Source organism: Jatropha curcas, chromosome 6, assembly GCF_041381405.1.
Source record: "Jatropha curcas cultivar XTBG-Jc1 chromosome 6, XTBG_Jcur_1.0, whole genome shotgun sequence".
In the NCBI taxonomy this organism is placed as follows: Eukaryota; Viridiplantae; Streptophyta; class Magnoliopsida; order Malpighiales; family Euphorbiaceae; genus Jatropha; species Jatropha curcas.
The window spans coordinates 22570409-22642497 of record NC_143156.1 but is presented as its reverse complement, the minus strand read 5'-3'; the positions used below and the strand labels follow the sequence as shown (position 1 = coordinate 22642497).

The 72089-nt window shown below is 30.7% G+C and overlaps 3 protein-coding genes across 6 annotated transcripts; 2 read left to right on the top strand and 1 right to left on the bottom strand.

The window, feature by feature from the left end:
* The first annotated feature begins 837 nt into the window (after positions 1-837).
* LOC149495729 (BURP domain protein RD22-like) lies at positions 838-2235 on the top strand. 2 transcript variants are annotated; one of them, XM_089722397.1, is made up of 3 exons: positions 838-988; positions 1076-1184; positions 1352-2235. In XM_089722397.1, the coding sequence occupies exons 1-3, from the start codon at positions 947-949 to the stop codon at positions 2122-2124; spliced, it is 924 nt and encodes a 307-aa protein (XP_089578523.1). In that variant the 5' UTR covers positions 838-946; the 3' UTR covers positions 2125-2235. The 2 variants fall into 2 exon arrangements, with proteins under 2 accessions (XP_089578523.1, XP_089578524.1); XM_089722398.1 differs by having other exon boundaries at positions 883-988; positions 1087-1184.
* An 11076-nt stretch (positions 2236-13311) lies between these two features.
* On the bottom strand, positions 13312-17457 carry MTP11 (Cation efflux family protein). The gene is made up of 6 exons (XM_012217555.4): positions 17080-17457; positions 16065-16174; positions 15725-15970; positions 14781-14861; positions 14386-14619; positions 13312-13945 (listed from the first exon to the last, which is right to left on the bottom strand). Exons 1-6 carry the CDS (start codon positions 17243-17245, stop codon positions 13598-13600), a joined length of 1185 nt encoding a protein of 394 aa, XP_012072945.1. The 5' UTR covers positions 17246-17457; the 3' UTR covers positions 13312-13597.
* Positions 17458-49153: 31696 nt separating this feature from the next.
* On the top strand, positions 49154-66000 carry HEXO1 (beta-hexosaminidase 1). 3 transcript variants are annotated; one of them, XM_020679498.3, is made up of 16 exons: positions 49154-49625; positions 49744-49827; positions 50210-50245; positions 51460-51571; positions 51673-51743; positions 51877-52007; positions 52324-52340; positions 52694-52742; positions 53171-53271; positions 53569-53628; positions 57627-57660; positions 60454-60552; positions 61977-62036; positions 62130-62380; positions 62996-63192; positions 65696-66000. In XM_020679498.3, exons 1-15 carry the CDS (start codon positions 49290-49292, stop codon positions 63169-63171), a joined length of 1617 nt encoding a protein of 538 aa, XP_020535157.1. In that variant the 5' UTR covers positions 49154-49289; the 3' UTR covers positions 63172-63192; positions 65696-66000. The 3 variants fall into 3 exon arrangements, with proteins under 3 accessions (XP_020535157.1, XP_020535158.1, XP_012072944.1); XM_020679499.3 differs by lacking the exon at positions 65696-66000 and adding an exon at positions 63437-63577; XM_012217554.4 differs by lacking the exon at positions 65696-66000 and having other exon boundaries at positions 49155-49625; positions 62996-63422.
* Positions 66001-72089: the final 6089 nt, after the last annotated feature.

Below are 72089 nucleotides of genomic sequence, written 5' to 3'. Positions count from 1 at the left end.
AATCTGACAAAATTTATAATCCCAACAACTGGTATCAGAGCCTGTGGTTGGTAAATTCTGTCAGTTTTCTACAAAATTTTACTATTCACGTGAATAGTAACTTTGTAGAAAACTGACAGAATTTACCAACCACAGGCTCTAATACCAGTTGTTGGGATTATAACTTGTCCCGAGTGGGGCCCGCAGAAAAATACCGGTGGTAAAAGTAAAATAAAATTACTACTACCACATATACCTCCAATAATTTCGTATTGGATATTGAAGATCGAATCTACCAGAAATAATAACCACGGTAAAAATTAAATAATTACCATAAATGCCAGATGAAAAATAAGGACACCGAGATTTACGTGGTTCACCCTTCAACTGTTATGGGCTACGTCTACGGGACAAAAATTCTGAATAATTCGTCCACTAAAAAATAGTAGGTAAAAAAAATATTACAAAAATAGTGGTACTCTAAGTGTTTCCCAAAAATAACCTAAAAATTACAATCCTCACTATTTTCTCTCTTTCCCAATTTTAAGAACCCTTTTCTAAAATTCTCTATACTCAATTGTGTATTCTTATTCTATTTGTTTTTATACGATCTGTTAAGGGAAAACCTTCATCTATTTATAGGAGAAGGGATACGTTATTAACGCGTCCAACGAATGGACGCGTTAAAAAAAAAAAGTGCCTTCCTTTTTTCTTTGTTTAAACTTTGCGTGGGTCCCACAACCACTTATTTTCTTCTTTTTTTATTTTCAAATGTGTGTGAGTCCCACATGTTGGAGGGATCACAACAATATCATCAGGTTTTTTTTTTTTTTTTTTTTATCATCAAATTTTTTGCGGTTGAAATGGTTTATTTTTCTGCGTATATGTTCATACTTCCATTGTATTTTATGTAGTCTAGATGTTTCAAATTTCAATATATTAATTACTTTGTGCTCCAGTTTACTATATGAAGCACTTTCATCTCCTTCCCGTCTTTGCTTTACTCTGTGTGAGTATTAACTACTAATTAATTCTTTACTTAATTTAGTTTCTTGAGAATATTTTATGTTTCTACATATATAACAAATTATTGCAGGTTTTTATCAGAGGGAGTAATGCCATTCTACCAGCAGAGCTGTATTGGGAATCTATGCTACCAAATACTCCATTGCCAAATGCTTTGCAAGAACTTTTAGAGCCTGCAGGTTAGTTAGTTAATACATCTTCTTTTTTCTATATTAATATGGCAAACAATCCATTTGAAAAAGTAGCTTTTGCTTATAAACTTGATTTTTACACTACCTTTTATGTGATATTCATAGACCTAAAATTATAAAATTCTTGTTTATTTGTAATTGTAATCTAATAACAGAAGCAGCAGGAAACAGAAGTTCCTTTTCAGAATCAGAATTGCAAGCTGGTACTCAAAGTTGTCAGAGAGTAACCTATCAACTTGGGTATTGGCCCGAATCGAAAAATTTCAAGAAAAATGAGACATTCAATACAACTGTATTCTTCTTGAATAAGGATCTTGTTTCTGGCAAAAAGATGAACATTGTTTTTACAAAATCTACAAATGGGTCTAATTTTTTACCACATGAAATTGCAAAAATTATACCCTTTTCCAGCAAAAGATTACCTGAAATTCTGAAGCATTTTTCAATAAAACCGATGTCAAAAGAAGCTGAAATAATGAAGCAAACGATCAAAGAATGTGAGGCACCAGGGATTACAGGAGAAGACAAGTATTGTGCTATATCTTTAGAGTCATTGGTGGATTATGTCATTGCAAAATTTGGAAAAAATGTTGAAGTATTTACTAATGAAGCAAAAGAAGAGAATGTAAATCAAGAGTATACTATTTTAAAAGGAATCAAAATGATGGGTGACAAGCAAATTGTATGCCATAAGGAGAGATACGCATATGCTGTTTTTTACTGCCACAGAATTATGAACACGAATGTTTATATGATTCCTTTGGTGGGTGCTGATGGCTCGAAAGCTAAAGCACTTGTTGTTTGCCACTTAGATACATCAGCTTGGAACCCAAAGCATTTTGCCTTTCAGGTCCTCAATGTTAAACCAGGAGGTCCACCGGTTTGTCATTTCCTTAATAGTGATGCTATTGTTTGGGTTCCAAACTAAAACAAAAGATTCTTCATTTCTGTTAGCCATAAAAAATTGTAGCTATTTAGTGAAACATTTTGTACAATAATGCCATCAACTTGAGTGGATGTTGTTGAGCTTTTCTTTCAACTTTCAGGTTTGGCATTTGCATGATTATAATAAGTGGATTTTCTTTTTCTAAGAGTTGAGAGTATTTTTGAACTAGCTTAACTTGAGACTAAGGTAGTGTTTGATGAAATTAAAAATCTAAGTGTTAGAAAAGTTAAGAGCTAAATTGGAAGCATTTAACAATATAAATATTAAAATCCTAAAATTGCAAAGTTGTTTTGAAACTCCATAAATGTTACAACTTGTGCCTAGATTTACAATAAATCATAAGATAAATTAATTAATGCTGAGATAAAAAGCTTATTGTTCAGAAGAAAATGTTGAGATGGAAAGAAAACTAAAAATAAATAAATGTGTCAATATCAATCTTGTCCTATTTGCATATGTTGTGCTTATATGTATTTAATTTTAACTCTAATTGCATCATATCCCATCCTTAATAGCAGCTTAGATATTCCATTTATGATAGGTTTTTCTTTTAATTATTATCTTTATTTATATCATATTAGCTATTAGGCTATGTTTGATGAATCATAATAAAATGTAGTAAAAGAATTTTTAATGTCATGTCTTTGATTACACTAATTTAACATAGATTTATTAATTTGCTTCCTTTTTCTTTCTTTTCTCTTTTTTTTTTTTTTTTTTTCTCTTAACAAGTGAGCATTAATTAGATATCACCTTTATAAGCTTAATGGCAGAATGTTATAAAAGGAAATATTGCATCTTTTACCTAAGAAAAATGTATTTGAAGTCTATATTACCAAACACTCCCATGCCATGGACTAAAAGATGTTTTACTACAATCCGGTTACTTACTGTTTTTCTTTTTCTTTTTCTTCTATGTTCATTTGAGAAACAATCCGCTAAACAAATATGATCTAATTGATTTTCTCACATCTTATAGAAGATTTAAAAAGTGGGAGGTATCAAGTTTGAGTCACTTCCACCATAAAAATTACACTATATAACGATCTAAAGCGAGAAGAAAATTTTTTCACCGTAATACCCTCTTCCTCTCCTCTCTTTGATTGTTTGTTTACTGAGAAAATAGCTTTCATCTAACAAAATCAACAAGGACAAACATAAGAACTAAAATCTCTCCAATTTCCAAAATCAAGAACCAATCACCACCCCAAAGGTTTCGCTTACAAAATGAAATAAGTTAGAGTTTGGAAAAGACTAGAATTTTAATGAGAAAATTAAATTATAGTTTTTGGAGAAGATAGTATTAGGATTATTAGATAGTAAAATTATTTATACATATAATTAGTTGTATCTAAATACTTATATTCTCAATGAACAAAATGAGAGGGAGTTTATTTTTTAAACAAATACCAAATCTCATCATGGTATGAGAGCTTATTTGTTTCATATTTTCCTCTACTTTCTTGTGTTTTCTATTGTTTTCTTCCTCTATTGAATCAATAGTTTAAGGTTTCTTTATCGGTTTTTCCAGATTCGTTCAAGTTTCTTTCTTGGTTTTCTTATTCCAATTACTTTCATTTTTCTTCATTTCATTCTTTTCAATCGATTTGTTCTTTCGTATATCATGTGGGAGAATAAATCAAATCATCGTTATCCATCCAAATCAGAGGTTAGTTTCTTCATCGTTTCATTCATTTAACTTGTTGATTTCGTTGATGCCATTTCAATTCGATTGAATATTGTCTTAGTTTCTAGTTGAGTTTGCCAGAAATTTTTACTTTGATTCTACATTTTCTTTTGGAATTTACCTTGATTGATTTGCCTTTGAGATTGTTCTCTTATGTTTATAATATTTGCCTCTACTTTGAGGTTTATTGGTCAATTAATTTCGATTTTAGGGTTTTAATCCCTCTTATCACCATTGATTCTAGTGTTTTTATTCGGTATACGTTTGATTTGTGCTTAGATTCAATAGAATCAAGCATTACCTTGATTGATTTGTGGAGTGTTTCCACTTTATCTTATCATTGATTACTTGATATGTGGAGTATTTCCAGTTTGATGACCTGATATTTGGATTGGTCTTTTGAATTTGTTGACCTGACCGTTGATCATTGTTAATCTCTTCATACTTGTAAATCTTGTTCTTATGTTTTTTTTATTTTCTGTCCTCTTCTTTCACGCTCAAACTCAAAATCATCTCGTTCAGCCACCGGTTTCTCAAAATCATCTCATTCAGCCACCGGTTTCTTCTTTTTTTTATATCTCCTGTTGTTTATTTTCTGTTTGGCAACCTGAAATTAGGTCAGTAAAACATAAAAAAAATCCATGGCTTTTATGATATGGCTTTTATATACTTTACCCACTACTCAAACTCCTCAACCACCTATTTTTCAACCTAGAAAGTCCACTAGGACCATCAAACGACCTCAATATGTGCAGGATTATCAATGTCAGCTGGTACCTTCTTTACGCCAGTCAACGCATGCATGCATCCGCAATTAATATTGTACCTGTTATTCACACTAGCCACATACTTTATCCAAAGTTCTCACCTATAATCATTTATCCTCTTCTTATCAAGCTTACACTTTTTCTGTTAATTCTTGCATTGAACCTAAGACATATCATTAAGCAGTTAAATCTAAAGAATGGCAGGATGCCATGTCTACAGAGCTTCAAGCTCTTGAAGCTAATACTTGGGAAATTGTGTCTTTACCTTTTGATAAGCATACTATTAGCTGTAAACGGGTGTATACGATAAAACACCACAGTGATGGGACTATAGAGAGGTATAAAGCGAGATTAGTGGGTAAAGGCTAAAGGCTATACTCAACGGGAAGGGGTAGATTATTTTGAAACTTTTTCTTATGAGGCCTTTGTTGGCCATTTTTACTGTTAATTAATAATTGGGTATTTGGAGCAGTTGAATATAAATAATGCTTTTCTTCGTGGCGATTTACATGAAGAAGTCTATATGGATTTACCACTTGGCTTTCCACTTTCATCTGCTCGTTCTTCTTTGTCTAGACCTGTTTGCAGATTCACTATGTCTCTTTATAGTCTCAAGCAAGCCAGTAGACAATGGCATGCCAAGTTGTCTTCTGCTCTTCTATCCAAAGGATTTTCTAAAGCTTATTATGATTCTTCTTTATTTTTGAAAAAGTCAGGAGTTACACTTCTCATTTTTCTAGTTTATGTTGATGATGTTATTCTTCCAAGCAATGATTATTCTGAAATTGCAGCCATGAAACCTTTCTTACATGATTACTTTAAAATAAAATCTCTTGGTAAATTGAAATACTTTCTTGGATTTGAGGCGGCAAGAACTTCTTCAGGTATTAATCTTTGTCAAAGAAAGTATACGCTTGATTTGCTTGCAGACTACAACTTCCTTGACAGCAAACTAGTTGCTACTCCAATGACTTTGAAGTTACATGTTGATACTTCTAAATTTCCTCTCTTAGATGATATTTCATCATATAGGAAGCTCATTGGTAAACTGTTGTACTTGACTAATACCAGACCACATATTACTTTTGTGGTACAACAATTATCTCAATTTCTTGATAAACCTACTCAGTTGCATTTGACAGCTGCTCATAGAGTTCTTAGATACTTGAAGTCCTCTCCTGGTCAATGTTTATATTTTCTAGCAAATAATCATCTGCATTTGCAAGGTTTTTCAGATTCAGATTGGGCCACTTGTATAGAAAAAGGGAGATCAATCACTGATTATTGTATTTTTATTGGCTCCTCCTTAGTTTCTTGGAAATCAAAGAAGCAACAAACAGTTTCCAGGTTTAGCTCAGAGGCAGAATATCGTGCAATGGCTGCAGCCACTTGTGAATTACAATGGTTGCGTTATTTGCATTATTTACTTTTTTGTAGCAACCAATCAACAATGCATATTGCTAAGAACCCTGTTTTTCATGAACGAACAAAGTACTTAGAGATTGATTGTCATTTGGTAAGAGAAAAAGTTACTCAGGGTCTGCTGCATTTACTTCTAGTTTCACAAAAGTGCAACCAGCTAACTCCTTTCATTGTCTCATGTCCAAGCTAGGTGTACATTCTCTGTACACTCTAGCTTGAAGAGGGGGGGGGGGGGGTGTTGTTACAGTGTACTTTTACTGTTATTTTTAATTTATTACAGGCTGTACATATATTTTTCTTTCTTCTTAGTTTGTTGCTGCAACTTGTTTTAGTTGCTTTGTTATTCTTTGTCAATAGTTTGCTGACTCAGCATTAGTTTGTTATACGTGTTTGTATATAAAGCTGAGATTAATTCAACTCCATAGCAATAATAACTTTGATTCTTATTTCCTCGATAGATTCTAATCTCTTACTCAATTATTCACCCCTACGGACCCTTTCCATTTGTAATATAGTACCAGAGTAAGTTCAGTCTGACCGCTGTATTTTGAGGTTCATTCAACGACAAAAACTCAATTCAATTTTAAGGGAGAGGATTTCAAGTTTCTAGTGTCAACTAGATGTCCGGTCCCAATTGCATTTGAGGGAGTGTGTTAAAAATCTCATATTCAATTTTCTCTTAGCAATAATATCATTTTTATTATTTTTAGAAAATAAAAAAGGTCACATAATTTCCCCTAAACTTAAACTAAATTTTCTTTTTAGTCCTTAAATTTTGTATATTTTAATTTCTCAAAAGATATGATAATTTTTATTCTTTTTCTGCCAAATGGAAAAGTTGGGTCTCTGAGCTATTATATTATAGGGAACGAAAAATTATTGTGTGTTCTGTTGTTTTCTAGGATAATACTAAAGGACCAATCAAATAGTTATATATCGCCATCAAAAACAATAATAGAATCAAAATAATATGGTCAAATTTCACATGTTAGATTTATTTATTTTTAGGCACACTGATAGCAAAATTCTTTAACATATGTTGTCTACATTAGTAATTCCTTTTACATAGTACAAAAATTGCTAGATTTGTCAATACAGAAAGCTTAGCATAACAAAAATAAAAACTTTAGTACCATTTGCTTGACAATTCAAAATAAATTAATTAATGCTGACATTGAAAGCTTAGTAAAAACAATATTGAGATAGAAAAAGAAAAGTAGCAGCTTAATTAGATATTCCAATTCTTATATATTTCAAATAGAGTTGTTTGCTGTATTTTATGTAAGTAATAGTCAATTCCATTGAATAATAACGGCTTAATCTATAAATTTATCCATGAAGTTCATGCGATTTGGCTTGTGGCATCTTCAAGTTTGTAAAGACCTATTATGACTCTACACTTTTACATTTCATTAATAATTATATCTTTCGTAAAAAAAAAATATAAAAATATAGAGTCACAATTGAACTTTTAGTAAAGTTATTTCATTTCGACGAATGCATAGTTATTATTAAAATGTGAAAAAATATATAATTAAGATAAGTTCCTTGTAAACTTTAAGATGTCACAAAGTAAATAGTATAAACTTCACTGGCAAATCTATGCATTTGATTTAAAATAAGCATATATAACTTTACAACCAACCAAACCATGTCTCCTTTTTCATATTCGACTTTTTTTTATCTTTTTTTTTTTTATTTGTGCGTTTTACTATGTTGTTTAGTCCAAATGAGCTATACTCTTACGTGATTCTTTCCGTCAAATAGAACTTGAGACTTTTGAGGTGTGTTCGGCCTTCTTGTTTGAATTGTTGTTGGGAAAAATTATTTTATTAAAATAATACTTTTTTCGTTTCATTTTAATAGCAACGTATTATTTTATCACAAGAATTAAAAAAATGATGAGAATACATTGATTTTTAAAAATATATGGTAGAATATTTAAATTACGCTTCTTAAAATTAAAAGCTCCCTATTTAAGTTTGAAACCACCTAATAAATATGGTAAACTTAAAAAAAAAAAAATTGATGTATTTTCAAAATCCTAAATGAATACTTATAGTGGAACAATTTGTAGCTATTAAAGTGAAATGGGAAGTAATTAATTAAAGGTCATTACAATTTATTTTTAAGGTAAATAGAATAATAATCACCTGTAAAAGTTGCAAAGCAACAATACTTCAAAATGGTTTTTTTTTTTCCCAGCAACATTAAATGATGATTTAAAAAGGAACAAAGGGCAATTTGATTCTGAACTTACTTAGCAGGATCAATAAGTAGGGATAGAAGCAGTGCGAGTATTTTAGAATACCCACCCCATTCCAATCCATTTAAATTTAAATAGGGTATGGGTAGTTATACATGGGTTTAGGACGGATACAGATAGTGAAATTACTATCTGTAATGGATATGGATAGGGTACGGGTCTTTGGATACCCGCTACCCACTATTAGGTACCCACGGGTATCCTATCTACTATTAATAAAATTTATATTTTAAATAAGTTCATACTTGAATAGTTAAAATTTGCAGGTACCCTACCCGTATAAGGGTATTTTAAACGGATTTTGGGCGGATACAGATAGTAAAAATTTAAATGGATTTGGATATGAGTATTTAAATGGATATTTAAACGGGTTTTAAACAGATAGGAGTAAAAAATTTTAAATGGATATGGATATGGGTAGTTTAAATTTCGCGGATAGCCGCCCCACTTTCATCCCTATTAGAAAGGTCAAATTTGAACTTTTAGGTCAATTTAGCCCTTGAACTTGTATAAAATGATTAAAAAGATTCAATTTCACTTTTTTGGTCAATTTAACCTTTGAATTTGTTTTGATTTTTACAGATTAATAATTGATGTAATTTAACATGCTTGACTTTTTATCCCTTTTTGTCCTACACTAAAACACCCCATATCAAACTTTTCCAACACTTATGAATATAAATTTAAAGTCCATAAAAACAACATTTCTTGTAATATAATAAATTTATAAATTTTCATTATAACTTTAATTTATTCAACATGAAAAATACATAGATTTTATAAGCGATAATTAAATAATAGAGGTTAATTTTTAAATATTCAAATTAATACATCTTTATAAACTCAAAACCATCGATCAAGGTAAAGAGGGATACAATATACTTCATATATCATTTTTCTATTTTTTATAATTAATTAATTTTTTAATAAATTAATCAGCTCGATCCCAACTAAGTTTTAATAAATGTGTATATAATGATTTTTTGCTGATATAAATTATATTTTTAAATTGAAATTTGTTGAAAATACAAATTTAATTCCTGACTGCCAGGAAGGCCAAAAATTTTTACGTTGTCTCAAATGGATTAAAAAAAAAAAAAAAAAGAAGAAGAAATTGGAATTTTACTAAGTGCTAACCCAGCAAAATACACTACGTGAGATTCTTGGAGTTTTTCTAATAATGGATTTTTAGTGTTTTTTATTAAAAAATTATGCAATAGTTAAAAATACATTAAATGTTGGGATTTTTAAAAAATTAAGCCAAATAATAAATAGCAGGAAGAAACAATTGCTAGTGGATTTTTCATCAGAAATAAATCTGAAATTTTCTATTATTAAATTATGATCAGATAAAATTTCTAGTTTTATTTAAAAAAAAAAAAAAGAAGTGAGCTTAATTTATTACTATCTACACTCCTAACTACTTGTCACACTTAAGAAATTACTATGTTCTAAAATACTAGTCACATTTGTAATCTCAAGAAATAATTAATTTTTTTCTATGTGTACCCTTTCTATATGACCAACAATTATTACTTCAATTCCTTAAAAATTTTAGTGTTTGAATATATTAAAATAAGGTAATATAGTTAATTTACTCAATATGTTATTACTCCCTCTATTCTCTTTATGTGGAGATAATTGAATTTGCACACGGATTAAGATAGTAGTTTAACTAATTAGTTTTCTTAATTTATGCTTATTTTACCCCCCTAAATAATATTAAATGGGCTCTTTAATTAATAGAGAGCTAACTCAAGCAGATAGACTCTCGAAGAATCATTAGTTATATGATTTCAGCCGAAAATGAAGGAAATTGTGAGCAAGTGGCATTAATTTAAAACTTTCCAAAATTTTCCAAATTAACATTCCACGTTTGAAATTTTGAATTTCCCTCATTTTCTAAGTTTCGAGCAATTTCAATCGAATGCGTGCAGATATAACGAAAATATGGATCCAAAATTTTTTTTTCCTCTAACTGTGTCCTCCACTTCTACAATATGCACTTATATAAATTTGGAGCATAACATGAACATGTAATTACATTCATAAACTTTTCAAACTAAGGGCACAAGAAAGAGGGGAACATTATTTCTTGCATCATGAATAATCCATTTTCATTCTATCTCAATGAAGTCCCAACAAATTCGCCAACACATTGTCACGATATGTACGCAACTTTCCATCTACCAGATTTAAACTCCTTACCTGATGTAGAAGAAAGCAATGTGGTGGTTCCTTAAATGAGTCATACCATTTTTTTTTTTAATTTTGTACAGCTTATTTAGAATATGAGCACGAAATTTCCATCAGTGCGCCATTAAATTATATTACGTAATTCGGAGTTAACGAAATTCATGCACATACAAGGTGTAATATCGAAATAAAATGCTTTTTTAAAACTATAGTGCAACCATCCAATTGTGTGTCCATATTTTAAATAATTTCACAAATAGTCACTCATGTTCGTGCTTACACCCATAAATTCGAGCACTTTGTTAAAATACATATCGAAAAATAGCCATCCAGTCAGATTTTGAAATGTAAGTGCATTAATTACCTTTCATTTTTTGTCTGCCACTTTCCTCGTTCAAAGCACAATCTGCACATGGATTACACAACTAATATGAGCGCATTTTGGACCTTTTTATTTGGTATCATTCCCAAAGTTTCAATTTTGAGTAAAGTTTTCTATTCACTTTACTAGTATTCACTTAGACAAATTTAATAGTATTCACTTATTTGGACTATTTACAAATCATTGTATTTAACTAATATCATATGAAAAAAGTTTTTCCTTTTTTTAATCTAATGAAATCTTATTAAAAAAAAATATACACTATAAAGTTTGAATTAATGAAAAATGGATGTTTGGACACATTTGCTATCATTCTCATTTTCATTTTTTCTATATTAAAGATGAAATGATGAAAAAAATTCAAGAACACTCTTTTTATTCAATATTTTATTATATTTTTTTGGAATTTGTGGAATTTTATTTAATATTTTATGATTTAATTGGATGTATTTTTTAAAAATTTAATTTTAAAATAGATATAAAAATAATTAGACATTTGAATTTTTAATTTTTTAAAATATTTTTAAATAAATATATAGGCCTTTGAAATTTTTGAATTTAATTTCACATATATCTATCTATAAACTTGAGAGATGATCTTTCATTACCAATATTATTATTTACGCATTGATTTTAAGTTACATAATAACATTTATTTATGTCATTTTGAAGTTTTTTTTTCACAAAGAAAAAATCTTAAAACAATCGGAATAAAAGTAGTTGTATGTTAAATATAAAATTAAATATTGCAAAATTTTTAGGTACCTTTAAATATATTTTTAATTTAACAAGTAACAATAGTCTTTTCTTCAACGAGTTTGATTTTTTATCATTATTTTTGAAATAGTAGTCCTTTTATTTATTTATTTTTTTTTTGTATTTTATAAAGTATATTAATTAAAAGGGAGGAACAATACTTTATATAGTTAATTTTAAATGAGAAAAATACATATTATTTTGTTTTAAATCAAAATAAATAGTAATGAATTTATTTAAATAAATATTTATACCCACAACCAATGCCCAAATTTACGAATAGAATATTAGATATTCCATTTAAAATATGTATTTGAAATAAAATAAAACTCAAAAGCAAATTGATATTCCATTTAAAATATGTATTTGAAATAAAATAAAACTCAAAAGCAAATTTAAATCAAAGAGATCAAAGCTCCTAAGCATTTATACTTCATTGACACAAGTTGGATAACTTAAAAATAATAATAAAAAAAAATAAAAAACAGCACAAACCTAATTTGGATAATGATTATTAATATAATATTTTTCAATTATAGAGGACCAGTACTTTAAAAAGAATATAATAATACGTGTTATTTTTTTAGAGTTTAAAAAAAAGAAAAATATTGTTTTAAAGTGAGAAGTAGAAATATTATTTTCTTTCCAATTAGATGTTAGAACGCAAGACATGTAACAAAAAAAGTGTTCATTGTACAAATAAAGTGCAATATACATTAATTATAATATTTATTTTAATCTAAATAAGAATTTATACTTTAATATTATATATATAAAAATTAAACGAGTTAAAATGAGTATAGAACGAGTAAAGTTAATGTGCAACGCACGTCATAAAAGAACTAGTACGGTAAAACAACCATCGAGAGGAGTATCAAAATACACCAAAAAAAAAAAAAGAAGTCACAATTCTTTAATAATATTTTGCACCTTTTTTAGAGTACTAACATTTTACATTTGAATATTTAACTTTTATTTGAAAAAAAAAATTTATTTAATTTTATATCTAATTATTTCAAGAATGAACTTGTAAATGTGATTCTTAACGGTATTTGGGCTTCAACTAAAAACAACAGCCAAAAAGTGGTAGTCCCTCCTTTCTTGTTATATATGAAAACTTTCTACTTTTGGTATTTTCTTTATATAGAGAATTTTAACCGAAAACAATGTCAATATGAAAAGTCTATATCAATGTAGTGACAGACAAAATGTATAAATAGACATTTAATACGAAGAAATTTTAGAGAGGAAGTTGTTTTTACATCAATTTTCGCTGAAAAAAAAAAAAAGGCTTGTATAAGCTATATGAGCACTAATTAAAATGGATTTTACGTAGTGATTGACCACAAAATTTTTAAGTTGATCACATTGAAAAGATTCTTTACATACTTCGTCTGAACATTTTCAATAACCAAAGGCGTCATAAAGTTAAATGAGTACAAATTTTCATATTTTCACACAAATTTTCCAAACAATGACAAAAATTTCCTCCGAAGATCAGAGTATAAACTTCATTTTTTTCACCCGTTTATATTCCTTTCATTGCCTTAGGATTGGAACGTAATATAAAATATGCATTGATATTAAATGAGAAATTAATGAAACATTAGAGATAAATGAAGAAAAAAACAAAGCAAAAAAAAATTGGTTAAATTATTTTCTTAATCTTTGTGAAATTTTAGATATTCCTAAATAAAAAGAAGGGAGGGAGTAATATATTAGCCATTGACTCTCAAATATAGAGCCAGATTCAATCTATAGACAACGTTTTCTAAAGCCATCTTCCCTTAGAATATCCACAAATCCCACATTCTAAGTTATGCATTTGTGGAATTTACAATCAGTAATCATCTGCATATGATCTTTCCCAGCAATTACATACCATCCATATTTCCTTAGCTTCGTGGACAGAATATGCAGTAAAAGTTGGTAGGAGAAAACCAAAAGACCAACAAGGAAGAGATCAGAGCTGCTTCTTACTATGGATGTGACCGTGCATGCTCAGGCTTGTGTGTGTACTCATAATCAAGATGAACGAAAGCGCGCTCAATCTCTGGCAGCAGCTCAAGCTTTTCCTGCAAGGATTCTCCGATGTCATGCGCCTCTTGCAAGGGCATGCTAGCAGGCAGGACAATGTCGACCTCAACAAAATAGTGAGACCCAAATGTGTAGGCCCGGACTGTATCGATGTGTCTAACTGCCTTGTGATGATTCCAACACAGGTATGTTAGTTTTTTCAGATAATCTGGATTAGCCGATTTTCCAACAAGGGAATTAACATTTTCCAACACTGTCATTGACCATGTGCGAATGGTGTATAAGGCCAGCTGCAACAAATATCCATTCTCAAGTTTTAAGTATGTGCAATTTGTGAATTGAAACAGAAGCTCTTTTAATACTACTGATTGAAGAATAAGTACTCTATACACCAATATATCTCGATGGTTCAGCTTCATCTCATGGATCAAAAAAAAAAAAAAAAAAAAAAGCATAAAAAGATTCTTAGGACTGAAAGAGAGCAGCATGCTCATTTTCACTTGTTCATAATTTCATAGGAGTCCATGGCACATTTAGTAATTTTAACAATTGAACACTATGTAGCAGATTCTTACCACCATTTAAAACCAACTACTGGAATTTCATCAACAAGGAGAGCTATAGTATACTAATGCAACCATATTATTCCCTTCTCTAGTATCTAATTCATGTATTTACATACCATGAATTGATAAAACAATAACAAGAGGATGAGCAGGTGTTTACTTACAATTATAGCTCCAACAGGGTCCATCCAATCTTCCAGGTAATTAGCAAGAAGTGCAGCAATAAGACCAATTATATTTGTAACGACATCAAAAAAATGATCCTGGGCATAAGCTTTAACAATCTCATTAGTAAACGAGCGGCAATAAACCATCAGCAAAAGTTTTACCAAAGTCACCGAAAGCATAATTCCCACAACCCAACGCTCTTGCTCTTTATTCAATTCAAATTCATTATCCTGAAAAGAATATTAGAAGAAACATGAGACACTTATATCCTTTCAAGTACATCTTGAAGTTTTATCTATTTTTGTTATCTGTCTCACTAATGAGCATCTGTGACATTCATCAATGGAAAAGAGACTCGTACAGACTAGAAATTTAATCTGGTTCCGCTTACATCAGATAACAATGTGCGCATCGATTCCAAAATTATCTGCAGTCCCAAAGTTGCCATGACAGAAGCAAAAACAAGAATTCCCTGTGTATAATTTACAGGTCATGGATTTGAAAATTAGAAGGCATTTAACAAATATATAAAGGTAGGAAGCATCAAATAGACATAATATGCATAGCTGTAGTTTCAAAAAGTAGATTTACATATTTTTACATTAAAATCAGACATGCTTGCTATTATTTGTGGGGATATATGGTTTATATGTACAGATATACATAGATTTATAATCTGGTGAAGACCAGAATTTAATAAGTCTTCCCCATAAGCATTCCAAACTTAAAACATGAGACCTATTCCAAAATCTTAATACTAACAAAAGATAAATTATCTGAACTTAAATTAAATCAGGAATAAGTATCAAATATTTATGATGAAAATTAAGCTGAAAAACAGAAACAAAATTAGTTGCAGAAAATAGAAATAAGAAAGAGCAGCACAGAAAAAGCAGATAGAAGCGCAAATTGGAATCTAGGATCACACTGGAAGAAGCGTTCATTAAATCAGAAAATTATGGGGTCACTTCAAATGCTTTGTTGTTTTTCTGTTTTTTTTTTTTTTTTTTTTCTTTCCTTTTGGGTGGGGGGCATTTACGACATGGCAGAATTCTCATATAAAGTGACAATGCTGCATTGGTTTTGCACTTTACAGTTATTAGACAATCCACTGAAACATACTTTACATTTTCTTATGATGTTGCTCTGGGTTGTTGAGTGCTAAGAATCTAATTTCATATTAATATAAAAATTCAATAATTTGTGTATCATGCATGCTGATATACTTCATCATGACTTTGTATTGTTTTATTGCAGAGTTGTACCAATTAATTCATGATGCATAAGACAAATATGCCAAACTAAAAATTTGACACTGGTTGGTAGAGGACTAACCAATGGCTGCATGCGCTTCTTTCCAATAGGGTACTGATATGGGTTTGGTGTTTGCATAGTAAATGCAGTAAACCACAGGATGAAGCCAGATAGAAGATCAAGAAGAGAGTCTAATGTGGATGCAATAATGGCTAATGAACCACTTCTGATGGATGCGTAAACCTTAGCAGCAAAGAGAATCATATTAGCAACATTTGATATTCTAATAGCAAAGGTCTCACTTCTAGCCAAATTTTCCTGCTCTTCCTGCAACCATATTCAACAAACGTTTCAGTCCAAGGACTTAGGGCATGCATCAATCACATTGCAGCGAAAACAAAGGGAAAGGAGAAAACATAACCTTTGACATTCCAGGAATAAAGCCACGCTCAGCTAAGGCATCCATTTCATTAAATCCCTCGAGCATTTCCACCTGCTGCTGATAGTATTCTGCTACATCATCTTCTGGACCTGAAGCCATCAAACAACATAAATGAGATGTAACTCATGCAGTCTCTTTTAATTGTAAGCATACCATTATACATTCAACAATCAAGTACCCCTGATGCAATTCATAGAGCCCCTGCATGTCTTATACACATTGAAAGTCAGAGTTAACTACACGTAACTAATAAAGCCAAATAATAAGTAAGGTTTGTTTTAATAATAAGTGTTAGGTTTGTTTTTTCTCCGGCTTTTCTTAATAAAGCCCAGAGTATTTTCATGATATCATAAAAAATAACCAGTATCTATCAACAAACTTAATATTCCATGAAAGAGGATAGGACAAGACAAACTCTTGTAAACAACACTGCTTAGCACTTAATCAATTCATTCCTCCATACCAAAGCTGAAAATTGTCCCGTAGGCATACGGGGAAGTTTACGACCTTCCAAACTCTAAAGCTGAAGCAAACTTACATATTATACTTTTAGCAAAACTAGTGATAACCCAGAATTAAGAAAGCAACTAGCTTTGCAATTCCCTCTTATGTGGTCAACTATACCATATAAAGTCAAAGCAAGTAAAATCAACTACACCCACTTCACACATTCTTTCAATTTTATTTGTGAACCAAATAAACACTCAAATACACAGAAATGATAAAACAACAAATAATGAAAATAAATACCCAAACAAGCAAAAAAGGAAAAATATATATATATATTAACCAAAAGCTAAAGGTAGAATATTTCCATTCAGTATTAAATTTTAAAATAAAATCAGACGCTAAGCAAATAAGTATTAAGGGTTATATTATATAATAATAATAATAATAATAATAATAACAATAATAAATAAATTATAATAGAATATATGTTTTTGTTTTTCTGGTAAGAAATTATTCAAAGAAGCGAAAAAGTAGTTGATATTACCTAAAACTCCGTAGCAATCATGGATTCCCCGAGGTGGCTTTTTCTCTTTGTGCTCCGCCGATAACTGATGCCCGTCGAAGTTTAGCCGCCATGACCCGTCACTGTCATTGTTGAGTGGTAACAGTGCAAGACCCTCATCGCTGTCGTGAGCCACCGTCTCAGCCATTATCAGGTCACTTAACAAAAAATTTGCAGATTTATGTAGCTCTCTGTTGCTTTTAAAATAGCAATAATGTGTTTTGTATAAAGTAAGGGGCAGATAGCGGAAATTTAATGGCAAGAGAAGGGTATTTTGGGGATTAAAAAAATTCAAGTCACAGGGACGTTATTAAAGTGGTTGGCATGAGAAGCGATTTTTTTTTAACCAGAGAAGCTAAAGAGCGAAACTGTAAGCGACACATAAATATTCTAAAAAAAGGAGAAAATGAAATATCCACATGGTAGCGTGTGATTGGTTGGAGCGTTCGCTCGTGGCTAGCTTGGTAGCCGAGTTGGGATTTCGTGTGGAGATTACACGTGTACAGATAGGAATTAGGAATTTAGGATTGCTTTAAAATGAAATGATTCGGGATTGATAATCTCACCCGTGACGTTGATTCTGTTTGGTGTTTGCCATGTAGGTCATTTTGTGTTTTTGTTTTTATGGGTCCCGTCTAGATTTAGGATCCGGTTACGATGCTAGAGAGCCTATTATAAGGAGTAGATGCGGTTTTAGATTTATCCTTCCCCTGTAAGGCTAGGACGGATCCAAGTGGCTGTGTTAAGGCAAGTGTCTCACTAGATTTTTACTCCATTCGTCTCGTGTGTATACACCTCATTTGACTTTCACATGAATTGTCGTTAAATTATAAATGTTTTCTTAAAATATCTGTTTATAATATTAAATGAATTATATAATTGTAAATATAAATATATATTAAATAAAATAATTTTAAAAAATTAAATAATAAATGATACTTTAAATGAGAAATAAAATTATATTTTAGAACAAATAAAAAAGAAAAGTGAATATATATATATATATGAGATGGAGAAAGTATATTTTATATGTGTGATTTTTCTCATTTTAATATGTGTGATTTCAATAATTTGAATCTTTTCCATTAAAATTTTACCTTTTTTCTTTCATTAAATTATTAATTTTATATATTATTCTCATTCACCAAATATTTTTGTATCTGTATCCAAGCGTAGGAAGATTTGTAACTACTTCTACGCAAGTGTAGAAGAAAAGATAATTACAGAAAGGATGCATCCTTAAATAAACTTATTTAGATTTCATTTAATCATTGTTTCAGAAAATAATTTATTTTTGAAAAATAACTTTTATGTATATATTTTTTGTTCCCTTCAAAAAATTTTATTTTAACCCTAGAGAGGTAAGATGGGATGACATGACTCTCTTCTTCCTTAATCAGAGGTTTCGAGTTCGGGTCCTGATATAGAGTTTCTTCAAATACTCGGAAAGTAGAGCTTATATAGGTCTGCTCGGCTTAAATTCAGATTAATCAGATCAGTGAATTTCGAATACATAATGATTAAAACCAAAAAAAAAAATTATTTTATATTTTTATATTACAATACTAAAAATTAGTGAAACAGTAAAAGTTTTTAACTTATGAAATTATAAAATATTTTGAATTAGAGACTACATATTTTAGAAATTTAATGTTTGATATGAGAAAAAAAGTAAAAAATATATATATATATATATATATATATATATATATATATATATATATTTTCATTGCTGATGGTCGATGATGATGGTTGTAACAGATGTGTATCGGTGATGGTCGGTAACGATGACCACCAATCATCCATAAATTAAAAATTATATTTTTATAAGTTTTTTCTCTTGCAAATATAAATTTATAAATGTTTGAAAAATATTTTCCTATTTTTTCTCCTTTAACAAAAGAAAACTATTCAAAATATCAGAAATTTTTATAAAATATTTTTTAGATAAGTTATTTCCAAAAAAAAAAAAAAGAAAAATAATAGAGATTCTTTTTAGAGTTAAGAATAAGAAAAGTCAAGTATTATTCTCATATATCACTCAAATCTGCCAAATTTTTATCGTCCAATTTATGGTTCAAGGAAATTAAGAACTAATAATACATATTTTATCATCACTTTCTCCCGAACAAAAGAGGAAATTTTTTTTTTTTTTTTTGAAATCTAGGAAATAAAATTTTTAATTTCTCTTCTGTTTCCTTTCCATGTGACAGTTGGAAAATCCCAATAGTTAAGAGATTTTGACTTTGACTAGTTAGGAATTTATGTTGAACTCCTATTCGAGTAAGTACTTGAAGTACCTGTAGGATTCCATGCATAGATAATATAGGAGTTTACCTTCTACATGGAAAATGATAACTTTGGTAATAGATTTTGTATTTTTTTTTTTTCTATTTTGGTATTTCCCTAAAAACTTTTATACCTGTCTATCTATTTATACTATATATAAATGCGGAAATAAAGGGGAATAATGAGATTTTCGATATCGCCCTCAATAAAATTTAGAATATCCTAAAATAACTTTAGTCATAGCTAATTCAAAATTTATATTTTATACTAATGAGTGTTGAATGAGTAGTTCGACACTCTTCTTCTTTAAGTGAGGTCGAGGGTTCAATCCTTATGGATCGCCCAAATACTCGCTGGAGATACTTTATCCCTTTTTGGACCGACCTGGTGAGAGCAGGATATAGTTCTAGTCCAGTGGCTCGAGATATCTGTTTTAAGACAAAAAAAAAATTATATTTTATTATTTGATTAGATATAATTTCTAAAAATTATTTTTAAATAAATAAATATATATAATAAAAGAAAAAAAATATACTCTTCTTTTTAAGTATAGTTGTAAGGAAAATTATGGCTTTATTTGGAGAGGATATAACTTTTTTTATGTAATCTTTTTTTATTATTTAATTAACTTATTTATTTATTTTAAATTTGCAACTTAGAACAATAAAGAAATAAAATACTTGAATAAACTCATTAACTGGCCAATATTAGATCCTAACATGATTTGCTTTGCAATTTTCATTTATTGACTTGGCTTTTTTTTATCCATCAAAATGAAAATTAATTATATTATAGCATTTTTCGGTGTTATTTTTTAAATTGAAATTGATAATTTTTTAATATAATTTCTTTCTTGTTATATTTGAGTTATTAAAAGAGTTTTATTATTACGAAAAATTTATTATTTGTTATTTACTTTTTTGTTATTGAATTAATTTGTAACCACTATCACTTTAACTTAGTAAAATATTTATATATCCCTTGCAATAAATAGATGATCTCTTGATTAAGTATTTTTAATTTTCTTAATATTTTTTCTTTTATATCATAAATAGTTCTATGTTTATTCTCAAAAAAATATATATATGTTTGACTTGAAAGAAAATCGTGTTTATGAAATTGAAAAAAATTAGAACTATATATTTCTGTTTTGGATCATTTTTGGGATTTCAAAAGTTTGTGTGTATATTCATATATTCCTTTCTCTAATGCATTGTGTAAGTAATACTATCACTATAGCCAAAATAATTACCATTATTAATTCAGATCATTTTCTCAATTCTTTTCTTTTACCTACTAGTAAAAAAAAATATTATTATTTTTCATTATAGTTGTATATAGATATTGATTTGGGATTGAGAGCAAGGATCAAGGATTTAGAGATAACTTTTTTTTTTTTTTTTTTGAGCACCTATCAAGGTTTTAAGAATCTGTATTTATAAATTAGAGACTGAAGGATTAGGTATAAGGATTGGATTAAACTTTATTTTGAGACCACTTCATTATATAAAAATAGAATCAAGTACATAAGAAATAACGTTGGAAGCAACTTATACGTCAAAGTCTAATATAAATTAACCGATTGTATTTATTTTAATCTAAATAAAAAATTTATACTTTAATATTATATAGATAAAAAATTAAAAGAGTATACAAAATGAAAATATAACGAGCATTATCAACGTGCAACGCATGTCATAAAGAGACCAATACTATATATAAATGTGGAAATAAGGAGGAAAATAATGAGATTTCCGATAGCGCCCTTAATGAAATTTAGGTATCCTGGAATAACCTTAGTCATAATTAATTAGAAAAATACATTTTATTAGTTGATTGGATATATTAATAAAAATTATTTTTTATGTCAATCATGTGTGATCTGATTGTATTCTTACTTACATTAGGAGTGAGAGGTCTCGAGTTTGAGTTCTCTCAACCAAAAGTGTTTTCATCAATTTTGTGAGTTTAGGAGAGGGTTATTTCTTGTTATGTAACCCGCAGTATTATTTCAGTCCATTAGGCCTCCTAATTTTTTTTTAAATAAATACATATATATAATTAAACATTTCAAAATTTCAGTTTTATCTTAAAAACTAAATTTATTTTTTTAATAAATATATATGATAACGAAACATTTGAAATTTTTTTATTTTATTTATTAATTATTTAATTATATTTTGATTATAATTTAAAATATTTCATTTAAGATATAAATAAAAAAGAAAATATATTTTTTAATAATCTTCTTTTTATATTTGTATGATTTGATTGGATATATTTTTAAAAAATAAAATTTCAAATATAACATATATAATATTTGATTTAGGAGAGAGATAAAAAAAAGAAAAAAAGTATATTATTTATTGATATTTTTTTTTTCTTTATGTTTGTAAGATTTGATTAGATATATTTTTTAAAAAGGTAAATTTCAAATAGAATTTACATAATTGAACTTGGGATAACAAACAGTTGAAAATTTTAATTTAAAAATATATATAATATTTATTGATATATTTATATATCTATAAGCATTGAAACGTTTTTTATTAGGTGAGTTTTGATTGAAAGAGTTTTATTCTTAATAATATTTTTTTTCTTTTTCATTGAATAATTTGTAATTACTATCATTTTAATTTATTAAGAGATTTATATCACCCTTGCAATAAATAGATGGTCTATTGATGATTAAGCGTTTTTAATTTTCTTGATTTTTTGCACTTATATCCTAAATATATTTAACTTAAGAGAAAATAGTTTTTAGAAAATTGAAAAAAAAAAACAAGTACTAAATATTCTGTTTGGGTCACTTTTTGAGGTTCCAAGAATTTGTGTATTTGTGCTTGTATTCATTTCTCTGATGCACTAGGTAAATAACACTGACTTTGTAGCCAAAATGATTTGCATTATCAATTCAAATCATCTTCTTATTTTTTTTTCTTTTACCTAGTAGTAAAAAATAATATATTATTATTTTTCATTGTAGTTGTATATAGATATTGATTTGGAATTAAGGGCATGATGTTGAAGATTGAGTGATGGCTTAATTTTCTTTTTAGGCACCTATTAGGATTTTAAAATTTTGTATTTATAAATTAGGGACTAAAGGATTGATTTTAGGGATTGAGTTGAACTTTATTCTGAAATCACTTCATTATATAAAAATAAAATTAAGTATATAAAAAGTAGCATTACAACTAGTTTGTATGGCAAAGTGTAATACAAATTAACCACTTGTATTTATTTTAATCTAAATAAAACTTATGCTTTAATATTATATAGATAAAAAATAAATATATAACAAGTATAGTCAACGTGCAACGCACGTCATACAAAAGACTAGTTCTTATAAAACTCTACAATTAATTGTGGCCGATTTTGATTGCCGGAAGGTTGAGTCAGCATATGTGAGGCCTGTTTTTAATAGTTGGCATCCGACATAGATGTAACTAAGCTCATTTCATACAAACATGTGACTTGCACATAATTTCTTACCATGATATCCCTTTTTTGCGCTTCATTTATTACTCATATAGGAGTAAAAAAATAACTATCTGATTGTAAATTTTTACAAGTATAAGCACTCGGTTGATAAAGTTTTAAAACGAGACACCAAAATAGAAAAAATACAAAGTTTAAGCATCAAAGTTATCACTTTCCCATCTTGCATACAAGAGGGATGCTTTTACTCACCTTAAAAACTCCATGGGCTTTATTATTTTACGGTTTGTCAATTTGTATTACTCCCTCCATCCCAAGAAAGTAGTACATCTTTCTTTTTTGATTTGTCTCAAAATATAGTCCACCTTTCTTTTTTGAATTATAATTAATCCTTAAATCATTTATTATAGCCTTATTAAATTTTATCTTATTTTCAATAACCTTATTAATTCTCACTTATCATTTCAATATAATAACTAATCATGTATTATTTAAGATGAGCATAATAAAAAAGTTATATAAATAAAATTATTCTTTAACTATAATAATTGCTAATATTTTAATTTATATGAAAATAGAAAGTGGACTATTTTTTTAGGACGGAGGGATTATTAAGTTAAGTATCAGAGTGGTTGTGAAGTCAACCTCTTTATCGCCCACTTTTTGTATCTCTTTGCCTTAGAGGCCACAACTAGTAAAGTTTAATAGAAGGTCTTAGGTCATATTAATTAGTGTCATTTATGGAGAATAAATTATTCTCCAATCATTAAGAGTTTGTAAGACACAAAAAGGAAGTACTTAACTATTTTGCAGAAAGTTATGCATAATAAAGTTTTTTTTTTTTCACTCCCTCTAAGTGTCTATTTTACTAAAAACACAAAAATCAAGGAAATGCTTAGAAGCCATTAATATGGCTGACATTTTACTACAATCTGCTTCTAGTAATGATAAACTTAATTTATTACTCAATTGACTTAGAAGGGTATATTTGGAATTAAAAACATAATGTTACTTTGATTTCATAAATGGACACCTAAATTGAAAAAAAATTTTTTTTGACAAAATGGACACTTATTAAAGGATCGGATAGAGCATAACTCATCATTTAATTATGTTTATGGATTGGAGGTGGATGAGAAAACAATTACTCCCTCAATTCTCTTACTTTAGAGAAAATTTTCATTTTGGATATTTGTTTTATGCATAGAATTTTACTATAAATGAAAATTTTGAGAAGAATGCTAAAAGAGAAAGTCTAATATGTCCTTGATTAACCTCTTTTTTTTTTTTTTTTTTGCTCAATTAACGAGCATGGTGGCGAACCTAATGTGCATTAGGCAATTAATGATTTTATGTTTCCAAAGCATGAGTAACAACTTATGAGCAATTTGATAGAAATGTGCTCGACTTTACAGATCTGAGTCCAAATAAAAGTGGCCAGTTTTCAAAATACAGCCACACTTTTTAATTGTTGTGCGTTATTATAAACCAAAGTCTTTATTAGGGGTAAGCATTCGATTAATCCAAACTAATTCAAACTGAATAACTCAATCCGAATATGACCGAATTTCATAAATTTTTTTTTTTCAATCCAAACCATATTTAATATAAAACCGAAAGTAACCGAACCTAATAGTATATGGTTTATTACAAAAAAAGCGCACACGTCCGAATAACCGGATTAGTATTTTCAGTTGGTTAATCTAAACCGATTACAAGAAAATACCCAAATTCAAAAATTTTCAATATATGTGTTACTATCTCTAGATTTCTAGTTTGTACTCTTAAAGCAATTATATACATATGTTTATAAATTTATAGACAATTGTATAGAATAAAAATATAAATAATAAAATTAATTAATTAATCCAACGAGTCAAAAGTGTCGAAACAAAAATTACAAAGGCAGTCATATCTAAATCCAACCATCTAAATAACAATTAACATAATTAACATTAAAAGAAGCATTCATTATACTTTCAGTTACAAAATTACGGTCAGTAACTAATTAAGCATAATGTTCTTTGTCAATGATCTCAACTGTTATACCAAAAAAACTGTTATTTCTAATTATTTATTAGATACCGAACTCTTTTATTATATATGTACACTTGCTATGGTGAGTTGCATGCGTACACATAATTTATAAGGATTGAATTTTGTAGTGATTAAATTATACGAAGGACATGAAATATATAAAATATAAAAAATTTCAAGTAAAACTTTATTTATAAATAAGTTAATTAGAGTCTCAAAATTTATATATTAAAAAATAAAAGCAACTATCATGGCATAAGCAATATAAGATTTCTTCTAAGCAACTTGTAAAATTGTAGATTTCATACAAATTAAAGGTTATAAAATTCATTATATTTGATATTTTACATTATATGAATTGTAAACTAAATAAATTTTACTTAAAAAATTTTATGAGTAAAAAAATTTAAAGTTTACTTTTTAAAAAATGTAAAAAAAAAAAGATTTATAACAAAGACAACATCGATAAAGTAAAAACTTAAAAGTTAATTAATTATAAAAATATCATTTCAATATGGACTTGAGAAATTTGATATTTCAAATTAAATAAAATTTAAATAAATGTTTTTATAAATTAAACATATACTAGGATTATTTTTAAAAATATAAATGAATTTATGATAAAAACTAGAATAAATTAAGCTACAAATTAGAAGTGAGAAGATACTATTAAATGGTTCAAATTATCTAATTTGATATTATAGGATGGGAAAGATTTTTAAGTCAAATATTTAAATTATATAATTTAATTTTTAATTATATATATTATATTAAAGAGATAATCAGATGTGATGTATATATAATATAATTATTGCATAAATATATGATAAATATTTTAACAATAAAATAACTAAAATTTATAATTACATATTAAAATTTTTAAATAATTTATTTATTAGATAATTATTTATCTTTGAAATTTTCTTTTTATAGTTTTTTTGAGAGGAGTATTTTTTTTTTAAATTTACACAATTAAATAGTTACTTATATATTAAACATTAAACAAAAAATAAAATACCCTACTTTTGATAACCTTATCCATAGGTAACAACTCATTTAGTAACAAACTTTATGGACGTGAGCAAAAATATGAGTAACATTTCTCTAATTAGTCAAATTATGGACACACAATTTGATTATTGCACTATAGTTTTAAAATATCCTTTTATATTTATATTACACCTTATAAATATGTGCAATAATTTCATTAACTTCAAATAATTTAAATAATTTTATAATTTAACTGAGCACCGATGAAAATTTCATGCTCATGTTGTGAATAAGTTCTACAAAATGAAATAAAACGCTAGTGCTAATTATGAATTAGTTGTACCATGAATTTCCCTTAAGTGAAAATAATTAACATTGTATATTTCTAGAGAGCCACCACTTATAGACAATGAGCTTATCAAAAATTTTGACTCTACATTTTCATTATATTTGCGGTCATTTGATTAAAAATGCTCAAGACAAGAGCAAAATTAAAAATTTCAAATGGAAAGAGTTAATTTGGAAAGTTTGAAAAGTTAAAAATTAAATTCATTTCACACTATTCTCTCCATTTTAGACTAAAAAGCCTCTAATTAATTCCTAGGAGTCTGTCTATAAATTGGTTCTCTCTCAATTAATGAGCCAATTAATGCTATTTAGGGTTAAAATAGGCATAAAATAAAAAAATTATTCAGTTAAACTGTCATCTTAATTCCTGTGTAAATTCAATTTTTCTATATAAAGAGAACAGAGAAAAAACAAAACAAGCAATGAATGATAGAGAAAATGAGTTAATTAAATATGGTGCTTTAATTCTCAGTGGATGGAGAATAAAAATGTGGACAATTTTGGGTAACTATTTTTGAATAAAAGGAAAATAAATAGGTGCAAAAAATAAATAATAAATGCTGCGCTACTGTTTTGCAAAGTTGTGGTGATAGAGGATAATATTGTGCTCCTTTTTTGCATTCCAACCGTCATTGAGTGATGAGAACATATTTAAGATATGACAATGTTTAAATATTCTTGCAAACCCTTTGTCGCTCCATTTTAAATGTGCTTGAAATGAAAATTTTGTTGTCTTTTTTAATGAAAACTATATTTGTTTGAGAGCTCATAACACTTATATGTGCTCATTTTTAATTAAATTTGAAATCTGATAACTCGTAATTAGGGATTGAAGCGGGACGGGTATCTGCGAAATTTAAATTATCTGTATCCATATTCATTTAAAATTCTACTATCCGTATCCATTTAAAACCCATTTAAATATCCATTTAAGTATTTGTATCTAAATTCGTTTAAATTTTTACTATCCGTATCCGTACAAAACCTATTTAAAACACACTTACATGGGTAGGGTACCTGTGAATTTTAATTATCTAAATCCAAACTTATTTAAAATATAATTTTTATTAATAGTAGATAGGATACCCGTGGGTGCGGGTAGCGAATATCTAAAGACCTATACCCGTATCCATTACGGGTAGTAATTTCACTATTGGTACCCATCCCAAATCCATTAATAACTATCCACATCCTATTTAAACGGATCGGAGCCGGCGGATATCCTAAAGTACCCGCACCACTTCCGTCACTACTCGTAACTTGACCAACATTTATTGCACATCCAAACATTTATTTGCCACTATTTTGATATTTTCTCATTTGAAAGCTTAATAAAAGGCTAGGAGAATGACAATATGGATATTTTGCTTTAACATGGTTTCAAAGTTACCAAATAAAGTAATTCCCTATATAAATAGAACATCTACTATAGAAAGTTTATTCATATAAATAAAATGGAGGACATAATAAATTTTAATAGGTTTTATATAATTATAAAATTTATTTAAGTCTAAATAGATTTCAATTTTAATAAATAAGTGTGATTTAGTTGATTTACTATAGAAGATATCAGGGTATAAGATCTTAAATTTATTAGGGCTGATTGATGGAGTGATATTTAGTGGGGAGACTACTGTCTGTTATGCAGTTCACGTGTTCTCCTATCTCCTGACCTTCCATGTATCAGGGAAAAAAAAAAAAATCCCAAGTATCGCGATGAGTGGATTACGAACAAAAAGTTGAAAAGCTTAAATGAGTTTGATTGCACCTAACAAATATTCCAAACGATAGATGCAAAGTCCTCGACAAGGCCACTAATGGCAAGCAAGTTCGGTAAGTGGCCCCATTAGGATTCCCATCAAATTAATGAAAGTGCTCTCAATAGACATCGTAGCAGCCAATTTTGAATATCTTCTACAAGGGATTACGTTTTCTAATAAGCAAAGGATAAATTACTATTTAATTCCTATAATTTCGTAAAATCAACTTAAGCTTTTTTTTTTTTTTTTTTTTAAAGTAAATTATTTGGTCTTTATGGTTTACAGCTGTTAATAAATACTTTTGTCTGAAGTTTATATTTTTTTTCCGTTAAATGTCAAAAGTGAAAAGACAAATGATACCCATTTTTTGTAGTGTGTATTCTTTTATACTACAATCTTTTCTCTCGTAGTCATATGAGAATCACAAAAAATTAATATCAATGAAATCATACATAAACTTATATTTCTAAAGCTCACAAATCATAATGTGTGTGTGTGTATATATATATATATATATATAAAATTAAATGAAATCTTTAAAAAAGTTGATTTAGAAATAAAGGTATTTTTTAATGAGACATTTTAATAGAAAAAATACAATTTTTAATGGAATGACTTAGACTCTTTTTAAGTGCTTTTAGCGTTTTGACCAGTCAAACACAAAAATCTATTTTTTATAGTGTTCGGTAATGTAGTGTTTGAACTAGTTTTTATAAGTTAAATAGGGTTTTATAAAAAGTTTAGCTTTTAGCGTTTTATGAAAAAACTACTAAAACATCTAATCGCTAAACGATACTAAAACAACTAACAGCTACAAAAACAGATAATTTTTTCAAACAGACCCTTAGCCGTCGAACAATTGCAAATCACATTGATTAAAGAATATATTTCCCAAAGGAATAATGTATTGTTTTACTCCAAACTTTATAGGTTGGTGCAAGTCACTTCACTATGATCCTTCATGAGAAATTTACACAAATTATAATTTTTTGTAGAATTCTTAGCCACAAATTAAATTGGGTCAATTTTTATAATAAAAATTAAAGAGTAATTATTATATAGTCCCTAAATTTTTGTCAAATATATTAATAAGGACCTCCATAAATTACATCATTTAGTTCTTGCATTATGATTCCATAATACTATACGGTTCAATGGTTAGTTTTTCCGTTAAATAGTAGTGAAATATCAAAAAAATACTCTTAACAATAATTACTATATAGGCACTAAATAATGTAAAATTACAAAATTTGAGGTCCTTGTTAATGTATTTTACCAAACAATAAGGATCATATAATAATCATCTGTATCCTAATTTCATTCTCTCTCTTATTTAAACTTTATTTCATTCAATTTTTATATCAAAACGGAAATAAACTGATAAAGTAATCGAGCTATTAAAAGAAAATTAGTTCTTTAACGGATGTAAGACGAAAGCAACTGGTTTGTGTGATGACAGTTGTAATAATATATATGCAACAAAGTTTAAAGCAGAAAATTATTGTTGGGACATCTATCTATCTATACCTATTTATGCATCTGTCTATCTATATTTATATAAATATATAAAAGCTCAATTAAATTTATTCATATAAAATGATATTGTGAACATCATTGGTGATATGCAATTTTATTATTTTTAAAAATTTTTATTTAATTGTTTAATTTGAAAAAATCAAATATAAAATTTTTCATTTTCTTTGTTCAATAATTATAACCATTTAATAAATTTATTTCATTTAAAAAACTCTTTGTTTTATTTATTTTGAAATAACTAATAATCTAAATAATAAATTTTTTGTATTAATTATTAATTAGTTTTTCTCAATAATTAATAACCACATTATAAATTGATGTAATAATTTATTATTTTATAATTTAATTATCCTCTAAGTTTTTTGAAAAAAATTTTAATTCTCCTTTGAGTACTATTTGTTTGTGTACTATACCTACTAAATTTATCATAGAAATTCTTATTTTAATTTTTATGTTCAACATATTTTTAGATAGCGATAAAAATTAATATCTTGAGCAAAAAATACCTATAAATAACGATTCATAAAATTTCTTCCTTTTTTCATTCAGATAATTTCATATTTTGAGTAATTATTTTAATTAGTAAAATTAATATTTATGTTTATTATTTTTAGTTTAACTAAAAAGGTGAGTTTATCATTTTTAATTTATTAGCGTAGAATTCATGTATCATTTTTTAATTTATAGAAAAAATTAGATTAATGGTTTTCCTTATCATAGTCAAATAATAAAAAAATAATAAATACAAATATTATTTTTATGATATTAATTTATTTATATTTTTTAAACAAATGTAATTTGTATTAACTATTTATAAGGAGTATCCACATTAGTTTACAATTGGAAAGAGAGATGAGATTAAGAAAGGAGAAAGACGAGTAGCTAAATAGAGAAAAACCCACTAAATTGAAGAAGAAAAGAGAAGGCAGAATAGAGAGATTTTTTCATGGAAATAACTCCAACGACCGGCTTGATAACTTTCTCGTGAAGAGCCTTGTGAAAACAACCTTTCTCTTTAGATTGTTGGATTATCTGTTTATGGCTAGTGCTTACGGGATTTGCAGATGGAGATGATGGAAAAGGGCATTAAAAGAGAAAAGAGAAAAGAGAAGGTTGGAATGAAACGGTGTATTTTTTTAAATTGATTGAAGCTTGGGCCTAATCCCAGATCTGACTGTGGATCCCACGGGAACTAATTTTTTATTGTAAAAAAATGGAGCCAATTTGAATTTTTGGGATGAGATTGCTACAAAAAGTTATAATTTGGATAAAATTGTAATTAATTTTTATAATGGAGTGAAATTGTACTAATCCACAAAGTTCTAGAGTTAGGCCATTTTTCAACAGATAGAGATTGAATAATAAATTTTAATAAATTATAGGGACTAAACAATAATTTAAACATAAGGAATTACATAAAAATCCCACCTAAATAGTAGGACCCTTTCGAGATTGTACATAATGTAGATTACGACACTCCAAGTTGTTAAAATCACGTCTATTGTGAATAAATTATGGAGGCATTTATTATTTAGAATTTTCCTGGGACAGTATGTCCTAGAGAAGGACACCTGCCCATTTTGGGTCTGATCATCCACTCGGTGAAAAAAGAGAAGTAGCCAACTGATATTTAAAAAAATGTATATAAAATCCTATATAAAAATAATTTTATTGAAATAAACTATATTATCATAAAATTTTCATTATAAGAATAGATATTATGTTGTACTAATTTAAAAAAAATAAATAGTTAAAGAATTTTAAATAATAATAAATAATTTCTATATTAATAACATTGGAGTGATTTTAATAGATTTCACATACCATAAATTTAACAAATATACTTTTTAACCTTAAAATGTGAGAGTACTATTGAATTAAATTATTTTTATAAATAAAAAATATTTAGTTTGAGGAAAATAAGGTTCTGTAATAAAAATAAATATTTAATTTAGGCTAAATATATTAATCACCTCTGTGTCTTTTGTGAAAAAACTTATAGCACTGAAAAATTTGCAGAAAAATCTATCATGCCTATCAAATTATAAATTTTAATAATATTTCATATCTTTCTGATAATACATAATAATAAAATATATAAAAGAATAATATATAAATATATTAAAAGATATTAAATTCCTAAACAAACTCTAACTCACAGATAATATAGGATCCTTATTATCCTTGTCCAAATACAATTATCATTCTCCTATATATATATATATATATATCTTCAATTAACTCTAGAGGAGGACTAATTTTTTTCTCAATTCTCTCAATCCTCAATTTTGATAGTTAACACTTTCTATAATAGCAAAAAAATTTTTTAAAGCTTTCTTACTTGATTTAATATGTGGTTAGTAAATTTTAAAATAATAATTTTCACGTTTTTCGACTATCAAATAAATGTTTAATATTTAATTTTATAAATTGAGTATTCAATTAAATTATTTTATAAATTGAGATGTTTAATATATGTATGGTATAATTTAAAGTATTCAATGGATCAAAATAAAAATTAAGAATGTTGCAATATTTTTAGTAAAAAATGAAAATATATGTATTTATTTTGTAAATAATTGGGTTTATATGTAGTGAATCCAACTCCAACAGGGCTTTTCTTATAATAGTGCCAATGGATAGGTGGAGCGACATGGACTTTTTGACATAGATCATAAAGTAAGTAGTTTGGGCTTTATGAGAAATGCAACAATTACCTTGTTTGGATTTATTTATGTGTTTGTTTTTCATTTTATTTTATGTTTAGCAAAAATAATAAATTCATTTAAGAAAATTAATTGAAATTCAGGAAAGCAACTAGTGTTTTTATTCCTTGTAAGTAGTTTGAAAATGATTTCAGAAATACAACCCACATGAAAAATACGGTTTCTTGCAAATGTACAGAGCTTGAATTTTTTTTTTTTTTTTTGGATTGTTAAAAATTAATGAGTTGGATTTAAAAATATTGTTATTTTAATACAGCTGGAGTACCATGTCAATACTTCTGCGAGTCTAGTCTCCAAAAATGACCAAAGAAGTTTTATTATTATAAAAATTAAAATTGGATGACTTTTCTGTTACAAATTAAAACTAGGAATGATTATGTATGCACCCTTTAAATTGGAGGCCATGAATGAAACTAACCCTCCTATTAAAAACATTTGGAAAAAAATTATTATAGTCCCTAAGATTTGATAAAATTAACAACTTATCCCTGTAGTTTAATAAAATTATTATGACATCTCTAAGGTTTGTGTTTGTTAATTAAGACATGACTATGGTTCTAGGACTGTCGATTCCAGTCATAAGAAAAGTGGAATTGAAATCAAACTGTTTTTAGACAGTTTTGGAACTATCAATTCAATTTTGTTCTGGTTCGAAACCGAAATTAGATAATTTATTTCAAACTTTTTAGAATTCTTTCGTAGATTTATACTTTCAATAAATAATAATAATAATAATAATAATTAATATTGAAAAACACTAAACCAATTTAATAAAAAAATCTTAAAATTTATTTGTAGAAATTATAATAGAAGGAAAAAAAAGCTCAATTTACCCCCCTCAATTTGACATGAATATTTGAAATGCAACAAAACATCTTTTTTTTTCTAAAACCTGAGGAACTTGCAATCTTTAAATCGAAATACTCATTTCTCCCCTTGGGTTAGCGCGTGATATGCACAAAAGAGACTGCGTTTGGAATTGAAAATTGGGAGTCGAACGTTGGCGAGGGAAACTGTTGATCTCCCTCAATAACGTTTAGGAGGGAAAATCACATCAGAATCCCTCATAACAAACTCTGTTTTGGGGCAATTTGGCTAAGTTGCAGTAGGAATCGAGAAAATTCAAAAATCTAGAATTGATTGATTGAAATCATGTTCTCTATCAAACTGTATCGCCCCTCTCCAGGTAATGTTCTTTCACTTATTTTTATATAAAAAACTTAGATTATGTGACTGTTTTATTAAATGAAAAAAGAATGGGATTTATATAACAATATTGGAAAAATGATTTTTTTCTATCTCATTCAATATTTTGCATGTGAAAACCTCTTATATATTCTTTTTTATTTGTGATCAGCATGTCGTATGAGACTGGTGTCACAATTGTAGTTCATCATAGGGGTGTTTTTACAGTAAGAAAAGGCAAAGTTAGTTATGATGGAGGTGAGGTTGAATCTTTTAATGTCAATTGATAGGTTACACTATAGGAGACTAATCAAAATGGTAGGCCTTGTGGTTATGGAGGTAATTTTAAGATTTATTGGTTGCCGAAGGAAGTAGTGTATAAGATATGGGTTAATTGAGGTGAAGGATAAGGCTGCTGTTCATCACATGTTAACGTCTGGTTATCAAGAAAATGATGATATCCACTTGTATGTTGTACATTTTATTAATGAATCTAATGTTTTAGGTGATTTGCAGTTTTTGCCTACTATTGAAAATGCAAAGAATGAGGGAAATCATGTACAAACAGAGGATGGGGGAGATAATGTTTCATATGAAGATGGGGTAGGATTTTAGGAGACAAAGTTTGATGTTGGTGAAGCTCCTAGTGTATTTGAAATTGAGGTTGGAAGTAACAATCCAGAGGGTCAAACTAATGAAAATGGGATTGGAAGCAACAATGAAACAATAGCTAAATCCAACAATACTAACAGTAGTGCAACCCCTGAAGTTGGTGCCAGTAGAAGCACTATTAGTATTAAAACTGAAGATGGTGAGTATGAAGAGATTGAAGTGGATCCTGACTATCAATTTGGCAATGAAGAACTACATAGAGCAAGGGAACAAGTCAAAATTTTTTTTACAAATAGAGGTTCAGCTGATGATGAAGATAGCATTGGCGATGAAGGAGAGAGTGAAGAGTAAAATGAGGATGATGGTGAAGCAGTGAAGAGCAAAATAAGGATGAGGGTGAAGAGTAAAATGAGGATGAGGGTGAAGCAACAGATGAGGGGCATGTTAGTGAAGTTTCAACTGATGAATTGTGGCAAGGGAATGAGGGTGAGGGTGATGATTCTAATGATGAAGGTGAGGTAGAAGAGCTGTCAAGAGATGAGGGACATGGAAACTTGAGGAGGAAACCAAAAAAGAGGGTGGAATATGATCCAAATTTGCCAATTTTCTACTTTTGTTGTTGGAATGGTGTTCAAGAATGCTACACAGTTTAAAGAGGCTTGTACCAAATATGTTGTAGTAAGAGGAGTTGAGGGGATTTTGGTAGAAATGAGAAGGATAGAGCGAGGGCTACTTGCACATTTGATGATGTCCTCGACAAATGTTTGTCTTTACGGATAATAACTCAAAGGATGTAGTTAGGGATGACAATGGGTCGGGTACCTGCGTAAAATGCACTACCCGAATCCAAACCCGATTACAAATTAGGTACCCAAACCCGTCTCGCACCCGTTTAAAAATTTAAATTTACTACCCGAATCATCCCAAACCCAATAATAATTACCCGTTTAAAAACTCGAACCCATTTAAAAACTCGTTTAGCATTAAAAATATTTTTTTTTATTTCAATTCTTTTAAAATAAAAATAAGCAAAAATTATAAAATTATTTATTTTGACTTAATAAAAAATATAATATAAATATTAAATAATTATAACATTAATTATAATTAAAAAAGTGTGTACATATAATTTTTTATTTAAAAAATAATTCGTTTAAATATTTTTTGAATATTTATTAAACGAGTAACGGGTAGCGGATACCCATGTCCTTGAACCAGAACTCGCTATGGGTAGTAAAAATACTATCCGAACCTGTCCCAAAACCGTTTATTCACTACTCGAACCCACTAAAATTGAATCGGATCAGATCGGGTATCCGCTGGGTTGGGTTAAATTGCCATCTCTAGATATAGTTGTCAAAACATACAATCATAGGCACAAATGTTTTAGGACTTATGTGAACTAGAGGGTTACCACTAAATTCCTAGTGGGTCATTTTAAAGAGATGCTTAGGTTGAATCCAAAGACAAAATTGAAGGATATGATGGAGAATGTAATGAATACTCTTAGAGTTCATATTTCCTATAGTATGACAAGGAGGGTTAAGAAGAAGTTGAAAGTAGAATTTGAAGGTGACTTCAAATAAGAATATGCAATGTTGGAGGACTATGTAGAAGAGCTTAGGTTAAGCAATCTTGACAGTATAATATTGGTGCATTCAAATAAGGAAGCAAAGAAATTTGAGGCATTTTATGTGTGTTTTGATGCAATCAAGAGGGGTTGGAAGGCAGGGTGTAAGCCAATTATAGGAGTTGATGGGTGCTTCTTGAAAACTAACTGTAAGGGGGAGTTGCTAATGGCTGTTGGTAGGGATGCTAATGAGCAATAATACCCCATTGTTTGGGCTATTGTTGGAGTAGAAAACACTACAACTTGCAACTAGTTCTTAAATCAAATAAAATAAGATCTTGAAATTGAAGATTGCAGATTGCATAGATTTAGTAATTATTTAAGACATGCAAAAGGTATAACTTCCTTTACACATTCAAATAATTATGGAAAATAACATTTACTAATTGCTTATGTAATTCACAAGGACTAATTGATACTATGAAGACACAATTAACAAATGCTGATCATAGATGTGTGCAATGCACATATTCAACAAATGGCAAAGGAAGTGGAAGGGGAGTGAACTAAGGAGATAGTTTTGGATATGCTCTAAAAGTACTTATTGGCAAGAATTTGAAGATCAATTGAAGGGTCTTGAAGCTTTGGCCCCTAGTAGTGTTGGTGACTTGCTAAACTACCCTCCTCCTAAATGGTGTAGGGCTTATTTCACTACTGGAAGCAAATCAGATTGTGTAGACAACAACATGTGCGAATCATTTAATGGTAATATATTGGGGTATAGGACTAAACATATTATAACTATACTTGAAGACATTAGAGTGTTTTGATGAAAAGAATTATTGAAAGAGTAAGAGAAGTTGAAAAATGAATATGTGATGTGAGTCCTGCAGCAATAGAGAAACTTGAGAGGAATATGCTTAGGGCTTTTAAGTGTCATGTTGAGTTTAAAGGTAAAAATGGATATGAGGTTTCTAAAGGCAATAATAGACACTCAGTTGACATGCACAAAATCATATACTTATAGATCATGGGATCTCAATGGAATTCCATGTCCACACAGTATATGTGTTGTGTACTTGAAGAAGGGAAACATTCTTGATTATGTAGCAAGGAGAAGTTCCTGATGGCTTACCATTATCCATTGCTGCCAGTTAGAGGGAAAAAACAAATGGCCAATAATAGGTAAAAGACAAACTCTACCTCCTGAAGATATTAAAATGCTAGGAAGGCCAAAGATGAATAGGGTTAAGGACCTAGAGGAATAAATAAAAGTGGTATATTATTTAGGAGAGGTGTGCAGATGACATGCTCATAGTGCAAGGAGAAAGGCCATAACAAGAAAGAGTGTAAAAATAAAGGTATTGCCAATGCAGATGCAAATCCAAATGCAAATGTGAGTCTCATTTTGTTTCACTTTTAATTTGCAGATGGATATGATGAAATATTGGTTTTAAAAAACATTTTGCATTTTTTTTTTTTTTGCATTTTTTTGGGTGTAAGAAAGGGTGTAAACTTTTTCTTTTTGCATTTTTTTGGCAGGTTACATCTGAACAAGACAGAGGAACCTCCCCCTTTGATCCTAATGTCATTCAACAATTTGCACATTTTCTCCAAAAACAAAATAATAAGGAGAAGGAACTTAGTTACTTATTGGCTTGATAATGTCTATGAACTTTGTATGCTTAGTGCATTGATTTACTTGTTTTATACAGGGAAAAAGAAACATTGCAGATGATAGAAATGTTGCTCCCAACTAAAATTTGGGTGGTATTCATATTGAAGAACCAATTTCCCATGGCCTTATGAGACCTACAAATCCACCCCGTGGCTCTAAAAGGGAAAGGAAAAGGCTGATCCAACAAGCACTAATAAATTCAACAAGAAGAGAAAGGGTAATTTTGGCCTTGGGCTTCACCATGATGAGGTTACTAGAGCTGTTCAATGGAATGTAAGTGAAATACTTTTGGCTTTAAACTTTATTTTGATACAAAGTATATTATTGATTTTCATTATTATTAAAAATAGCCTAGCATGTGGAATGAGATGATTTTGAGGTCTTCAAATCCAATTCCTGCTAAAAAACAAAGAAAGGTTACATTAGACCTCCCTATGAACATATATGATCAAAATCCCAGATATGGAGATTTTCAGGCACCTGGCCTTCAATGGAATGGTTCTCCATGTGTCATTGCAAGACAATTGTCTGAACAACAACAAAGAGCAGTTGGGAATATAACAAGAAGAACAAATATGTAAGCCTCATCAAATGCAAGATCTTCAAACATCTCGGCCTCTACAACCTCATCTCAGCATTCTCAGTTCACTCAAATGCCAAGTAGAGAAGGAGAAAACATTTAAACACAAGAAAGTACTATAACAGGAAACAATCCTACAAATAGTGCTTCAATTGATGGTGATTTGCAGACGCCAACAATCAGCAGACTACGCAAAGGGTTCAAAGGGAAAAATGCAGCCAATCATGCCTCATGGAAGCCATGAAGAATTGAAGTTATTTAGCAATTGTTGTTGTTTTTGTTTGTCTTAAAGATTTTATATAATTTTATTTCATTTTATACTTTAGTTTGGCAGCTGCAGTTTTTTTATGGAATAAGTTGCAAATGATATTTTGGTCATTTTGGTTATGGAGTTATATAGATTAAATAGACAACAACTATTTTTTTTGTTATTGTTGCAATAGGTCTCTTTTTATTATTTGGGTTACAAATACAGATGTAGTAGCAACTTCTTTTTGTTAGTACTGCAACAAGTACTTTTTGTTATTTGGGTTACAATGATGGAACAATGAGCAAAGAATATTATTTGTCAAGTTTTTGTGTTATGTCATTATAGGTTGTAATTCAATTTATTTGTTTTTCATGCCTTTTTTACTTGTTAATAGTGCTATGTTATGGATTTGATAAAAACACTTCTAATATTTCTCATTCCCATTGAAATCAAAATTCAATATTACAGAGGAACCAAACTGCATCTAACTACATTGCAACAAAAACAAAATATTTAGCAATGCACATCAACAAATTGCATAAAAAGTAGCTAAGCACAGGTCAGACATGCTCTACAGATATCTCCTATAATAGAGCAAAGTGAAAAACACCAATATTAACCCAAGGCCAACCCATAGCCAAAATACTTTTCCCATGAGCTTATTAAATTCTACCTTCGACTCATACAAATCACATAACACAGCTTGCATCTCAACCTCCATACCCTTATCAATTGACAGGAATGTGCATTGCCTTCATTGACAGTCAAAAAATTTGCCCTCAAATCATTTATGACATTCACAGCCCTCTCACTTATCTTCTCATTGTGCCGCTCAAAGAAATGACATCCTTTGGGCTGCTATTTAGAAGAAAAAATGAGAATTTATCAATAACACAAACTGATAAAAATTTCAGAATATATGAAGGGAAATCCATGCCAAGTTGAGGGGGTAAATTGAGTTTTTTTCCTAATAAAAATACAAATTCAGAATTTTTTTAAAAATATTTTTTCACGGTTTCAAATCGGAACCATCAAAATAAATAATTGGAACTAAACTTTAAGTTCAAAGTTTCAATAATGGTTTGGAATAAGAAATCATTGATGCAATTTAATTTCGATTTTAATTGGTTTGATTTCAATTTAACTTCGGTTTAAAAGTTGAACCATGATGGTCATGCCTATGTATGTCTATCTAACATATGGTTCTTCTATTCAAATATATTGATTTTCTCATTAAATTTCAATAAAAATACAAAATTACCCTTAAAAAATCTATTGTTCTTCCTATGGGATAATTATAAAATTGGTGTCTGAACTTTTCAAAACCTTCTATTTTGGTGTCTAATCGGAATAGTTTTGCAATTAAGTATTTAAACCACTTAAAAATTTTCAATTAAGTATTTATAGCTCATGTGGACAACTAAAATTGCCATTAGGGTGACCAGACCCATGAAAAAGTAATAAATATGTTGAGTTGGCTGAAAATGAGTGAGACACATAGACTCCTGCACACATCATGTGATTTGAGAGTTTGAAATTAATAACTTGCTCTTTTTATCTTTATCTCCTTCAAGCAGCAAATGAAAAGATGCAGAAAGATCCCAAACCTAGCAATTGTACGGTCTTGTTTACATTATACCCTTGCCTGTTGTGGGTCCCTTCGACATGTGGGACCCACCTGCTTTGAAAAAAAAAAAAGAAAACGTGTTATTTGAAAAAGAAGAAAAGTTAGGCAATTTTTCTTTGACAAAGTATAAAGATGTGAATGAGTTACGACTCATTCACTGAACTACCTATAAAAGGAGGCAGACGAAGCTCATTTAAGCACAGCTCAACACACACACAGCAGAAGAAGAAGAAGAAAAAAATATAGAGAGAGTGTGTCTAGTTTTAGGAAGGGTTTCCTAAAACTAGGGGAGAGAAAAATAGTGAGAAAATTATTATGGGGTGTTTTTGGAAACATTTCGAGTGTCATTATTTTTGTATTACTCTCTTTGTATACCTACTATTTTTTAATAGTAGAAGAATGATTCGGAGTTTGTTCCGTGGACGTAGCCGTAAACAGTTGAGGGTGAACCACATAAATTTTTATGTGTCCCATTTCTATTTTTTCGCTGCGTTAATTTTCTCTTACTTGGTTGAAAGGGCCCAACAAGTGGTATCAGAGCTGATGCCCAAAAACTGGTAACAGAGCTGATGCCTAACAAGTGGTATCAAAGCCGAAGGTTTCGGCAGGTCCAGCCGGTCAGATAGTGGTACCGGATTCATGGATATATTTTTGAAAATAAATATACCATGGTGAAGAGAAAATTACGACGAGTCCATTGGTGTTGTCCGCTCGGAAAGACGTTGCAGAATTGACTTAGTGATGAATAGTAAAATAGTAACTCAAAGTTGATAGTGAACAGGACTATTGGCGTTACTTAGCCCAGCACTATTCACGCATAGTACTATTCACGTGTACAGTTACTATTCATGCATACAGTTACTATTCGAGTATACTGTTACTGTTCATGGTCACTATTTACGTATACTACTGTTCACGTATACGGTTTTTGTTGGTGATGATTTTCTGCACAAGTCAAAATGGACAAGCAAAATGATCAGTCTAAATGGCGAGAATTACCATCTATGGAGAAATGAGAGATCTCCTTATGGTAATTAAAATGCATTTGCCTGTGTTTAGTTGAACTAAACCGGAAGAGAAGACTGATGAGGAATGGGCTTTTGAGTATGCATCCAAATCTCGGTTGGCAGATTTGATGATGAAGGTTTCTGTAGCACATTCAGAAATGGTCAGTGAAAGCTCACAAAAGGTTCATTTGTGGTAGCTAAAGACCGAAAGCTGTACGTGATGCATGCGAAACTCTCCTAAGACACTTTGAGTGTAGCGGAGAATGATAGAACACTTGAATTGTGGCATAAACGACTACGCCACATGAGTAAGAAAACTCTGGTAAAAAAGAACGTACTACCTAGATTGGATGAAGTTCACCTAGACAAGTGTCCTGATTGTATGGCGGGAAAGCTATAGAGAGTGGCTTTCAAGATTACCCTCCTTCTAGAATGAAGAATGTATTAAATCTGATTCATTCAGATTTGTGTGGACCATTGACAATGTCATATGGTGGAAATCGATATTTTGTGATATTTATCGATGACCATTCTAGGAAGACCTGGGTATACACATTGAAGTCTTCTAAATCTGGTTGAGAGATAGACAGGCAAGATGCTGAAGTGTATCAGGACAGATAATGGTGGACAATACACTAGGCCATTTGATGCTTTCTACAAAGAGCATGGCATTCGACATCAAACGACACCTCCCAAGACGCCGCAATTGAACAGTTTGGCTGAGAGGATGAATAGAACTGTGATGGAGAGAGTCAGATGTCTACTCTCACATGCAAAGTTGTCTAAAAGATTTTGGGGTGAAGCTTTACTCACAGCAGTTTATCGTTCACCCTGTTTCCCTCTACAGTATGATACTCTAGAGAGAGTATGGTTAGAAAAGGATGTTTCCTATGATCATTTGCAAGTGTTTGGTTACAAAGCCTTCGTGCATATCCCGAAGGATGAACGGCCTAAGCTTTATGTCAAGACTAGACAGTGTGTATTCATTGGCTATAGCCAAGACCAATGTGGCTATAGGTTTTATGACCCAATCCAGAAGACGATTATAAGAAATCATGATGTTGTATCTGTTGAAGATCAGACTATTGAAGCAGAGTGCCAATAGATTTGATGAAGACTCAACAGACATACAGAGAGTCCCTCCAATAGAACACAGGCAAATTGTAGATGAGGAAAATGTTCCACAAGAACAAGTGCCAGAGTTAGAAAATCTAGAAATTCCTAATCAGAATGAACCAGATGAGGATTATGGAGTTCATATTCAACCACCAGCACCGAAAAGGTTCTCAAACGTGAATAAGATCTAGTAGAGTTTGACAACCATCTACTAGATATCCAGTCAATGAGTATGTACTGATGACTGATGGGGGAGAACCTAAAAGCTTTGAAGAAGCTATGGAAATGAACATAAGAGGAACTGGATTGAAGCCATGCAAGATGAAATGAAGTCCTTGCATGAGGTTGAAACATTTGAGCTGGTGAAGTTACCCAAAGGCAAGAAAGCTTTGAAGAATAAGTGGGTGTTCAGGATCAAGCAGGAAGAACACAGCTCCCAACCACGATTCAAAGCTAGACTGGTTGTGAAAGGATTCAATCAAAGATAGGGTATTGATTTTGATCTTTTCACCAGTTGTGAAAATGACATCCATTCAAACAGTGCTCAGAATGGCTGCCAGTTTTGAACTGGAAATCGAGCAAATGGATGGAAAGATTACCTTCCTACATGGAGATTTGGAAGAAGAAATATACATGGAGCAGTCAGAGGGTTTCGTAGAAAAAGAGGATCGTGTTTGCAAACTGAAGAAGAGCCTGTATGTAAACATGGCCATATTACGGTTTCGAAAACCGGAACCGTCGGTTCGAACCGGTCCGGAACCGTAACCGGAACCGGTGAGAACCGAAACCGGGACGAACCGGAACCAAAACCGAAAAAATTCGGTTCGGTTTTGGTTCCAGCAAATAAGGAACCAGAACCGGCGGTTCCAGAGAACCAGTCGGAACCGGACTGGAACCGCCGGTTCTCCGTCCGGTTAGAACCGCCGGTTCGAACCGGCGGTTCTAGCAGTTGTAACTGTCAGACCTGCTATTTTTTTTTTAAAATTTGTTGTGAAATGTCTTAATTACCCCTCCCAACAACCATAAACGGCTACATAACGGCTAGTTTCAAGGGTATTTTTGGAAAAATGAATTTTTGGATTTATTATAAACACCTCATTTTATTTACGAATTCATTACAAAAAAAATCTCAACTCTCTCTACTTACTCTCTCTACAATATACTACACTCTACTCTATATTATTCATTTATTCTTCTCTACTCTACAATCTCTCTTATTAAGTAATTATTCTCTTTAATTTTTTTTATTCAATTTTCCAAATTATATTTTATTATCATATAATGGCAAGTGGAGGAAACTCAAATTCGGGTAAGGGCAAGGGAAAAGTTGGAGAATCATCTATCCCTACAAACGACATCTATGATATGATTCCCGACCAATTTAATTTTTAGAGTTTTCCAAATGAAAATTTGGATATTCCAACTCAAGAATCTGAATTTAATGAGCAATTTCAAGAAGATGAAGAGCAAGAGCAAGAGCAACGAGCAAAAATTGTTACAAGAGCAAGACAAAATTCCGACATATTCTCCATTCATTTCACAAAAAAATTCAAAGGTGAGAAAATGTACGATGTAATTTGCAATTATTGTGGAAAATCTTATAAATTTAAACAAGCGGACGGCTATGGATCATTTTGGAAGCATTTGGAGACAAAACATCCAACAAAAATAGGAGTTGATCAGTCTCAACAATAAATTTCTAGGTACGCTTCTAACCTTTCTTTATTTAAATATTCTGAAAAAAAAATACAAAAAGAAGAATTAGCAAAAATGATTTCTATGAAACATTTATCTTTTAGTTTTGGTGAAAAAGTAGGTTTTAATAATTATTGTCAAAAAACTTTAAATCCTTCTGCTAAAAGAGTACCAAGAAATACTGTAAAACGAACTATTATTTCTTTATATAATAAAGAAAAAAAAGAGTTAGAGCTTTTATTTTCTCAATTGAAAATTCGTGTTTCAATTTGTTGTGATGTTTGGAGTGATCATTGGCAAATGCATTCTTATATGGGTATTACATGTCATTGGATTGATGATGATTGGAAAATTCAAAAAAGAATTATTGGTTTTCGTGTTTTTGATGATAAACATACTGCAAATAATATTTATAGAGTAATTGTTTCAATTTTAGATGAATATAAGTTGACAAAAAAAAATTTTTCAATTTCATTTGATAATGCTTCTGCAAATACTAGATCAATTATTGAACTTAAAAAAATTTGTCAACCAAATATTGGTGGTAAATTTTTTCATATAAGATGTGCATGCTATGTTTTAAATTTATGTGTACAAGATGGTTTAAAAATTCTTGATTCTTTTATTTCTCCAATTAAAAAAGCTATTTCATATTTATGGACACATCCCCAAGTGATGAAAAGTTGGGCTAAATTTTGTAAAGAAAATAATAAAAGACCAAAAACGTTTTCCGAGGGATGTCCCAACTCGTTGGAATTCAACATATGAATTACTAAACGAGTCTTTTTCTTATAAAGAATTATTATGCTTTTTTGTTACTAATAATATTGAGGATATTAATTTATATCCACAAAATTGGGAGATTTGTGCAAAAATTTTAGATATTTTAAAAATTTTTAATGATGCTACCTATAAATTTAGTGGGGTTTATTATCCCACATCTAATTTATTTTTACCTATGTGTATTAATATTGTTACTGCACTCCAAGAATTTCAAAATGATGATTTATTAAAAGATTGTATTTTTTCAATGAAAAAAAAAAATAGTTATCTTATTTTAAAAATATACCACATCTTTATCTTGTTGCTATTGTATTTGATCCTAGATGTAGAATGGATGTTTTATGTGATTATTTGACTATTTATTATGACGTATTAAATCTTGATGTAGAAGATAATGTTAATATAAATGTAGTAATGCACGAAGTTAAACAAAATATTATGCAATTATATAATGAATTTGTTCAAGTTTCTAGTTCATCTACTTCTATTTCTACTTCTTCTCAATCTAATATTCAACAATTTCCAACACAAAGGGTAAATGGTGTTGGTGTTGCTCAACAAGTTTTATTACAGAGACAAAAAAGAACAAGGGAATCCAGTTATTTCTGAATTTGATAATTATCTAACAACTTCTTTTGAGTTTGGTGATGATTATGCAGATACAGATTTTCCAATTTTAGATTGGTGGAGTCGTCACGCAAATACTTTTCCAATTCTTTCTTTACTTGCAAAACAAATTTTAGCAGCTCCGGTCTCCACTGTTGCGGTTGAACAAGCTTTTAGTCAAAGAGGAAACATACTTGATGAAACACTATCTCGTATGACACCCGATTCATTAGAAGCACAAGCATGCATGGATGATTGGACCAAAGCCGAACTAAGAGCCCAAGAAAATCCAAAAGAAAATGAAGATTTATTTGATTTATACGATGGGTCCTCAACGGGAACATCAACCGGTGGTGCAAATAGCAATTAAGGTAAAAGGGGTGAAATTGGTATAAGGTAAGTAAGAACTACGTGGGCTTTGATTCCTCTAAACCCCAAGAGGATACGTAGGCAACTTAATTTTTTTTTAAAACAAAAAAAAATTAAGTTCGAGCCTTTTTTTTTTTTTAAATTATGTTCAAACTTTAAAAAAAAAAATTCAGTTGAAATTTTTTTTTAAAAAAAATAATTATGTTCAACACTCAACAATTTGAGTCCTTAAAAAAATAAATTTAATTGAAGTATTTTTTAATTTTTTAGGTGTATTTTTTAATTTTTTATGTTCAAATAATTTTTTTTAAACCGGTCTTCAAATTTTAAAATTTTTTAGGTGTATTTTTTAATTTTTTATGTTCAAATAATTTTTTTTTTAAACCGGCCTTCAAAATTTAAAATTTAAAATTATGCGATTCGCCGGAAAACCGATCGGAATCATCGGTTTTGTAACCGGATCGGAACCGGAACCGGAACCGGAACCAGATTGTTCCAAACCGGAACCGAAACGGGACCTTTTCGGTTCGGTTCCGGTTCCAGTTTTTCTAGAACCGGAACCGCCGGTTCCGGAATCGTGGCCAAGTTTACCTGTATGGCTTGAAGCAGGCATTGAGACAATGGTACAAGAAGTTTGAGTCTGTTATGGGGGAGCAAGACTACAGAAAGACTACTTCAGATCACTATGTTTTTATGAAGAAATTCTCTGATAATGACTACATTGTTTTTGCTCTATGTGGTTGATATAGTGACTGTTGGTCAGAATTACTAGCTTGAAGAAATAGCTATGTAAGTCTTTTGCTATGAAAAGACTTGGGACCAGGAAAGCAAATTCTTGGCATGAAGATCGAAGAGCCAAGAAATTATGGTTGTCATAGGAGAAGTACATTGAGAAAGTACTTCAAAGGTTTAGAATGGAAAACGCTAAACCGGTTAGTTATCCTCTTACTAATCACTTTAAATTGAGTTCTAAACAGTGCCCTTCTACGGATGGAGAGAAGGAAGAAAAGGAAAATATTCCATATGCTTCAGCAGTTGAAAGCTTGATGAATGTCATGGTTTGTGCACGGCCAGATATTGCTCACTCAGTTGGAGTAGTGAGTCGGTTTCTTTCAAATCCTGGAAAGGAACATTGGACTGCAGTGAAATGGATTTTCATGATATCCAATCACATTTGCAGGGGGAGCCGTGTCGTGGCAGTCAAGATTACAGAAGTGTGTTACCCTGTCAACAATTGAGGCAAAATGTGGAGTCTGAGCTGTGTGTCAAAGCACCAAGAATGGAGAGTCCCATCACGTTGTCGGAGGGGGAGAATTATTGTGGGTCCCTCCGACATGTGGGACCCACCCGCTTTGAAAAGAAAAAAAAGGAAAACGTGCTATTTGAAAAAGAAGAAAAGTTAGGCAATTTTTCTTTGACAAAGTATAAAGACGTAAAAGAGTTATACACGACTCATTCACTGAACTGCCTATAAAAGGAGGCAGACGAAGCTCATTTAAGCACAGCACAACACACACAGCAGAAGAAGAAGAAAAAAAAATGTAGAGAGAGTGTCTAGTTTTAGGAAGGGTTTCCTAAAACTAGGGGAGAGAAAAATAGTGAAAAAATTATTTTGGGGTGTTTTTGGGAAACACTTTGAGTGCAACTATTTTTGTATTACTCTCTTTGTATACCAACTATTTTTTAATAGTGGAAGAATGATTCGGAGTTTGTTCCGTGGACATAGCCCTAAACAGTTGAGGGTGAACCACGTAAATTTCTGTGTGTCCTATTTCTATTTTTCCGCTGCATTAATTTTCTCTTACTTGGTTGAAAGGGCCCAACGAGTGATATCAGAGCTGATGCCCAACAACTGGTATCAGAGCTGATGCCCAAAAACTGGTATCAGAGCTGATGTCTAACATTGCCTTGCTTCAACCTTAGCCGCGCTATCAAAAAACACATTTGAGGTTTTCTCCTGCTATCTTAGGATTGTTATATATTGAAGGCTTTCTGCAAATCTTAGTTTTCTAAAGTTTATGGTGATCTCTACGATAACATTTGAAAAATCGGCTCTAACAGATTTGATTTTAGAACTGAGATGCGTTGTATTTATTGATGCTTAGTTTGGATTTTGCAAATTGTTGGAGTTACATTATTTGAGATAATCTCAGTTGTTTCTTTGGCTCATATGGACTTTCCTTTTCAGATTCAGATGGGGATTTCATGTTGATAGCAACATAATCTAATTTTTTTCACCCTTTCCTGCGGATGAATAAGCGCAAGGAAAGAAAAATCCAACCTTGTTTATCAATTGAATATCTAATAATAAAATGAAATGCTTATGGTTTGATGATTGTAGAGTTGAATTCAAAAGATTATTATTTATTTATTTCAAATTTTCTGATTATCTATTTTTTTAGTTGATTTTAAAGAAAATTTTAATTAGTTTGTATTTTAGTTGATTCTCTAACTGTGTTTTTGGTATTTTCTGATTATGGTTTAAGAATTGTTAATCAATATGTGTGTTTTGAGTTGAATCGCTAATCAAGTTTAAAGAAGTTGATTTTCTATTCTTTTTTAATTTTAAAGAAATTAATTCAAATTTTAGTTTATGAAAATTAGTAAAGGAAATAAATAAACTTTGGATTATTTTTGTTATGCGTGAAGCTTTGATTTGAAGTGTTGAGAGAGAGAGAGAGAGAGAGAGAGAGAGAGAGAGCCTGAGAGAGAAAGAGGGTGGTGCCAAGATGTGGAGGATGAGCAATGGATAACTCAGTGATTTCTATCTCAAAAACATGTGCATCTCACATGAATCCTACATGGTTCACTCATTTTCAACCTACTGAGCATGTTTACTACTGTTTTATGGGTCTTAGCCGTCCATTCTAATGGCGATTCCGGCTGTCTATGCAGGAGATAAATACTTAATTGAAAAATTTTAAATGATTTGAACACTTAATTGCAGAATTTTTTCAATCAAACATCAAAATAGAAAATTTTGAAAGATTCGGGGACTAAATCTATAAGTTTCCCTTCTTCCTTGTGTCCTATTTTGTTCTTACTTTTATTTTATTGCTTCAACCATTAAAAGCCTATTCATCCATAACTTTATCTCTCCCTTCCATGTTTGCACTTTCATTTTTTCTCTTGGAACAAAAATCAAAATTGGAAAAGCCACTGAAATCACCACCAGTGGCAAAATGAAATCAGAACCAAGATGTTAAAATCAAAAATAAAAATCAGAACCAAAATGAAAATGGCCTTAACAACAAAATCAAAATCAAAATCTACAACTGAATATTCTAATCTCTCTTTCCCCTTTTAAATCCAAGACTATTCTATCACAAATTGGGACAGATGCAGCCCAAGACTACTCATTATAACTCAATTCTCTGTTCGGCCACCTACAAAATTAAAATGCTCCCTTCTATTCTTTGGTCCTACACTTGTAATCCACAAGCTTCAGTGTCTCTCGTTCCTGTGTGTATATATATGCTTTGATTTTTTTTTTAGACAATATTTTTATAGAGGTTTTTATTGGTGGGAGCAATAGAACAAAAGTGTTAATACCGTTATAAGATTTAAGGTATTCTTTAGAGATGAGGGGACAAAGGGAAGAAGATGAGGGGATAGTTAAGGGTATTTTTATTTTTATTTATTAAAATTTAACTGAAAATCAATATTTTTTTTTTGAAGGATGGGCCATATAGTAAGGCAAAAATAAAATTTCATAATATTTTTTTATCGAACATTACAAAATTAATTTTGTAATGTCAAAAAAAAAAAAATTTTAATTTTGTCAAATTCAAATAATAATTTTTCCTTAATTCAATTACAGTTAACACGGTAGCGTCAACGTTCCCTTGCCTTGACAGCGCAAAGGAGACATCCACCTAACTGTAAAAACAGAATCATTTGTATATTCAACACTCATTCACTTACTTTCAACAATTCTCTCTCTAACTCTGCCTCTGCATCTTCGTCTTGTGTTTTCTTTTCTCCACTATGTCCTTAGGGTCACTGAAATATCTAATAATTCTCACAATCTTCGCAATTATACGGCTGAATTTCGCCTTTGGACTCGATGACACGCTCACTTATGTCTGGCCTCTGCCGTCGGAGTTCACTTCCGGAAATCAAACCCTCTCAATTGACCCCGCCCTCACGCTTGCTGTCAGTGGCAATGGAGGAAGCTCTATAATCGTTAAAGAGGCGTTTGAAAGATACAAGAGGATTATCTTCAAGCACACTAATAGTTTTTCTGTTTTTCAGAGGTTTAAATATAAATCGGATTATGATATTAGTAAATTGAAAATTGTGGTTCATTCTGGTAACGAGGATGTAAGTGAATAAAGGTTTTTTATTTTTATTTTTCATTCTGAATTGGTTTTCCAGTTTTATATTTTAATTCAGTGAATTTTGACTTTTTTTTTGTTTTTGGGTTTTTGGTTATTTTCAGCTTCAACTTGGGGTCGATGAGAGTTATACACTATTTGTGGATAAGAATGATGGGCAGTCGATTATTGCAGAGGCAACAATTGAGGTAAAAGATTTGGACTTAAAACTCTTGTGGGGTTGTTTCCATGATCAGATGCAAACCCAAATGTACTTTTTTTTGTTGTTGATTTTGTTATTTAATGATGCTATTTGTCTCGGCTAATTTGCCATTTTCAACTCTTCATTTTCTCATGGGATGCATCACTTGGTTTCACTTATATTTCTTTAATACTAAGATGTGGGCTTTAGTATGTTCTTATAATAAAGAAAAATCTCTTTATTCACAAAGTCTAAAATGGGCTATATATTTGGTTCAGTTGTCAACCTGTGGATTTTAAGTTTAATCGTGCCTTTCATCTATGAAATGTTGCTATTCCCTTCTTTGAAGGCAAATAATGTTCATATGGATATATATTTCTTTTTTGTAGGCAAACACTGTCTATGGCGCACTGCGAGGGTTGGAGGTATTTATGACTATCAGCGAATTGCACAATAAAGTAGTACCATGCATATTTATTTCTACATGTAAATAGCTTGTGAATGTTTCTTTTTTTTTTTTTTTTTTTTTTTAAATTTTCTATAATGGGTTTTTCTACATATTTATTTCTATATTGTGGACTTTCATGTATATGTGGGTTTTTGTGAACTTAAGAACCAGAGGGGTGCCAAATACTCTCTCTCTCTTACCTGTTGACCTCCATTCAAGTCCTTGTTCTGGGCCTAAAGCTTTCTGTCAGTTGGGGTGGTGTCATTGCTAACGGTTTAATCCATGATAATAAGGTTTGAAGATGAAGAATTTTCTAAGCAAATTGTTGTCTCCTTGGAACAGTTGTTGCGAATTAGTTGTTTCCATTGGTGTTGTCAACCAGATTTCTTATAACAAACAAATAGGCTATATTGTGTAAATGGACAGTTTGCTATTATGTTGTCAGAACCGCAAAATAGCTACTGAAAAGATTTGGCCATTTTGCTTTTTATTTATAACCGTGTGTAAAATGTCTTACAAGTTATGGGAAGAAATAGAGTAGAAGAATTCTTGTGAATACCAACCTGTTGTATACACAAAACTATTTGGCATGTCACAGACCTGAACAAAGTGGCAAAGCGAGAATAGAGTTTAATATTTCATATGAGGCAGTGTTGTGTATTAATGGATAGAAATTGTGATATTGGTTTCTTTGCATTGATTTTGTTTCTTTTACCTTTCTGCATACTATCCATACCTCCTTTCTGGCTTAATTTGCAGCTGACTCAGCCAACTCCCAGAAATTTGTGAGATAATACAGATCCTTATCCTTATAAATGTTAATAACAGGATAGAGAAGCAAAAGATGTTGAGCTAGTTTAATGATGTTGAGCTAGAGCTAGTTTAATGGTGCCAACGCTAAATTTTTTTTCTTCATTATATGTGAATTGATAAGCATTTAAATAATAAGAAAGCATTAGATGTTGGGGACTTAAATTTCGAGAACTTTATTATGTACTTTTTTCTGGTAGGTCTGTGAGCAATTATTCTGTGTACTTCGTAAGCTGTATGCTTGCAATTGTTTTGGATGTGGAAGCTAGTCTAGTTTCCAAAAATGCAACTAACTGCTATGAGATATTTATGAGCTCTTGAGTGGTTTTAGTTGTGCAGGTCACTTTTCTTCATTCAATCTTCTTTTCAATGGTTTTTCAGACATTCAGCCAATTATGTACATTTGATTATGGAACTAAATCTGTACAAATCTACAAGGCACCATGGTACATTCAAGACCAACCAAGATTTGCATTTCGTGGACTTTTGCTTGGTGAGCCTTATTTCTTCTGCAGTGAAAGAAAACATTATTGCAGCCAATATCGATTTGTCCTGAAATGCTATTAAATTCCTCTGTGATCCATACTTTTGCAGATACGTCCAGGCATTATTTACCGATTAATGTCATTAAGCAGATAATTGAATCAATGTCATATGCTAAACTTGTAAGATATGCTATCCATTTGAGAGCTTTGTATTTCATCACTAAAAAGCGAAGCATGGACTTCATTTTTACCATATTTTTTTTTATTTTACTGTTCTGCATGTAATGCTGACATTGGAAATTACATTCAGTAGAATGTCCTTCATTGGCACATTATTGATGAGGAGTCATTTCCGTTAGAAATACCAACATATCCAAAATTGTGGAAAGGTTCATATACAAAGTGGGAGCGGTACACAGTTGAGGACGCCTATGAGATTGTGAAGTAAGTTTTGTGCTGATTATTTTGGTATGAGGCAAACACAAAAATTGATAACACTTAACAAAAAAGAAAAAGAAATGATAATGGTGATGACCATTGTAAATCAAAGAGAAAGCATCTAGTGAAAGCAACATGTATGATTTGAAAATTAATATCTTGGTAAATAATAGAAAATTTTTCTTATTCTTCTCATCTTCCTTCTCTCTCTTTACTGTTCACAGCTTCTTATCTTGCTCTTTTTATTATATATCATGCATCCCTACTCTGTAAAGGCTAACATTGATTTTATTTTTTGATGTTTCCATGTGTATGACTTAAGCTTCGCCAAATTAAGAGGTGAGTCTTATGTTTAAGTTTTATGAAACCAAGAACTTTACAAAATAATATTTAGGCCACATCTTTGACCCAAGAATTTTCTTCACCTATTTAGTTGAATAGCATTTTTTTTTAATGTGAAATTGTAGAATTCAATGTCTAAAATAATTTGAAATGATTTTGTAAGTAGGCCCTGTAAGAGCTTAACCTACAGAATGATTTATTTATTTATTATTATTGTTATTTTTCTCTCTCTTTTTTTTTTTTTTTTTTTTTGGGGGGGGGGGGGGGGTGGGGGGGAGCGGTTGGTGTTCAAATGGCTCTGGCTTTTGTTTTGTGCACTTCTCTTAGCATCACTTGATGGTTCATTGCAGGTATCAATGTTATGGCGGAAATAGATGTCCCTGGTCATGCAGAATCATGGTACGGCACTGCTTATTTTCTATTACAATATCTTGATGCATGTGGAATTATCTATAGAGAAATTATCTTGGTTTAGCTAGGAGTTATTGTATTTCTTAATCATTTGGCATTTACTATTTAGACTTTATGGTTCTTAATCATGTATGGCTAGAAGTTACGTAACTTTCTGTGTTTTGATTACTCCAAATGTGGAATTAAGAAGATACTCAACTTTTATCTTTTTGGAGTTATTTTTCTTTTGTGCATTGGTTTGCAGAAAGAAATTAAAGTGTTAACTTTAATTCATTAAGAATTAACATCGCCTTGAATTAGGGAGACAAACTCGCCTGAGTTGAGGCATAATCTGCATTAATACTCCATCCAGTGGCAGCACAGACAATTCTTCACTACTTGAAATTCTCTAAGTTTGTGATCTTCTTTCTACGCAGGGGAACTGGATATCCTGATCTTTGGCCTTCTGTTTCATGTAGAGAGCCACTTGATGTCTCAAAAAATTTTACTTTTGATGTTGTATCTGGCATTCTGACAGGTTAAACTTCTTTTCCTTACTATCTGTTCTCTGCAACTTATTTTGTTGATCTTTTTTAAATTATTTATTATTGTGTAACATGGTATACTTGTGATATGTCTGGAGAAATTGTGCATGAAGCAAATTTTAATTAGATTTTTCCTTTGATATTTTAGTAACTTGATTTATGGAATTCATAATCGATTGTTGGAGTTCTTGGGGTTTACTTAATGTATTTTTGTGAAATGTAAATCCATTTGTCACCTTTGGCATGTGTTTCGTCTCATATAATTTTATGTATGAAATTTTGTCTTACAGACCTCAGAAAAATCTTCCCTTTTGGGCTCTTCCACTTGGGTGGTGATGAGGTTAACACAGGTTAGTATGCATGACTTCTGGAAGCTGAGTTTTTCATTTTTATCCTTTAATCAACAAAAGGAGTACATAGCCACAACAAAAATGGTTCTCTGTTGTGTTAAAACAGAAGGTAGTTCATTCTGTTTCATAGATTCTACTGTATTTCATATAATTATTAAAACCAAAAGTCTCATTATATAGATTCCCAGTTTGGATTAGATTCTGAAAGGCAACAGTTGTGCTGAAATTTGTTGTTTGGTAAACTAAAAACAAACAGCGTAGTATTATCAACTGCTAGCTTTTGAACTGTATAACTAAAAGTTGGCTTTTGAATCGAAAGCTAAAATTTTTATTTTGCTGACTAGCTTTTTTAAAAAAATACCATCTTAGTTCTAATTAATTTAAAAAATATTTCCTAATAATTAAAAAGATATAGATTTTTATTTTTATTTTCAACTTTTTAATATTTGTGTGCAAACATATAGTCAAATACAAATTAATTCAAACCCATAATTGATGTATTTGTGTGTTTTTGTTTGTTTTGTCTGTGTGCATGCCCCCGTACATGCATCAAATTATAGAAATAAAATCTGTACTTTCTGAAAATATAAAATATGTGTAGTTATTTTTATTAATTTGTATTATATTTGTAATGTTAAAAGTAGTAACTGTATATAATTAGTAGAATTTATCATTAATATGTAAAAGCGAGTCCCTACTTTCACACATAGTAATGTTAAAAAATTAGAAAAGCATGGAAAAAAAGCACATAAATCAGAAAAAAAAAGTTTGGCAACATGACGACTTATATTTTAAGATATTGGAGTTAAGATAGAAAAGAATAGAATCAAGAATATGAAAAAACAAAAAAGAAAAGAAAATAGAAAGCAAATATAAGAAGAATTGAGGGAGGCATATCTGAATGGCTGCTTGCTAAAGACTAGATTGCAGGAGGCGAGTATTAGATGGTGGAATGGAGGCTAGATCACAAAGCACATCACTGGTTTTTGTGTTGCATTCTGTTTCTTTTCTTTCTTTATTTATTTATCTAAATATATGCTAGCTGGACAGTGTTATATTGAAGAAAACCTAGGTAATTTGTTCTGGAAAAAAATAGAAGGGCGCACAGCCTAAGGTGCAAAAAGGTGAATGCCTCTACACAGGGGCGACGGCCTGAGGGAGGTTCCCTGCCTCAGTACTGTTGAGGCAGAAGCCCTTGAGCCTTAGTAAGGCACTCCTAAGCTTTAATAACCATGCTTTCACAACTCCATTTGCTAGTGCCAAAACCAAATTTATGAATTAATATTCAAGAGAAGTAAAATAATTAAATAATTTTCTTTCCTAAAATGATTATTACTTAAATTTTATTGATTCTTCTCGTAGTAATAATTAAATAATTTTCTTTCCTAAAATGATTATTACTTATATTTTATTGATTCTTCTCGTATTAATGTCACCTACTTTCAGTTTTTATGAGAGAACTAAAAATAAAAAGGAAAATTATGTTTCGTTCTTTCGTTCTTTATTTTCTTAAATTGGATCTTAACAAACCAAAGCATGTTAAACAAAGTGCATGGTATACATTTGCAGAAGTTTTTGGGGCCTACCTACATAGCTTGTCTTCTGGTTGCAGTAAAGGGTTTTTAGAAGTGGATAACAGTTGTCTTGCTCTATGATTCAAATTTATGTAGGCTTAAGTGGAAGCTAATGTTTGGTTTGTGTAGTTAGGAAATTAGTTGAACAAAATTGGGATTTTAATATTGTTCACATCTATAGGAAAGGAAGCAGGGGTGCAAGCAAAATGATCATCATATCTTGTTTTGATAATTGACCTTCATGTGTTTGAAACCTGGAAGCTAGCCACAGAGATCTACTTCAAGAGGAGATTATGATGTTTAATTTCCTAGAATAAGTATCTTTAGTTTGTTTCGTGGCCTTTTCTCCCTTGCAATCCAACCAAAAAGGAAAAAGAAAAAAAAAAAAAAAGAAAAGAAAGATGTCTTGGTTAGAACCTGAAATTTAGCTTGGTACTGGTAACATATTGATAGTGATAACTAATATGCAGAATACTTATACTTTCTTGGTAATTTTAAATGTGAAGAAACTGTTAAAAGAAAAAGGGGGAAAAAAAAGCAGAAATGTGATTTTTGTTTATTAATTTTGAGAAAGTAGCGAGAAAGAGAGTTTTAAGTTATTTAGTATAGTTATTCATATAGATAAATTATTTGAGGGGCTGTGGAAATAGATTCTCTATCTATAGTAATGACCTTATCATTTTACAATTGAACTGCACCTTCAACTGTTATGAATTATCAAATATTTTACAATCAATTGCAATAATAGAGTGTGAATTGTTGACCGGTCGTTGACAGTTCATAGCCCACCATGGCACTAAATCAAACAGGCCCTTAATAGGAATATAGTTATTTGTAAAAATTGTGTGCTGTATTTATCAGCAGTAGTAAGCAGACTGCAAGGCTTTTGTGGCTTTCTGATGTGCGTTTTGTTTTTGTCTAGTATTGAAATCATGGAATAATAGAAACGTTATCTTTAAATCAGTTTTTGCAGCTCTTTATTTGTTGAAAATCGATTTTTTCCAGTTTTGCTAAAATCTAATTTTTTCGTATCTTAGCATCTGGTACTGAAGGACAAAACCAGGATGAAACTTTAAGTGGGCTAAATCAAAATATTGAGATGTTATTCAGTAATAAAAAATTATATACACACAAACTGACACACACATGAAAACTCTATTATTTGAATACTTTAAAATATGTTTTATTGATTAAAATTTTAGCTCTTTCAAATATCAAAAACAATGAAAATATTATTTTTTAATCAAATGTTAAATTTCACATGATTATGAAATTTTAAATATTGTCATCAGTATAAAGTAGTAATGAATTACTAGGGAAAATTTAATTACTAAATTATTATAAACTTCATAAAAACCCATCTAAAAGAGCTCATAAAATAAAAATGAGATTGTGGCCAACATTAGTGGTATAATCTATACTTAACCATATTAAAAAAAGTAATTAAATAATGGTTACTTATGAACTTTATTATATAATAAAGTAAAATTTTACTATGTCTTAGCTATACAATAGATTGAGTCTAGTTTAAGCATTTTTATAGTAATATGAAATTAAGAAGCCAAGACTCTTAAAAGACTATTAAAATACAAAGCAAAAAATAAATTAAAAAATGGGCTCATGTCAAAATAAAGTGGGAAGAGGGACTAAAATGAAAATTTAATAGGGGTGATAATAGAAGAAAATAAGGGTAGTAAAGTTAACTGGAGATCGAAATTATTAGGGATGAAAAGGAAAAATAAATTTTGAGGAAGCCCAAAGTTAGAATGGAAGGGACATAAACTAATGGGGTAAAAAATGAAAAAGACAAAATACTCCACCCATTTCACTCCAACTGTCAACTTTTAGCTTTTCACATAGACCAAGAAAATAATTAATTTTATCTTAATTCTAAAAAATTTTACTTCAAATTCCTTAATACCTTTTATTAATTTTCATGATTAATGGAGTATTACTCTATTAGTTTTGTTTTCCAATATCAATAAATAAGGGGAAAGAAGTAAAAGTGTAACAAATTCTTTCTTGAATTCTGAAAAATGACACTTAGAGTGAAACAAGAAGAGCCTTAAAAACTGACAGTTTGAGTGGAACAGAGGGAGTATGTATTCTTTGGGTTGGGTGGGGGATTGGGAGGTCCTCCCATTTGCTGTGGTTCCATCCATGGATACTTTCCTGGTCAAGTGAACAAGTAGATTGTGATGTGAGAGAGCTTGAGTATCATGCACAGAAGCTAGGGGGCCAATGTCATTGAGCATTTGATCTCTATTACTTATAAAATTTATTCTTATTTGCTTTATATTTTTACATAATTGGAATCTGTAGCTTGCTGCAATCCTTTTTTCTCTCCCTCTCTCCCCTATTTAATAATTTATGCTCAATGCCTTTTGCGGGTTAGTGATTCCAATTGGTTCAATACCTTGACAGATTGCTGGAACACTACTCTACATGTGAAGGAATGGTACGTACCTGAACTAATTGGATTTGTCTACTTTCACTTGTTACATTATGTCTTACAACTCTGACACAAATGTTATTCAAATAAGCACACAAGACTTGTCTAGGCAGCAGCAAGGTTGAACGGCATTAGTAAAAATAGATATATCGAATTCAGCTTACCTTTTTTCGTTCAGTCTCATGGCCAAAAGTACTCCAAACTTTGCAAGCTTTTACAATTTTTAGCCCCTATTTATGAATTCCCCTTATATTATCCTAATTTGAAAACTTAGGAATAATTTTATACTATAGTTAAATCAGGACAAATTAAAGCTTTATCTCTCCTACATGGTTGAATAATAAAAAAATAAAAAATGAACTCAAAGATTGAATCTAACTTATGTTGGGTTAACCCCACCTGGCAAACTAATGTACTGTATCTCTATTCTCCCTTAAACCGCTCCTTTCATGTTTCCTCTCTCTCTCTCTCTCTCTCTCTTTCTCTAAATGAAAAAGACAGAATAGGAACAAAAAGCTACAGATCAGTGTCTAACAGAGCTTAGGGATTGGTTTCCCTAACCTTACTAAGGTCTCCATTAATTGCTATAGCTGATGATTCTACTAAGAAAAAGCCTTTATCAACATATAAAATTACCACATGATAAAAGTTTTTGAATTAGTATTTCTCCTAAACTTTGGCAGATTGGTAATGCTGTTGGTGCTATCTTTAAGCTAACACCATTAGGAATCTTTTGGCACCTTAACTACACCCATCTGACATCAGGATAGGATGAAATGAAACTGGAATCATTTTACACTGAGACATTTATGCTTGTATAATGAAGAGGAGAAGCTTAGAAGTTTGCAACTTTGTAGTTTCTCTTTCCTTGAACAGAGCCATTGCTATCTCTATTTCCATCCATCAATCCAAGTGTCCTTAGAGTCAATGAAGGATGGGGGTGGTGATACTTGCCTCAGTTCTTGTTGGCGATGGCTAGATGTTGAAGCTCTAGCTCCTCTCTCTCTCGCTACTCTCTCTTGGACAGTCTTTCTCACTCCCTCTGTCTGCTCTTTTTTTTTTTTATTATCATTTTATTTTTTTGAAAAAGAAATTAGAGCTGACAATTCATGCCATGTAACATAAGCTTGTCGTGTCAAATTGAAGGTATAACATAAAAGTAGCTAACCCTCTATCCGTTTATTGGTCTGTCAACATTCTCAAACTCTAACCCGGACATATTCATTATGTGGGTGACTTTGCAGACAGAGTTAACCTATTTAAATGTGTATTCAAATAATTTCAATGCATTTAAATTCTTATTATATAATAAATTTAAAGGTATTTATATATTTAACAATAAATGCGACAAAATATTTCAAATATTATATAATGCCAAAATTCTATTTAAAAGTATAAGTTAAATAACTCTTACATGGTTTAAATGGGTCGTATATAATGTGTGAAGATACAAATGTGGTTAATTGAATGGTTTATCTCGTATAATTAAAGGTTACAGGGGCAACCCATTGAAATCCTAACTTTTTGACGTGCCATAAACAGGTTGGCTCGTTTATGACCTAAACCTATTCATGTCTAACCCAAGCCTGCCTAACTACATGTTTAAATCGGTGTGTTGGAAGCAGCTCTAAAAGAAATGAAAGGTTGATCTAGTTAATGGATTAGTTTGGTGAGTTGGGTCAACCAACATAGGTTTGGTTTAATCCATGGGGCTCATCTTTTTCCTTTTTTATTTAACTACAGCCATGTAGGAGAGAGAAAGTTATAATTTCCTCCCAATTTGACTATGGGGTAAAATCATTCCCAAGTTTTGGCAAAATAGCTGAAATTCATAGATTGGTGTAAAATTGCCAAAAACTCATAGTTCAGGGTATTTTTGGTTGTTAGGCCTTTTTGTTGCATTTAGACTTATCAGTACATGTTATCATGATTTAAATTTTGTTACAGCCATCAGACAATGAGGGAATTGTGCATGTCACTTCATCTTGTATGAGATCCTTTTCTTATGTGGTACATAAATAACAATGAGCAATGAAGAATGCACAGGATTCTGCTTTTGTTATCATTAATGATTTTCTAGAGATAAATTTCATTTTTGAGTTTGATGAGATCCAATTCTTTCAAACTGAAGAACAATAAGTTGAGAATTGAATTCTACCTAGCTTTGGAGATTTTTTTTATTTTATTTTAATCATGACATTTATGTTCTCAACTTTCACTTTCCCAAATACGGAATTGGTAGTTGACACTTGTTTTGCATGTAGTACTTGCATGGTGGCTAGCATGCTTTCATGGTGTGCCTGCTTCTGAACTATATTTTCCAAGAGGAGTCAAGTTTGTCTCTTTTGGTTTCCTACTTATCTATTGCAGAGCTCAAAAGTTGCATGATTTAGTGTTTAATAGGTACAATCAATGATAAATATGAGCAACAAAGTGACTGGCTTTGCTCTATAATTTGATGATCCAATTTTTTTTCTTCTGTATTATTGTATGTACAATCACTGTGCATAGGTGAAAGCTTGATGATTTGTGTGAAATTAGATGATTGGAAACAGATTGCAACATTGAATGGACTTGGGACCAAATTCTCATCCTTCAGAGACTACGAATGTAGAACGAATGGATCTTGTAGGATTCCCAAGAAATTCTTCGATACGAAACCAAGGAACTATAGTTACTCTTCCATAAGGACATTATGGGCATTCAATGTTTACTTATTCTTTTATTGAATGTTTCATATTCTAAATTTGAGTTTCAGAGATCATAATGTCATTAAGATTAATGTTTATTGAATTGTAGGCTTGAGGATCACAACTTGACTACTAAGGACGCATATCAATATTTTGTACTCAGAGCTCAAGAAATAGCAATTTCTAAAGGTTGGAACCCTGTTAACTGGTATGTATACAGCTATAACAATAAAATTATTTTCAGCATTTTAATTTTTCTTATGGCTTTTACTCTCTAAGCCTAATGAAATTTAGAATTTGAAATGCTTATTAGTGCTATCAATCAAGTAATTTCATCAATTTAACAATTGCTTGTGTTAATGAATGGACCATCTATTAAACATGCTTGTTGGACATGGAACTGCTTGGTCAGTTGGACTAGGAAGCCCAGAAAGCCCAAGAGATGGAGTGTGCTATTGTCAAAGTCTCTTTTATTTCAGACCCAGTTTAACTATTCAAACTCATGAGTAACCTGTGACCCATTTGGACAATTATGATTCCATGGTGGATCTGTCCTACTAATTTAGTGATAATCTGTAGATTCATATAGTACATAAAGATATTTTTCACAGTTCTGTTTCTACATACCGCGTTTCTGTTTACATTTGAATAACATGTAGGATTTTTCAGTCATGATCTTAAAAGCCATTTTAAAAAATGTATAACTTGATTAAGTTTGTCAGAACAATATCTGAAAAGTAACAGTAGCACACTTGATTTTTAAGTTGAAAATGTCTAATCTACTAATGATTACATGGAATCTATAATAGACAGAGAGAAATGCAGGTTTAAGCATAGGAAGAACAAATTTAAAAATCATAACATGATGAAGTCATAAGTTGTGCTTCAAAAATAAGTTGTTGAAAAACATCTTTCATATCTCAAAGATTTTCAATAAGAACAGAGAAGAAAAGAAGTTGGCACTTAGGTTCAGAGTTTCTCTTCTTAAATAAAAAATCTGCCCAACTGAGTTTTTATACTCACACCTGATTTGCCCGTTACAAACAAAAGAGAGACGTTGGGGAAATCAACAGGAAAGAGAGAAGGATAAGGGCGGCAAAAGGAAAGAAAGAAGAGGGAAGAAAGATGGGCTTTTTGGGCCTTTTAACTAAAGATAGAAAATTAGGTTTGGTTAAGTCCTAGCCAATCAGAATTTGATTTTTAAAATTTCTCCTAAAATGATTTTAGAGAGTAAACCCTAATTTTTGAACCTTAAATCTGTTTCTGATGGAAACCTATTTAAAATCAACTTTTGAAATAATAAATGAATGAAGAAAGATGTAAAAATATTTTTGTGCTTAAAGATGCATTTTAATCTTTCTATTTTAACATAAAACCTAATGATCATATTAACTAAGACACTACCTTTAATCTTCAAGGTGTCTTCAATAAATCTTCTATCTTGAATGCTAAGGATTATATCGTCACTTCTTTGGATTTGAAATTTCTGCAATTTGAACTTAAGTATAATAATAAGTTCCAATATATTTGTTTTGTTATTCACCAAAATATAGGATTTGTAACCTTGAGCCAACAATGTATTCTTCATTTAATTCTATTGAGATGTAGCAAGTCTGAATTTTGTCATTTCAGGGAGGAAACGTTTAATGCTTTTGCATCAAAACTTCATCCAAGGACTATAGTGCACAACTGGTATGTTCTATTCCTTTACTTGTAATATTATATCTAGCTAAAGCTGTTATTCTGTCATTATCTCAAAATGAACCCTTTTATGTGATGCCACAGGTTAGGTGGTGGGGTTTGTCCAAAGGCTGTTGCCAAAGGTTTCAGATGCATTTTTAGTAACCAAGGTTTTTGGTATCTTGATCATCTAGATGTCCCTTGGTATGATGTTTACAAAGCTGAGCCTCTGGAAGGAATAAATATTGCTTCTGAGCAAAAGCTTGTACTAGGAGGAGAAGTATGCATGTGGGGTGAGACAGCTGATGCCTCAGATATTCAGCAGACTATATGGCCTCGAGCTGCAGCAGCTGCAGGTATCCCTGGTTTGAACATAGATAATTTTCAAGAGTGGCATTAGAAATTAATAGTGTCACACTAAAAACATTTTTTTTTTTTTTGTTTATTTTAATCTATAATAAATGGACAATTTGCTCAAAGTTCCAATAAATTAGACATCTCTTGGGAATCATTTTGATTTCTGCTGAAAGCTTTTCTGCAAAGAATTTATATTAGGACAGAAGACATGAACATGTACAAGGGAGAATGGACATCCTCCTAAACAGAAAGAAACAAAAAAAATAGAACATTAATGAAAAAAATTATTGATAAAATACAGCTCACTGATCCACCGGGTATTAATTAGAGAGATTTATCTGAAAATTCTGAAACTAAAACACCATAAAACTCTTCCTAACTCAACATACATATCAACAAGTGCTTTTTTTTTTTTTTTTTTTTTTCTGTGGCTGGCAATTAAAACATGCTCTTTGGGAATAGTGTTTAATGGCTATCAGTCCATTTGCAGTTTTCTTGTTATTTTCATGCACCAGCGGTGAAGACCTGTTTTTCAATTTGAAATAATGTTTAATACATTTCTCCTTTGCTGATTCTTAGCATGGTTATTGCTTTCCACTTTATGTTCTGTGCAGAGCGCATGTGGAGTAGAAGAGAGGCCATATCTTCAGGAAATATTACCTTAACAGCTTTGCCCCGCTTCCACTACTTCAGATGTCTATTAAATAGGCGCGGAGTTCAAGCTGCTCCCGTCAAAAATTTCTATGCTCGACAACCTCCAACTGGTCCAGGGTCATGCTATGAGCAGTAATTCTTCCCCTTGTTAAATTAGGTAATTTCATACATCTAAAGCTGCACCTCTATATTTTGTATATTAATAAACACAAGCTTTCCTTAAAACTCCATACTTTTCCAGTTTGTCTCATTTGCTTGTGGAAAATTGATTGATATTACTGGTTTGTCTATATAAATGGGTTGAGTACCCTAGTTTGCAAGATGAGATGAACCTCGCGGTCTGGTGACCACTTTGACCAAGTTGTAATGCATCACCATTTCTGTTTATGTATTTTATCCAGGCTGTACTGTTCTCTCACAAGTTTTTGGGCAATTCTATCTGAAACTGCATAAATGTCATTGGAACTCCATTATGCTCTTCTCCTTCGCTATTGCCAAGAATGTGTTTTCTGATATATAAGACATATTTTAATCTTTGTCAATATCCTACTTCGTATTATAACTGATCTCTTGTCTCACATGTTCCTGAGTAATTCCATCTGAAACTGCTGCACATGTCCTTCGAACTCCATCATGCTCTTCTCCCTCAATGTTGCCAAGAATGTGCTCTGTGATATATAAGAGATAATTTAATATTTTCCAATATCCAACCTTGTGTTCTTACTGATTCCTTCATACGCATAGGATTATAGGTTGGAATCTGATAAATTTTCTGTTTTATATATGTTGAGATTCTTGTATTTTAATATTGATTTACTTTTCTAGTTAGCTAGACTTTCCTAGTTAATTATTTTCATATTCTAGAGAAATTCTTGTATATAAATTAACTAGTGTAAGGATTGTATGAGATACAAAATAGAAAGAAATACAAAACATTTTTTCCTTTAATTTATTCATGGTATCAGAGCCATTGCTGTGAATTTTTCGGCAACGGTTTCGGTCTAGGGTGGTATGAGATACACACGGGATTGCCGAGAGTGAGAGTTGGTCATCAACGCCCGCCTCAGAAGGGAGAGCGACCGCCGATTGACCCTCCATCCAAACCGCGTCGCCATTCGACCACGCGTGTGTGCACACGTGCCTCCAGAAATTTCTGGTCGTTCTTCATGTGCGGCTGTTTCTAGCGAGCTCCATCAACGTTTCTTGTTCCAGCAGCCTCGATTTGGTGCTGCGATTCTGACCCACTGGTTCTTCAGTGCTAGTTTTGCCTTTTTGGAATTTTTTCCTTTTTTGACTTATTTCCACTACTATCGCTTGTGTTATTTTTTAGTCTGAGAGTATGGGTGACGAAAAGAAGGTAGATATGGGTTTTCACTCAGAGAGCCTTTCACTTCAGATTAGTCCGGTGAAGTTAGATGGAATAAATTACATGGCTTGGTCTCGGTCCTGTTTATTATCATTGAAGCTAGAGATTTGCAGGGATACCTTGATGGTGGAGCAACAAAACCAGTTTCGATAGATCCAGGCTTTAACAAGTGGAAATCCAAGAATTCTCTTATTATGCCTTAGTTAATAAATTCCATGCAGCCAATTATTTCCTGAGGATATTTTGCTCCTTGATACAGCTAAGAAGATATGGGATGCTGCTTCACAGACGTATTGACAAACTGGAAACTATGCTCGGAGATATGAATTGCGATAGAAAGTTCATGAGACAAAGCAGGGGGATCTTGCTGTTGCTCAATATTTTGCAGAACTTAGTGGGTTGTGGCAGGAACTGGATTATTACTAAGATTTTCAAGCAAAATGTCCTGATGATGCACAAGTTTAGAAATTGATTGAAGTATAACATGTGTATGATTTTCTGGCGGGCTTAGATAACGAGTATGATCATATTCGTGTTCAAGTTCTTGGACGAGACCCTTTCCCATCCTTGCGATAAGCATACTCCTTTGTACAACAAAAGGAGACTAAGAGGAGTGCCATGGTTCACAGGTCTATGGTTGATAAAACAGGGTTGATTGCTCATTTTGCAAGAGAACAAATACAGGCTGCGAAGAGTGGCTCTTTGGGTAGAGATCAGGTAGTTTATGACTGTTGTGGTAAGAATAGGCACACTAAGGAGTTCTGCTGGAAATTACATGGACACCCAACTAAGGGGCATGGAGGGAAATGTCACTTTTTCTAGACCACATGCGCACATATCTAATGGTTGAGCTTTATCTGAGGAACCATCTACTGTTGGTAGCTTTTCTGATAAGGAAATTCTGTCCCTAAAACGATTATTGTCACAGCTTAATTCTTGCTCAACTCAGACTGCAGCTTCTAATTTTGTCAGTTCAATTAATACTTTTCTTACTTTCCTTGCTAAAATTGCAAAATCCTCTTGGGTTATAGATTCATAAGCAAACAAACATACAATAGGCTCTATAAAACATTTCCTTACATATTCTAAATATCGAGGCACCGACAAAATCCACATTGCGGATGGCTCCTTAGTATCGATTGCTGGCACAAGTTCTATTGATTGTACTCCCAATATTAATCTCTCCTCTGTTCTTCAGGTTTCTAGATTTCCTATTAATCTCTTATCTGTTAGCTTAATCACAAAAGCACTTAATTGCAAAGTAACATTTTACCCTACTGATTGCATATTTCAGGAGTTGAACACAGGGATAACGATTGGCAGTGGTAGCTTGCGCGATGGACTGTATCTGTTGGATGATGTGTGTTGTTTTTCAAATCCGGGTATTAGTCAATCTTCGTTAGGAACTTCTAAAAATCCTTTCCATGAGGTTTTTCAATGGTATAGGAGATTAGGACATCCTTCTTTTTCTATTTTAGGACATTTATTTTTCACTTTGTCCACTAAGTGTGATTTTGATTTATTAGTATGTGATACTTGTGAACTTGTCGAACACACTAGACATTCTTATTCTCCAATTAATAATAAAAGTTTGGTACATTTTGCTACTATTCATTCTGATGTATGAGGTCTTACTAAAATTATTTCCCTTTCTAGTTATAGATGGTTTGTGACCTTTATTGATTGTTGCACTAGATTGACTTGGGTTTATTTGATGAAAGGAGAAAAATGAAGTTTTTTCGTGTTTTCAGAACTTCCATAAAATGATTTGTACTTAGTTTGATGCACATGTTAAAATCCTAAGAACTGATAATGGTACTTAATACATAAATGCAAATTTTCGTACATATTTAGATTCTAATGGTATCATACATCAAACAAGTTGTATCAGTACTAGTGCTCAAAATGGAGTAGCTGAAGGGAAAAATAGGCATTTACTGGAAGTAGTTAGGTCTCTTATGTTTACTATGATTCTTCCTAAACCATATTAAGGGGATGCTATTTTGATTTCTGCTTATCTTATTAATCAAAGGCCTCTTCGTACTTTAAACTTTAAAACTCCATTAGAGGTTCTGCAAGGAAAAAACTCCTATATTGTACCTCTTAAAGTTTTTAGCTGTTTTTGTATTGTTCATCAGGACGATCTAGGCAAATTAGATCCTCGAGCTTTGAAGTGTGTGTTTTTTGGCTGCTCTAATACTTAAAAGGGATACAAATGTTATTATCCTCCTTCGAGAAAATACTTTGTGAGCATGAATGTTACCTTTAGGGAATTTGAATCTTATTTTCCCTTATAGTCACCTCTTCAGGGGGAGAAATGTCAGATGGAAGAGGTGACAGATAATTCTATGGAGATTTCTTTCCAGGGGGAGATTCCTATAGACACAGATAATAAAAGAGACCAACCAACAGAAACTCTAGGAAGATTGGATATACCTGATTTGAAAATCTACACACGGCGGAGTAATACAGATACAACCATAGAGCATGAAACCTCTGCTCAACCGTCCTCTCCAAATTCAGGTCCTAAAAATACAGAAGAACAAGAACCTGGTGAGTCTTCTTTAATCCCTATTGACTCTGATCGTAATCCTGATTCTAATCCCTCTAATACTGACCTTGATATTCCTATTGCTCTTAGAAAGGAGTTAGAACATGCACTAAACACCCAATATCCCATTTTATCTCCTATGATGTTCTGTCCTCGTCCTATAGAGCCTTTGTTTTGTCTGTTTCTTCTGTTTCTATACCGCAGGATTGGCAAGAGGCATTACAAGACTCAAGATGGAAGGCTGCAATGATTGAAGAGATGAGAGCTTTGGCAAAAAACGAGACATGAGATCTTGTAATTCGTCCACCAGGAAAGAAGCCAGTTGGATGTAAATGGGTGTTTACAGTTAAACATAGGGCAGATGGTTCAATTGAGAGATACAAGGCTAGATTGGTAACGAAAGGGTTTAGTAGACCTATGGGGTTGATTACCAGGAGACATTTGCCCCTGTAGCCAAGATGAACACTATCAGAATTTTATTGTCTTGTGCAGCCAATCTTGATCGGGAGTTACATCAATTTGATGTTAAAAACACCTTTCTACATGGTGATTTAAAAGAAGAGGTGTATATGGAGATTCCTCCTAGACCTGCTGATGACAAGACCAGAGGGAAAGTTTGCAAGCTGAAGAAGTCATTATATAGGCTGAAGCAGTCACCAAGAGCATGGTTTGAAAGATTCAGTAAAGCCATGTTTTCTTTTGGATACATTCAAAGTGATGTTGATCATATCTTGTTCATTAAACATCACGCAGGTAAGATCACATTACTTATTGTTTATGTTGATGATATAGTGGTGACAGGGAATAACGAAGAAGAAATGACTCACTTGAGAAGTTTGTTAGCTAGGGAGTTTGAGATTAAGTATTTGGGAAAGTTAAGATATTTCCTTAGAATTGAAGTTTCTAAATCTGAAAAAGGAATTTTTATTTTTCAAAGGAAGTACATTCTTGATCTCCTTAAGGAAACTGATATGTTGGGATGTAAGCTTGTAGAATTGCTCATTGAAGCTAATCACAAGCTTCAAGCTAGAGTAGGAAGTTCGGTTGATGTAGACAGGTATCAGAGATTAGTTGGGAGACTGATTTATCTTTCTCATACTATACCATATATTGCCTATGCTGTTAGTCTAGTGAGTCAGTACATGCATGACCCTCGGGAATCTCACTTAGAAGCTGTGCATCGGATTTTGAGATATTTAAAATCAACCTGAGATAGAAGATTGTTATTTTCTAAACATGGCCATTTGAAAATAAAATGTTATATGGATGCAAATTGGGCTGGGTCTCTTGATGATAAAAGATCAACCTTAGGTTATTGTGTTTTTCTCGGTGGAAATTTGGTCACATGGAGAAGCCAGAAATAGATTTTTGTTGCTAGGTCCAGTGCAGAAGCTGAGTATAGAGCTATGGCACAAGGAATCTATGAACTGCTATGATTGCGTAGAGTGATGGGAGAATTAAAATTATTCGAAACAACAGATATATCCTTGTGTTGTGATAGTAAAATAGCCATCAATATAGTGAATAATCTAGTCCAGCATGATCAAACTAAATACATAGAGATTGATCGTCACTTGATAAAAGAAAAGATAGTTGAAGGTTCCATAAATGTTTTCTATGTGGCTTCAAAAGAATAACCTGCGGATGTTTTCACAAAGACTTGAATAGCAAATTGTTTCATCCTTTGGTTTGTAAGTTGGGCATGCGTAGTATCTTTGCACCAACTTGAGGAGAGTGTTGAGATTCTTGTATTTAATATTGATTTACTTTCCTAGTTACCTAGACTTTCTTAGTTAATTATTTTCCTATTCTAGAGATTCTTGTATATAAATTACCTAATGTAGGGATTGTATGAGATACACAATGGAAAGAAATATAAAACATTCTTTCCTTTAATTTCTTCAATATACTTTTTTTTGTCTGTTGCTCATCCTCTGGGTTTCATATATAATCTGAACCAAATATTTTAAACTATTACCATGTCAATCTTAAACTCTACAAATCCTTCAAAATTAAAGTTCTTGATTCAATTTTTTTAAAATTGTCATTAATATCTCTGTGAAACCTTAAAATTTATGGTTCTAAGAATACCCCTGTCAAATAAAACTAATTTGACTTCAGTTTACTTACATGCAGTATCAGTGAATTCATGAAACCCACTGATGTTCAAGAACTGTATCAGTAAATTCAGTTGTTAGGGATCAGAACTTTTCAGCAATCTTCATGCATAAGTTTCTTCTAATTGTCAAAAGTAGTGGAGAAAAGTTTGAAAATTAATCCAATGTGATGACTACTTGCGTGTGCTGAGGTAGTCAATTGAATTCTGAGATTGCTTGTCAATTAATATATGAAATGACTCCTTTTGAAAAAGTGATGCCAAAATTGACTCAACTCTGTCTATCATTCAATAGGTTGCTAATTTTTTGGCTTGAATCCACACTTTGAAATTGACTCCTTGTTTACAATTTTCTGAGCAGTGCTCAATACTAATCGTAATAAGTTTCTAGGTCTTTTGCTCTTGGAAATTATTTTTCAAGGAAAAATATATTTTTCTTGTCAAATATTTTCTAAATAATTTATTTATTTGATTATAATATTAAAGATTAGTTAAAAATATTAAATTTTTAATTGCATAAAACTATGAACATTTAGAGTTATAAAAAAAATTCTATATTTTTAAAAATTGTATTATCAAGTATGACAAAATATATATAAAGGTAATAAATTGTGGTAGTCGCTGGTGACTGTTGGTCACTGTTGATGATGACAGGTAAACGTTAATGAACATTGTTGGTTTCTTGTGTTCAATAATTGGTGGATTGTTAAGTATGTTTATAATTTTCTTTTCCATTAAAATACGTTTAGGAAATATTTCTCCTTTAAAAGGAGAATTCACTTTCCTTCAAATGGTCAAAATGGTTAAGTTTTTCTGAATTTATAAGTTTATCAGAATGTAAAAAAAATTTCTCTTTTAAAATGAGAAATCGCCTTTCTTCAAACTGGTCAGAATGATCTATTTTTTCCTTGATTAGACAAATATTTTTATTGACTAAGTTTTATAAACATCTCAAATCTCGAAAAATTCAAAAAATGTTTTCTAGAAAAAAAAAAAAAAAATATATATATATATATATATATACACACACACACACACACACATGATAACAAACAGTCTTAATCTATAATCCTAGCTGAGTTCTTTTGCTTGACACAACGTTTTCTTTTTTCTTATGATCCATCAAAAAATTCATAAACACAAGAGACCATCAGATTTGCATTCCCAAAAATCTTATTACAGAGCAGGGGTGAGCAAATTTTGGAAACAACCAAAAATCTTATTACTTTAATCACGCGTTAAATCAATATTTTGCATATAAAAATTAAAAATATTAAAAATTATTATTGTTAGTACCGCAAAACATGCAATGTTGTCAAAAAAAATATAAGTTTAAAGTGCACAATAATTTATTCATAAAATTTAAAATGCCACCGTCTTAAAGATGCAAAATTCCGGTGTGAATTTATGTATTTAGCACGTTTGTGCGTCCTTATTCATGTCCACTGTTACATTACTTGCTGGAACGGCAATGAACAGGACTTTCAAAGTTACTGTTTTGCATGATCCTGTAACAATGAAAGATACGTCCTACCATTTTAATTGTGATGATTTGAGGACAAACCTCATAAGTGGAAATTTTCATTTGATATGTGACCATTTAGTAGTCTAATTTTCACTTTTTCACATAAAAGTGGGAAATGTTATCCCAGATGATCTCATTTGCCAATTTTTTTCGTTCACATTTTTCTCACCTACCCCTCTTCTTATTTTATTGGTCTTGGTGAGTTGGGTCATATTCTACATTTGATGCCAATATATCACTATCTTTGACCAATTTTACATTTTTATGGTCATTTCTATAGAAATGCAAAGAAAAAGTGAACATCTTGAATTATTTGAACCACTAATTTGGTGATGAGATGGTTTAGGCCTGTAGAGCATAATTAGGTTTATGTTGATTCATATAAAGCAAATATTCTAAACATGATGCACCTTTCTTATGAACATTGTGGATGTGGTTGTTTCTGGTTAGGTCACAGGCACTACAAGCATTTTATAGTGAGAATTTGAAGTCACCACCACTCGAGACATATTTATATGTGTGATCTCAGCAGCATTGTTCATAAAACTATCTAAACGCTCAAATCAATCTAAATTGATTTATAATCGCAGTTTTTAAAAGTTGGTGGGCAAGTTTAAACGCACTTCATTGTGTCTAATGTAATTAAAAGAAAAGGTGGACCTCAATTAATAGTATGGGTCCTACGAAAATAATATTTTATTAATTAAATCGGTTACGATTTGCGATTATAGTGCTGTTGTAATTAAATTTGAAATTGAAGAAAAAAGTTGGATTTAGGGTATAATCAAAACTACCTGCAAAATTTAGAGTGTTTTTAATGATTTAGTCAAATAATTATGACATCCCTAATTTATATTTTATCTCACTATATGATCTTTCTATTTAAAAAGTGAGCTATTTGCACCCAATAAATAAGCATATTTCGTTTAAAAGTGTATCTAATTAACGGTAATGAGTTCACTTTTTAGATGGAATGACTTAATAATGAGACAGAAACATATGTTAGGAACGTTATAGTTATTTCTCAACTGAAAAGAATTTAAGTATTAATTTGAACATAATTTAGGGACTTGGTTGTATTTTACCCTAATTTAATCTAAAAAACAAACAAAAGAAAAAGATAATATGAAATATAATTAGTTCCATTGTGATCCAAATTACAACGTAAATTAGTTAATCAGATTTAAAATAGTATGAGTTAGTAATTATTTTTTCAGCTTGTTGGCAAATAAATTTTTTGGTAAAATTTTTCAAAATATTTTAAGAGTCATTTTATTGTTGCATCAATTGAACTTCAAGAATTTTTTTATTATAATTAAAATTTAGGTACAATAAGTTGAGGAAATGATAAGTGAATAACTCTGATTTTATATTATTGTTTTGGCTACTTAAAAATAGTAAATGTAATTATTTAAACTTTAATCAATTAATATATAATATAATATAAATTTATTTACAATAAAATTTTATAAATACATATAATATATATAATAATT

Coding starts and splice junctions, on each gene's coding strand:
- LOC149495729 (XM_089722397.1), top strand. CDS start 947: ATGAAGCACTTTCATCTCCTTCCCGTCTTTGCTTTACTCTGT. Junction 989..1,075: donor CCGTCTTTGCTTTACTCTGT/GTGAGTATTAAC, acceptor AAATTATTGCAG/GTTTTTATCAGAGGGAGTAA. Junction 1,185..1,351: donor AGAACTTTTAGAGCCTGCAG/GTTAGTTAGTTA, acceptor ATCTAATAACAG/AAGCAGCAGGAAACAGAAGT.
- MTP11 (XM_012217555.4), bottom strand. CDS start 17,245: ATGGCTGAGACGGTGGCTCACGACAGCGATGAGGGTCTTGCACTGTTA. Junction 15,971..16,064: donor TTATTCCTGGAATGTCAAAG/GTTATGTTTTCT, acceptor ATATGGTTGCAG/GAAGAGCAGGAAAATTTGGC. Junction 14,620..14,780: donor TGCGCACATTGTTATCTGAT/GTAAGCGGAACC, acceptor TATTCTTTTCAG/GATAATGAATTTGAATTGAA.
- HEXO1 (XM_020679498.3), top strand. CDS start 49,290: ATGTCCTTAGGGTCACTGAAATATCTAATAATTCTCACAATCTTCGCA. Junction 49,626..49,743: donor TTCATTCTGGTAACGAGGAT/GTAAGTGAATAA, acceptor GGTTATTTTCAG/CTTCAACTTGGGGTCGATGA. Junction 60,553..61,976: donor GGTTGGAACCCTGTTAACTG/GTATGTATACAG, acceptor TTGTCATTTCAG/GGAGGAAACGTTTAATGCTT.